At 43.2% G+C, this 71,213-nt stretch overlaps 3 protein-coding genes, 1 non-coding gene and 1 pseudogene across 6 annotated transcripts; 3 read left to right on the forward strand and 2 right to left on the reverse strand.

Moving 5' to 3' along the window:
• The first annotated feature begins 6,928 nt into the window (after window positions 1-6,928).
• LOC134483410 (zinc finger CCCH-type antiviral protein 1-like) lies at window positions 6,929-8,216 on the forward strand (annotated as a pseudogene).
• A 4,266-nt stretch (window positions 8,217-12,482) lies between these two features.
• Window positions 12,483-35,827, forward strand: LOC147997412 (disks large homolog 5-like). 3 transcript variants are annotated; one of them, XM_087601591.1, is made up of 6 exons: window positions 12,483-12,677; window positions 14,821-14,934; window positions 32,251-32,410; window positions 33,669-33,812; window positions 34,444-34,606; window positions 35,323-35,827. In XM_087601591.1, the coding sequence occupies exons 3-6, from the start codon at window positions 32,400-32,402 to the stop codon at window positions 35,350-35,352; spliced, it is 348 nt and encodes a 115-aa protein (XP_087457717.1). In that variant the 5' UTR covers window positions 12,483-12,677; window positions 14,821-14,934; window positions 32,251-32,399; the 3' UTR covers window positions 35,353-35,827. The 3 variants fall into 3 exon arrangements, 2 of the variants coding, with proteins under 2 accessions (XP_087457717.1, XP_087457716.1); XM_087601590.1 differs by lacking the exons at window positions 12,483-12,677; window positions 14,821-14,934 and adding an exon at window positions 31,046-31,185; XR_015647897.1 differs by lacking the exons at window positions 12,483-12,677; window positions 32,251-32,410; window positions 33,669-33,812; window positions 34,444-34,606; window positions 35,323-35,827 and adding an exon at window positions 13,036-13,104 and having other exon boundaries at window positions 14,821-14,870.
• LOC147999300 (disks large homolog 5-like) lies at window positions 13,964-18,798 on the reverse strand. The gene is made up of 6 exons (XM_087601589.1): window positions 18,647-18,798; window positions 17,311-17,470; window positions 15,987-16,130; window positions 15,196-15,362; window positions 14,368-14,473; window positions 13,964-14,250 (listed from the first exon to the last, which is right to left on the reverse strand). Exons 1-5 carry the CDS (start codon window positions 18,771-18,773, stop codon window positions 14,409-14,411), a joined length of 663 nt encoding a protein of 220 aa, XP_087457715.1. The 5' UTR covers window positions 18,774-18,798; the 3' UTR covers window positions 13,964-14,250; window positions 14,368-14,408.
• Window positions 35,828-44,771: 8,944 nt separating the features above from the next.
• Window positions 44,772-44,878, forward strand: LOC147997413 (U6 spliceosomal RNA). The gene has a single exon (XR_015647898.1). It is a non-coding gene; the product is annotated as a U6 spliceosomal RNA (small nuclear RNA).
• Window positions 44,879-54,896: 10,018 nt separating this feature from the next.
• On the reverse strand, window positions 54,897-59,590 carry LOC147997414 (disks large homolog 5-like). Its single transcript, XM_087601592.1, has 6 exons — window positions 59,434-59,590; window positions 58,241-58,400; window positions 56,913-57,056; window positions 56,113-56,279; window positions 55,291-55,396; window positions 54,897-55,167 (listed from the first exon to the last, which is right to left on the reverse strand). The coding sequence occupies exons 1-5, from the start codon at window positions 59,558-59,560 to the stop codon at window positions 55,332-55,334; spliced, it is 663 nt and encodes a 220-aa protein (XP_087457718.1). The 5' UTR covers window positions 59,561-59,590; the 3' UTR covers window positions 54,897-55,167; window positions 55,291-55,331.
• Window positions 59,591-71,213: the final 11,623 nt, after the last annotated feature.

Consider the following 71,213-nt stretch of genomic DNA (forward strand, 5'->3'; position numbering starts at 1 on the left):
ATCACAGTTAACTGGGAGCAGGGTCAGTTTTTGGAGGTTAACCAGTCTTGAGTTCTACATATTAGCATTAAAATACAAGCAGAATTAGGCCAATCCACTACAAGGATTTCTTTTGTTTTGTTTTGGTGTAAGTTTTCTTTTACCTTTTCACTTTTTATTTTATTTTTGGCTATTTTTTTATTAATTGGTTATTTTATTTATTTACATTTCAACTGTTGTCCTGCTTTCCACACTCCCCTCATCATATCTTACATCCCATTTCTGCTCAGCTTTGCCTATATGACAGTGTTCCCCCACCTACACATATCCATTCCCACCTCACAACTCCAGCATCTACTTTTGGTGGGCAACAGGCCTCAGCGTTGTCAATGGCCTCCCGCCACGTGGGTGCCACTTAAATCAGTCCTCTTCTACACAGTTACCTAGAACCATAGACCCTGTATATACTTTGGCTGGCAGTTTATTCCCTAGGAGCTGGGGGATTGGTGACAGAGGGTCTGGTTAGATATTAAAGACCAATAGTTGCTGCTTTCTCTTCTTTTTCTGGTTATGGGTGAAATGGTGATTGTGTGCTTCATTTTTTGAAATTATTGAGAGATGATTCATTTCTTGGTTTTTCTTGGGTATAGTTTAGCTCATTGTCTTGGAGTTTCCCTACTACAATCCTCTGTTGTGCTTTCTTAGAGAAAAATATTGTTTAAATTTGGTTTTGTCTGGGGCTGAGGATTTAGCTCAGTGGTAGAGCGCTTACCTAGGAAGCGCAAGGCCCTGGGTTCGGTCCCCAGCTCCGAAAAAAAGAACCAAAAAAAAAAAAATTTGGTTTTGTCATGAAATATTTTGGTTTCTCCATTTATGGTGATTGAGAATTATGCTGGGTATAGGATCCTTGGTCCGCATTACATCTGCCCAAGATTTTCTGGCTTTTGGAGTCTCTGTTGAGAAGTCTGGTGTAATTCAGATAGGTCTGAACTTATTTGTTACTGGTTATTTATACCTTACCCCTTCTAATGATCTTTCTTTGATCTGTGCATTCAGTGTTTTAATTATTATGTTAATGGAGGAATTGTTTCTGGTATGATTAAATTGGCATTCTGTAGGCTGTTGTACCTTCATGGCCTTTTCTTCCTTTACCTTATGGATGTTTTCTGCTATGATTTACTGAATATGCTTACTGGACCTGTGAACTGGAAATCTAAATTCTCTTCTATTCTATTATCCTTAGGTTTGGACTTTTAATTCTGTCCTGAAATTCATGGATGTTTTGTATTCAATAAACCATACATGATTATCTGAGATGGGTATTTTGTGATTTGTGGGGTGATCTCCTTGATCCCAACTCTTACAATTAGGTCCACGTTTTATAATGAAACAAGGTCAAGAATGGTGACCTCTTGCCATAAACTATATGAAAAAGGCAGGTGAATTAATGTGTGTCAAGTATCAGTAGATTCCTGGGTGGTTTTTGCTCCGGGTTGGCCATATGCAACAGTTTCAAAAGCCCAAGTTTGATGTTCCTTGGGATTCCCAAGATGATGCACTCAGACCTGACAGACAACACCCAGAATCCTCGTCAAAGAAATTGATTTATAAAATCGAGGGAACGTTACTAAGTCATGTTACAAAATATTTGATCACACTGTGATCTCCAAGAATGTATTATTTACTGAAAAACTAGTGTGTGGTATAGCAGGGCCATGGCACAGACATTTAAAGCAAGAGTTGTTTATTCATGTAAACATGGACTTAATTACGGTATGGCTCACCTACCACACACATTTATGGCAAAGGTAAAAAGTGCACGTACGTCCAGCAGATCAAGACACAACGTGAAAGGAAATCTAGATAACTAAACCAATGGAAAGTTTTTGAGTTAAAGGATTTTTAAGAAAGTGTTCAGAGGGAACAGGACTGCTCTTCTTCTGGGAGGTCAGTGAATCAGGAAAGACAGTTGGGAGCTTTACTTGACTTCAGCATCTGACTCCTGAAACTTCATTGGTAAACTTAATGTCTGGAATTTTGGATTGTAAAACAACAGGTTGGCCCTGCAGCTTTGGGCAAGGCCCATGGACAAAGAGATCGCACCTGATGGGAACAATCTTAAAAGCCATCTGATTCTGGTAAGTCACCTGAGAAGTCCTCAAGGAGAGAGGAATGAATGGGTAGCACCATAATAGAAGGCTTTAGGATCTCGGATAGTGCTACTCTAGATGCCTGGAATATAGAAGCAGAAAATGTAAAGCTAAATGACTTCGCAGGAATTAGCTCATTTCTGATTATGATTTTTTCATATTGGTATTTTATATTTATTCTTTTTTTAAAATTTAAATCAAGAGCCTTAGGTTGTAATGCGAGGCGGTCTTAGAATCAGAAAATGCTTAGAACACTTGTATGGCGCCCCACAACTAACACTATCTGGCTAGAAATTCTACTTTTAATTTCGTCATCATCGACAGCTTCCATTTAACCAGCAGGGTCCATGCCAGGCAGACACTGAGCAGGTTGTATGTTCTGTTAATCTCCACAACAACCCAATTCAGCAGAAACACCCCCATTTTACAGGTGAAGAAACCACAGCTCAAAGCAAATGAGTGTCAGGGTCCCCTCATTCTCACTGGCTGTCACTCAGACCCACATCCTTCTCTGTAAAGGGAAGCCATGGGCCTGATGTGGGCTGTGCAAGCTGACTCTGCTGAGATGATCAATGCTATTCTTGACCCTGGGAGAATTTAAGACAAGGTGACCCACAGACTCCTGGGATAGATTCTGCCTCTGGGTTCTAGGGTGGGACACAGTATCCCTTGTCGTGGGTCTCTACTCAGCTGAGGAGTCTGCTCCCATGTGTCAGCTTCTATGACAGTGGTTCAAAACACTCCTAATGATGCAACCCTTTAATACAGCTCTTCATGCTGTGATGATCCCCTCCATAAAATTATTTCACTGCTACTTCATAAATAATATTGCTACTCTTATGTGTCATAATGTACAAGGTATCTGATATGCAATCTCTGTGAAGCAGTTGTCACCCACAGGTGGAGAAATATTGCTCTATAAACTTTTTTTTTTTAATGAAAGGCTTTCACCTCAGAAGTACCTGGAGCAGTTGTAAGAGCCCTGAAATACTGACAAGTTTTGGCAGGCCCAAGACTGCTTGCCATAATGACAACAGAGATTCCTGGCTAAAGGCACAATCTGAAATCACTGTCCCCAGGTCATTTCTTGCCTAAGTTTTCCCTCATTACAATGTCTGTCTGCTTGGACATGTCTGTCCAGGAAGCCAGTCCATGTAGTCTCTGATACAGACAGAATGCTAAAGGCAAGAATGCTTTCCCTCTGTTGGCCCACAGTCATTTCTATAGAAGTAAGTTCAAATCCCCTGTGGATAAATGTGTGTCTCTCACATGGTGTGTGAGACTCGAAATGTCAACCGTTTGAGTTGACAAAAAACAAATTTCACTTCAGATTTACAGCTGACTAAAAATTATTTTTGGGAGAATGCAGAGGGTGGCCAGGCCTGCAGAGTCAGATCCCCTCCCTGCCTGGGATGATCCCACCCTCAGTAGACTTCAGCTTCACCTATAAGTTCTAAACAGAAAAATCTGACCTTAAGATTCTGAAGTCCACAATATGCAAACCCCTAAACTTGGTAAACGGCCTATATGGGGGTTTTCTCCAGTTTAAACTATTCTGGCTTCTTTTCTCTCTTGTGCTGCAATCTGTTCTCTCAGGTCTGTTGGTCCTGGAAGGACCTGGGTTCAAGTCAAGGCCTCCTGGGTGGGGAGGAAGATGTTCTGTTGTGTGAATGAGTATGGATTAAGAATGTAGCCCCACCAACAGATTGGGAAAAGATCTTTACCAATTCTACAACCGATAGAGGGCTTATATCCAAAATATACAAAGAACTCAAGAAGTTAGACCGCAGGGAGTCAAATAACCCTATTAAAAAATGGAGTTCAGAGGCAAACAAAGAATTCACAGCTGAGGAATGCCAAATGGCTGAGAAACACCGAAAGAAATGTTCAACTTCTTTAGTCATAAGGGAAATGCAAATCAAAACAACCCTGAGATTTCACCTCACAGCTGTGAGAATGGCTAAGATCAAAAACTCAGGTGACAGCAAATGCTGGCCAGGATGTGGAGAAAGAGGAACACTCCTCCATTGTTGGTGGAAGGCAGACTGGTACAACCATTCTGGAAATCAGTTGGAGGTTTCTCAGAAAATTGGACATTGAACTACCTGAGGACCGAGCTATACCTCTCTTGGGCATATACCCAAAAGATGCCCCAACATATAAAAAAGACACGTGCTCCACTATGTTCATAGCAGCCTTATTTATAATAGCCAGAAGCTGGAAAGAACCCAACAGAGGAATGGATACAGAAAATGTGGTACATCTACACAATGGAATATTACTCGGCTATCAAAAACAATGATTTTATGAAATTCATAGGCAAAATGGATGGAACTGGAAAATATCATCCAGAGTGAGGTAACGCAATCACAGAAAAACACACATGGTATGCACTCATTGATAAGTGGATATTAGCCCAAATGCTTGAATTACCCTAGATGCACAGAACACATGAAAATCAAGAAGGATGACCAAAAAGTGAATGCTTCACTCCTTCTTTAAAAGAGGAACAAGAATACCCTTGGGAGGGAATAGAGAGGCAAATATTAAAACAGAGGCAGAAGGAACACCCATTCAGAGCCTGCCCCACATGTGGCCCATACATATACAGCCACCCAATTAGATAAGATGGATGAAGCAAAGAAGTGCAGGCCTACAGGAGCCGGATGTAGATCGCTCCTGAGAGACACAGCCAGAATGCGGCAAATACATAGGCGAATGCCATCATTAAACCACTGAACTGAGAACCGGACCCCCATTGAAGGAATCAGAGAAAGAACTGGAAGAGCTTGAAGGGGCTCGAGACCCCATATGTACAACAATGACAAGCAACCAGAGATTCCAGGGACTAAGCCACTACCTAAAGACTGTACATGGACTGACCCTGGACTCTGACCTCATAGGTAGCAATGAATATCCTAGTAAGGGCACAGTGGAAGGGGAAGCCCTTGGTCCTGCCAAGACTGAACCCCCAGTGAACGTGATTGTTGGGGGGAGGGTGGTAATGGAGGGAGGATGGGGAGGGGAACAGCCATATAGAAGAGGGGGGTTAGGAGGATGTTGGCCCGGTAACTGGGAAAGAGAATACAATCAAAATGTAAATAAGAAATACTCAAGTTAATAAAGAAAAAAAAAATGTAGCCCCACTCTGACTGGCCAACTAAGCTCCAGAAAATCTTCCCCAATCACAAAACTGGGCCATGTGGGAGCCTACACTGTTTAAAGGGGAGAGCTGAGTGCTTTCTCCTGGAAGAAATACTTGGGGGTTGACTGTCACTTGTGAACCTTCTGTGTTAAGTCACTTCTCAGAAGGGAAGCTTTCCTCTAACTCTTCCATGGGACCCACCCAGCACTGGGGCCTGAGGATCCTATGGTGTTGCAGCTCTGAGCTGGGAGGGGTAGCTCTCACCCTGGCATGGAGAAGCCTGTTTTCACAGCTGATCTAGATCTGAGGAACAGGGGCTTTTAAAGAAGCATGTGAGAGTATCTCCTGCAGGAGAGCCCAGTCTGCAGGGAAAGTCACACAGGACAGCGAAAAGTGACTTCGCAACAAACACAGGGAATGGGAACCAGGGAGGGCACTGGATGGATGGTCGGAGAGTTTGAGAAAGCCTGCATCTCCCTGAAAGTCTTCCCACAACCATAAGTCCCACCACTGTCCCCTTCTCACAGGGGAGGCTCAGCAAAGCCTGCCACCTGCTGGGATCCCTGCAAACTAAAACCAGAGTGGAGAACTGAGGAAAGCACTTTGGTGGAGGGGGAGACACAAGTCTCCAGGGCCAGGTCAGCCTTCTGTCCCTTTGGTTCTCCTCACTTCACAGAGGTGCCTATTGAAAGGTGAGGCAAGCCGGGATCTCAACAGTCTTTGGCCAAAGAAGTGAGAGCCCACAGGGCAGAGCAAGGCAAAGCAGAGCCAGGCAGAGCAAAGTGAAGCCCTGCCAGTCAGCAAATAGGCCTTGCGCATGTGGGACTGGTGGCAGCAGTGCTTGCCCTTGCTCTCCTGGTGGTGCAGAACACCTGCCTGGATGTGGGGAAACTCACAGTGGCTTGTCCTCCAGCTGCAACTGCCAGTGCTTGGGGAGGGGGAAGTTGAAGATGCTCCCATGATCCTCCGATTTCCGGCCCACTTTGTCCACGGTTGTCCATGTTCAAGGCTGTGGTCAGCCCCGCCAGAAGCCCGGAGGACAGGGAGAGCAAGCACAAATGGCCAGCAACCACCATGGGCATCTGCGGTGGGACCCAGGCCAAGTAGCCACAGAGGCGCACCAGGCAGCCAGGCACCAGCCCCAAGCCTGTGCATACTGAGGCCAATGACACTCCACTAGTCCCTCCCACCATGCACATCCCACCCCTGGCAGGCAAGATCTCTCTGTCCAGGGCTTCCCCCAGACCTCCAACTACCAACAGCTCAATGAGCCCTTACTTAATTCTTGTTAACCATAATGGCTTGTCATAAAAGGTCATTGGGAAAGTCAATGATGAGATGAAAGCCTTAAAAGAAATCTAGAGAGACTTACGGAAATGAAGAAGAATGCTCTCTTCCCAGTAGGAGCCTGGCAGTCCCAAGCTCAGGGCACCTCATGTCCAGTCTTGAACCCAGCATGCATTGTTGTGGAGAACCTGCCTGCTTAAGGACCTGGCTTCCCACTCATTCTCCTGAGATGATGACTTTAATTCTTTTAATTTTTACTGGTTATTTTCTTCATTTCCATTTCATGTGTTATCCCCTTTTCCAGTTTCCTTTCTCCACGAAGCAGAGTCCAGCTCACAAGCCGGAGCAGCTGCAGCCATAGTGCACCATGGGGGATCCTGGGGCAGACTGTTTCATCACCAAGATCCTGTGGACCCACAGGGGCTGCATGACCTTAAAGGAACTGCAGAGTAGGATCAGGCTCCAGAGGCAGAGCTCTAGGAGCTGCTGGGCAAGACTGCTTATTCCTATTGGAGACTGGAGATCAGGCAGGGATCACGCTGTAGGTGGCGGCTACTACTGAAGCCTGTGGCTTCAATCTCAAGTGCATCCAGGGACCATGCTACAGATTGCCCAAGCCTCTGCAAGCTCAAACTTCTGGGACAGAGTCATTATGCAAAATCCCAGAGAAACCTCTGCAAATATCCACACCAAGTTTTTAGGAACAGAGCTTCCAGGTCCTGAAGAATCATGAGCTTTCTGGGCTTAACCAAGAGGAGCCGGCCTTCTTCCTGGTACAGGGGGATGCTTTTCTCCTGCAAAAGTTACTACAAAGGAGACAGCCACAAACAGATCTGCTTGAAGCCACAGCCATGCAAGAGAGTCCAAGTCTGTGAGCACTTCACCCAGGCCAACTGCCGTTACCTCAACTGTCTCAGGTCTCATAACCTGATGGACAGGAAGGTGCTGACCTCCACGTGACTGAGCACGGGCTGAGTTCTGATGGGGTCCAGAACATCCAGGACATCTGCAACAACAAACACATTAGGAGGAGACCCACTGGCATGAGAGCTCCCCATGAACATCATAGCAGCAGGGCACACAGAGACAGAAGCAAAAGCAGAGACTGATTCCTTCCAAACAGTCTAGGATTTCTCTCCCATGTCTCATTTTGGCATCTGGTTCACCTTGTCCAGATGTCACCAGCTGTAAGGATTCCCTGGAGGACGTGTCTACAGCTGTCACTCAGGAGGTCAAGAACCTGGGGACCCAGGACTCTGCACAGCTTTCCTTGGTCTCATCTAAGGCTGCTGGTGTCTGAGGACCCAGTCACATTAGAGCAAGCCAGGGGTTTTCTGAGAATGGAGATCTGGATGCTTCTTTTCTAGAAATCCTACTGATTCTTTGTAAGCTCCTGCCTCCTCTGCTGGCTTTCTTCTTGCTGCAGCAAAAAGAGATGAGTCCATGTCCATGAGAACAGGCATGCCTTCTGGACACCGCATGGAGGTCAAGGGAAAGAATGAGGCTCCAGACATCGATTACATCCCATTTTAAATGGTTCTATTGATGGGGTGACAATGGAAGAAGCAACAGACTCAGGAATTCTAGGTAAAAGGAGAAACTCAGGGAAGGAGTTTGGCAATGTTCCTTCTCTTTCAATTCAGTGGAATAATTGAAGCACTATTGTTATTGGGTCTTCATTAAAAGTCTGGTAGAAAGGATGCATTAAAGCCATGTGGCCCTGATTATTATTATTTTTAATTTTTGGAGTGGCAGCCTTTAATGACTGTATCTATTTTCTTATGGGAATTATTCATTACCTTCCCAGATCTGTATTTAACTTGGTATTTGTTATCTGTTAGAAAAATCACCAGTATCAAATAGATTTTTCACTTTTCTGTAGTAAAGGCCTCTGAAGTAAGCCCTAATGATTGTTGAATTCACTCAGTGTCCTTTGTTATATCCCCCTTTTCATTTCTGATTTGGGACTTTAGATATAGGCTCTGTGGTTTGTCTGTCTTGTGGATCTTCTCAAAAAAAAAAAAAAAAAAAAAGCCAGCTCTTGCTTTCCTTGGCTCTTTGTATCATTCTCTTTGTTTGTAAGTGATTGATTTTAGTTCTGAGTTTATTTCCTGCCATCAAATCCTACCAGACTCTCTATGGGATGAGGCTTTGCCTCACCTTGGTAACAGCAGCATGTGATACATGAAGCTTTTGCTGCTCTCTGTAGTGGGGATGACGTCACAATTTCACTGAAAACCATGCACAGCCTCGTTTTAGACTGTATTAAAGTAGCCCACGATTTCAGTGCTCCCTGCAAGGTGCCATGAGACAGTAGTAACATGAGTCTGCCTGCACCTCGACAGTTTTCACTAGGGACTTCTGAGTGATTTTATGAAAATTTATAGTGAGTTCATGGATGAACATGCACAAACACAAACGCACACACACACTTTACTGACATGGTGCACATTCTTTCCACACAAAGAAGAAAGTGAGTATTAATGAAAACACACCAATAAAGGAATGGATGGACGGGGTTGTGGGGAAGCTGGGGCTTAGAGTTATTTAAAGGCCCTGTGCAGGCTCTCCTTCTGTTGGAGGCTAAACTTCAAGTGCAATGGGGTTCTTTATTTTCTTTCTGTATAGCACACAGAGGTAGGGTGGAAACTAGGTTTTGAGCATATTTGGCAAGTACTAGAACACTGAATTAATTCCTAGGGCTGGAACCCTATTAATGTTCTACAGAATTACAGGGCAGGCTGGATGAAGACTCTCAGCTGACAATGTGGACATCTCAAGACAGGCACTGGACAATGGCTGACTGACTTGTATGAAGACTGGAAATGTTTTGCTATCTCAGAGGAAAAGAAGGCCCCTCCGACTACACTGTACTCTAAGGACAGTTTATTCAGGTAAGGGATGACATGAACTATTGTCTCATGTCACAGATGTCAGCACAAAATATCCTAGGTATTGAATGCCAATGGTAACATTAACAGAGCAAATCACACAGTGTTGTGAAGATATAGAATATGACTATATGTAGCAAGAACCAGGCCCCTTCTAGTTTCTAAGATCATACCTGAGAACCTCAAATATAGTAATAATGTGATAATGTGGTATAAGTCTAGTTACAACTAGTTTCTATTGTGACACAGATGACTCCTTTTGTGTCATGTTCAGCTTATAATGAATGACTAGACCTAAGCATGAGAATAACCAAATACTACATTGCTTCTCTAGCTGCTGAGCTTTTAAAAGCCCTGGTGTGACAGCAAGCTTTTGTGGACATCTGGATTATTCCTTCTGTACTTTAACTCTCTAAGTCAACCCCACTCTGAGTAAGTCAGTTCCATTCCATAAGTTGGAAATCAGTCAACTGGAAAAAAAATACTTTCTCAATACAAACACAGATTGGCCATGGAAAAAGGGTAGCTTGAACTGTCCCACCTAGGTCCTGGGCTTGCACAGGCCTGCTCTCCAAAAGAAACGTGTGTTCACAGCTGCAGGCTGCATTCACTATGGATGCTCTTGAGGTTCCTCCCTAAACTGCTTAGATTAAGATAATTTTGTTGCCATCTATCAAAAGAATTCATTATGCCAAACTGGCCTTTCTTCTGAACCTTCTGTTCTGTGGGCAGGGCAAAATCTCCAGCAACCCTCACAGCAATGTGGGCTGCCAATCTGGGACTCAGAATTATACCAGTGCAAACCAAGAACAGGGCAACTGGAAGAGACCTCATTGGGTTGTAGGAACCTTCTGTTCTGAGTCACTTCTCAGAAGGGGCACTTTGCTCTAACTCCTCCATGAGACCCAACCAGTACTGGGGCTGGAGGATCCTTAGGTGTGGCAGCTCTGAGCTGGGAGGGGGAGCTGGCACACTGACATGAAGAAGCCTGTTTTCACAGCTGATCTGGATCTGAGGAACAGGTGCTTTTAAAGAAGCATGTGAGAGTACCTCCTGCAGGAGAGCTCACTCTGCAGGGAAAGTCACACAGGACAGGGAAAAGTGGCTTCCCCACTTCCACAGGTCCTGTGACCCCAGGGAGGGCACCAGATGGTCCAAGAGTTTGAGAAAAGCCTGCATTTGCCTGAAAGACTTCCCTCAACCATAAGTCCCACCACTGTCCCAGACTCACACCTGAGGATCAGCAAAGCCTGCCACCTGCTGGGGTCCCCACAAACTGAACCCAGAATGGAGAACTGCGGGAAAGCACTTTGGGGGAGGGGGGAGACACAAGTCTCTGGGGCCAGGCCTGGGGTCTGTCCCTTAGGCTCTCCTCACCTCCGTTAGCCTCCTAGTGCAGAGCGCTGCAAGCCGGGATCTCAAAAGTCTTGGGCTGAAAAAGTGGGAGAAGGTAGCAGCAGTGGCGGTGGGGTCAACAGGGGAGTCGAAGACGGAATGGTAGCAACGCAAGCAGCGACGGCGAGGGCGGAGGCGGGGGGGGGCGAAGGAGAGGACGGGTGTGGGGGGGTCGGGGCGGGGGCAGGGTAGGGGCGAGGACAGGCTGGGGGCGGGGGTTGGGACGGGTCTGAGTCGAGGGCGGTGGTGGGACTGGGAGGGGGGATGGGTCGGAGGCGATGTCGAGTGCGGGTGTGAGGCGGGGGCGTGGGCGGGGGCAAGCAGAGCAAAACCCAGCCCTGTCAGCTGGCAGATACCCTCTGGGGCGGGACAGACTCGCCCTTCAGCTCTATTGATGGGGTGACAATGGAAGAAGCAACAGACTCAGGAATTCTAGGTAAAAAGAGAAACTCAGAGAAGGGGTTTGACAATGTTCCTTCTCTTTCAAATCAGAGGAATAATTGAAGCACTATTGTTATTAGGTCGTCATTAAACGTCTGGTAGAAAGGCTGCATTAAAGCCTAGTGGCCCTCATATATATTTTTTAATTTTTGTAGTGGCATCGTTTAAATCTATTTTCTTATGAGAATAATCTTATGAGTTAAATCCCACATTTGGATTTAACTTGGTATTTGTTATCTGTGTAGAAAAATTACCAATATCAAATAGATTTTTCACTTTTCTATAGTGAAGGACTCTGAAGAAGCCCTAATGATTGTTGAATTCACTCACATGTCTATTGCTTCATCCCCCTTTTCATTTCTGATTTGATAATTTAGGTATTGACACTGTGGTGTGTACTTAGTTTCAGAAAGGGGTTGTTTCTCTTATGGATCTCCTCAAAAAACAGCTCTTGCTTCCTATGACTCTTTGTATTATCCTCTTCGTTTGTAATTGAATGATTTTAGTACTAAGTTTATTTCCTGCCATCAAATCATACCAGACTCTCTGTAGGATAAGGCTTTGCCTCATCTTGGTAACAGCGGCATGTGATAAATGAAGCTTTTGCTGCTCTCTCGTGGTGATGACGTCACAATCTCTGTGTAAACCATCCACAGCCTGTTTTTAGGCTGTATTATAGTAGACCACCATTTCAGTGTTACCTGCCAGGTGCCGTGGGACACTAGTAACACACGTCTGCATGCACCTCGACAGTTTTCATTACAGTCTTCTAAGTCATTTTATGAAAATTGATAGTGAGTTCATGGATGAACATACACAAACATCTGCACAGAAACACAAACAAACACAAACTCTCTCTCTCTCTCTCACTCTCTCTCTCTCTCTCTCTCACACACACACACACACACACACACACACACACACACTTTACTGACATGGTACACGTTCTTTGCACACCAAAAATAAAGTGAGCAGTAATGAAAATACACCAATAATGGAGTCAATGGAGGGAGTTATGCAGAAGCTGGGACTTAGAGTTACTTAAAGGCCCTATGCAGGCTCTCCTTTTGTTGGAGGAGAAATTTCAAGTGCAATGTGGTTCTTTATTTTCTTTCTCTAAAGCACACAGGCTATGGTGGAATGTAGGGCTTTGACCATGTTTGGAAAGTACAATCACACTGAATTAAATCCTAGGGCTGGAACCCTATTACTCTTCTACAAAATTACAGACCAGGCTGGATGAATACTCCCAGGAGACAATGTGGACATCTCAAGACAGGCACTGGACAATGGCTGAAGACTTGTCTGAAGACTGGAAATATTTTGAAAATTCAGAGAGAAAAAAAAGGCCCCTCTGACTACACCGTACTCTAAGGACAGTTTATGCAGGTTAGGATGACATGAACTATTGTCTCATGTCACAAATGTCAGCACAAAGTATCCAAGGTATTGTATGCCAATGGTAGCATCAACAGAACAAAGCACACAGTGTCATGAAGACATAAATTATGAGTTTGTGTAGCAAGACCCAGGCCTCTTCCAGGTTCTTAGATAGTAACTGAGAACCTCAAATACGGTGGTGATGTGATAGTGTGGGGGGAATCTAGTTACAACTAGCTTCTATTGTGACACAGATGACTCTTTTGTGTCATGTTCAGCTTATACTGAATGAATAGACCCAAGCATGAGAATAACCAAATACTACATTGCTTCTCTAGCTGCTGAGCTTTTAAAAGCCCTGGGGTGACAGCAAGCTTTTGTGGACATACTGGATTGGTCCTTGTGTACTTTAACTCCTGAGTCACCTCCATTCTCAGTAAGTTAGTTCAATTCCATAAATTGGAAATCAGTCACTTGGAAAAAATACATTCTCAATACGATCCCAGATTGGCCATGGAAAAAGGGTAGCTTGAACTGTCCCACCTAGGTTCTGGGCCTGCACAGGCCTGCTCTCCAACAGAAACCTGTGTTCACAGCTGCAGGCTGCATTCACTATGGGTGTCCTTGAGGTTCTTCCCTAAACTGCTTAGATTAAAATAATTTTCATGCTAACAATCAAAAAACTCATTATGCCAATCTGGCCAACAGGAAGCTAATTTCGATCTGTATTTTGTCAGATGTGCAGAATAAATATGGTCATCATTGATAATAGGTGAAAGATCTGCTCTAATATGGACACTAAGTGATGTTGCAGGATGATCCTGACCCACAATGAGCAGTGGGAACACCAGAGCCCTGTAGGGATGGCTGGCAAGCTAACACATTGAGCATGCACAGCTCAGTAAATTTCCTGTGAATACACATCTCCTGAGATCTCTTTATTTGATTGGAGGTGATCCTGTCCACCTAATACAGTACATGATGTGGAAGGACAAAAGCACCTGCAGGAGCTGTGGTGATGACTCACAGGGTAGAGCATCTGCTGCTCTCTCAGAAGAACCACATGGACCCTAACAATTGGGTAAAGCATGTCAGTGATTACTTCATAAAGTGTGTGTCCGAGAAACAGCCACATTATCCACACAAAAGACACTGTCACACTGGGTACCCCTTGGTGACTTTGAATTCACTAATTAGCCCAGGATCCATGGAACATGCAGAGATCCATCTCCACCTGTCAGTTCTAAGTCCACAGGAGGGGACAGAACCCTTGAATAAGAATGATGGTCTTAAGAGTCAAGAGATAGAATTCAATTTTTATTCATAAGGAATTCATTTTTACAACAAAACAGGATTAAAACAAATAAATTAAAATATTTAAAAATATTTGAAAAGATAAAAACAGTAACAAGAACATATAAATATGAAACAACAAAAAGAAAATTTCAATTAAAATCATAACGAAAATATTTCTAAACAGCACATTCTTAATGAACATTTAGAAGCACAGATGTATTGCTGTTTCTCCTCTTGCACACATAATGAAAGGAGGTCCCCCAAGTTGTCTCTCAAGTGCTGTTTTCTGAGAAGAAAGTAAGACCTCAATCAGTCAGGCTGGCTTAGTGGTATATAAATTTAGGGTCTCTAAGCAATGACAAATTAACTCTGAGGAAGAATACTCATCCAAAAAATTTGTTACCATTCAGGATATTTGTCATCAGGGACTCCTGAGAAAGCAACTTATTCTTCAGGAAGCTTTCTTACTGCTGTGTGTCCAATTCCAGCTCTCTTGCACTTTCTGAGACCTGGGAGAGGAAGGCAGTTTTTCAGACACTGATTTGGTGGTGAAATGCAAGGCAGCTGTCGGAAGGCTGCCTACTACCATCTCAGTTCTATTGGACAGTCAACATGGACCTTTTAACTGATATCATTGTTGCTAACTCTTTGGGAAGGGCAAAATCTCCAGAGAGCCTCAAAGTAATGTGGGCTGCCAATATGGGACCCAGACTTATACCAGTGCAAACCAAGAACAGGGCAATGGAAGGAACCTCATTGGGTTGGCAGGAAGAAAGTAGATGTTCATATGTCACCAAGGTTAAAACCAATGACAAGTACTAATTTGACATTTGCACTTTGTTCTTATCCCGCAAAGGTGCTTCCTACACAAGAAGTCACATGACCACAGAGTGTCATTTGTCAAAGAACCAAGAACTTGTTCAAAACTCTACAGAGCATCCAATCTATCACGTGGATATGCAATAATGAGGTATGTTATTAATCTGTCACCATTTCTATACTGCAGCTTCAAAAAGAGCAGACAAATATACTTGCAAAATAATTCAGTTTCTGAAATGTGGTTGGCTTCCCAGAATACTTGTGCATAGGCAGAGCAATGAACAATTCCATTACATGAGGTGGTTGGCTGGTTGTGAGTGTAAATTAGAAAGGTGGTAGGAGAGAGCAAAGATGTATCAAATTGGCAACCTTTATCAGATATTTTTAAGCTAACACAGCTGCTCGTCCCTACCAGATGACGCTGGGTCTGGACGTTGCTGGTCTTTATCTTTCTTGTTGAAGTCAACCAAATATTTCTGGTTCAGTGCACAATCAAGATGTACCTCCTTGCTCTCCTGCTTCAGTGGGACCAACTCCTTCCTACATGTGTTCTCCATCAGGAGCTGGCTGAGCAGGTTTCTGGAAATACAGTCTGCATAGTAAGATCATGCTGCCCCTTTCTCCCATTCCCACTCCCGAGTGCCACTAACTCCACCAGGACCCAGATACCCATGAAGACTTAATAGAATTCATTTTGATACGTATAAGGCTGCTGCACAAACCACAAAGAGTAAATTCCGGGAAGAATAAATTATTTGTTTGGCCTGAGCACCAATTAGTGTCCACATCTCTCAAAAAGAACATGGATCTACAACTATCCATGAAAGCCCAATGCATGGGGGCAACATCAATTAGTAGTTGGGAAACACCCTCAAAGGAGGTCAGTAGAACCAAGAGAAGGTCATGCTAACCATGTGGTCCACACACTGAGTTTTGTAAAACCTGGTATGACACCATAGGTCCAGGTCAGCCTAATAACCTGCTGACTTCAATCAGTGCTGTTCTATCTTCTGAAGATGCCTAGACAATCCTGGGATGAGTAACAGTCTTTTGTGGAACTGAAAACTGAGTCCTAATGACCCTGGCACACTGATGTGTAAACAGCACAAGAGATAGAACCAGAGCTGAAGACCGTCCAATCCAGAACAAAGAAAGTCAGAAATGGCCATTCCACAGGTGATAGGCTTTCTGACCAGGACTTACCTAGAGAAGGTAATCTCCTTCTTCAGCTTATGGTTGGTCTCATGGATCTCAGTGTTCTCCATCTCTAAGTTGTGCAGAATTGACATGACCGCCTCCTCCATTCTCTCCAGGTCTTCATAATATGGATTTGGCCTGAAGTGTGGCCTGGCCCCAAATGATAGAATCCAGTGAACATCAGCATTTAGGAATATATGAGCTCAGGGTGGGTCCTGTACTACCCCAGTCCTGGAAGGACACCTTCTGAATTCTACATATTGGATCTTCTTCAGCTTCAGAAACGTGTTTTTCTGTGTCCGGGACACCAGAATCTCGGCATCCAGATGGAGGCTTCCCTGGCTCCCTTTGTTCAATCAAGAGGAAATCTGCAGTCAAGCCAGTTAAGCTATCAAGAGCCTCGGCCACACCTCTCCATGCTCCCCCACCCCAACACACCCAGAAACCGGTGATTTCTTTTCTCCTGTTTTGATAACAGACCTTATATCAACACAAAATTATAATCTGCACAAGGAATACAAATAAACAGACAAACGTGGCCACATAGTCAAAGAACTGTGCTGTTGACAGTGGGGCTCCCAGAACAAAGCATTCACATCACCATGAATGTGTTACAGGTAAATACTCAGGCCAAGACATAGACCCCTAGATTCCAAGTGTGGAGGGAAATATAAACATATAAATGTTGTACATATGCATTTGGATGTATGCACATACAGACTCACAGACTGAGAAATACCCACAAAAAAGAGAAATGTAAAAACAGAGTCAGAGAAAGAGAAAGAGAAATATGGAAACAGAGAGTACTGTGAAAACCAGGAGAAATGCATCCACCATTGCTGTCTCAGAGGGCAAGACACACAGACAATAACAAACAGGCCTGAGCCTGAGACCTTCTACTCAAGCATTGAGATGAACAGTTTGGTACCAGGCCCCTCAGGCTGCTGCGTGGATCTTCCAGCACTCAGTCCCCTGCCTAGCAAGTACAGAGACTCACCATAAACTCACTGCAATTACAATCTTGCAAAGCCACCATCTGTCAAGGGCTTTGCAAATGCACACTAGACACTCACTCTCCCTGACTTTATCCCCGAATTCTTCATTCAGACCACAAGATCTGCTTTTCAATAAATGGAAGCAGATGAGTCCATTTTCCATCTCGCTCCTCAGGAAGGGTCAAGGTTCTGAATCTCCTCTATATGGGAGGTGAGGTTTAGCACAGGGTGGTTAGGGAGGCACAGCTTTCTAGAACCCAAAACCTTAATAGGATAAGATGAAGGTGACCTTGCAGACCCAGGAATGAAACAAGAGCATTTGGAGCGATTCATACCTGTTCTTCATGGATCTCTCTGTCAGAAACCTCAGGCGATCTCTCAGGTCATTTCTCTCCTCGGTAATGAGCTGCAGCTCTTTAATCAGCCTCTCCTTTTCCTTCTTGGCCTGATTCTCGCTTAGTTCAGTGCCAGGGGATGATGTTTCTCTCCCAGCGTCTGTAGGTAGAAGAACACAAGTGAACCTGCATGGGGAGAATGCATAGAGTGTACATAGACCACAGTTAGGCCTAAACAGGAGAACAAGCCTGGAACCCAGTGTCACTGCTAGGCGATTGGTCTATGCTTAAGAGGCCTCTTCAGTGGATCTCAGTTCTCCCACTACTCTATAGAGACCAAGAGATGTAAGCAGCCAGGTGTTCCCTATGCCGGACATCAGGTGCTTACATGGACCACGGAGATGGCTTCTCCAGGATTATCATCAGCTGAACAGGGTACAGCTTGGTTTCAGGACCCTCACCCCTGTGGGTTCGAACTCAGATGATAAATTCACCATCCACAAGACTTGAGTGATTGGAGACACTCAGATGTCCTACCCTGATACTCTAGGCCAACAACTTTGGATTTAAAACACATTTCCATGGAGGACATGGTCAACAGACTTATCAGTTCCCCTATTTGAAATACCAAATGCCCGAGAAGTTCCAATAGGTTACAGGATGAATCTTGGTCCACATGTTCCAAATACTTTTGGTATTTTAGAAACATGGATTTAAAACGCATTTCCAGGTAGGATATGTTCAACAGACTTATCAGTGTCCCTATGAGAAATACCAAATGCCCCAGAAGTGTGAATAGGTTACAGGCTGAATCTTGGTCTACACGTTCCAAATAGTTTTGGTATTGAAAAAAAATTTTTGTAACATACAACCTCTAATATATAAAGCAAACGATGACCCTGCCAGTTAGAAGAAATCAGAGAAGGTCTAAGAACATAAGGTTATTGCCTGGAGCACAATCTCTCCCTGTTACTACTGTCAGATATCCACTGTATTTAAAGAAGCAGTGATAGTGAAATACATTGCTGCCCTGTCTAAACTCAGAAAAGGTGGACCCTCCATGAATACTGATGGTGTTATTATATCAATGTAACATAACAAATGCACTGAAAAGTAAAGACCAGAAGTTCACAGAATAATAGCATTGGCCTTACCATATCCTCCCAGTGGGGATGGGAACTAAAGTTCTGAAATCCTTGGCTTTAAGGAATTGTGATATTCATGGAAATTCAATTCCTTTTCAGATGCTCCAGTTGTTGTGGCCCATTGCTAGAAAGGTCAGCTTAAGCCTGCAGCCCCCCGGTAGGAAGCTCAAAATACACTGCCCAGAACTTACTCAACATTCCCCAGAAGTGCTGTCTTTGTCCATCATTACTTTGAGACGAAAGGCCAGACTCCTTCACTCTAGTCTCTCCACAATCGATGTTCCCCCTCCCAAAACGCTTGCGAAGACGGGAAAACATGTCTTAGCTTGTAACCGCCAGACTCAGACTGAGAGAAACTAGGGCACTGGTCGTCACTACAACACTGGTGACATCACAGAGGATGCCAGAACTCTCTAGGAGACAATAGAATGTCCAAGAAGGGACAGCTGATGTCATGGGGAGCAGACTTTGCCTCCTGCTAATGTTCTCCCTGTACTGAGCATAAGCTGAGGTGCCCTTTCCAGGAGACTTTCCTGGGGAGAGCCACTGAGCATCTCCTGCTTCCAAAGCCAAATTTTCCTCAAGGCTTGATTATAAAACCTTAGTAATTCCTATGCATCTAAATGAATGTTTCCTTTCAAATCTTTCCCAAAAAATGTCTCACTAACTCAAATTGTCCTCATTCACCAATGTTAGCCATTAAAACTTCCTGAGATTTCATACCAGCTTGAATATGCAGTCAAAAGTTCTCCTGTCTCATTATGTACAGGTGCTTTATATCACATCAAGAAATAGTCTGCATGGTAGGTTACAGCATGGGCGTGTGTTAGGGGAACACTCATGAAGTCGTGTGCTTAGCAATTGACAATTGCCAGAAAATTCCTTAGTTAAAAGAGTTGAAGTCTTTATGGTGCTAGGAACAGTGTGGAGACCAGTTGGCGGACAAAAGTGCAATATTGGAGCCACCAATGAAGGGAACCTCATGCTGCTTGTGGGGTTCTCCTTTCTGCGCCAATGTCGCCAAAGGAGCACTGCTGACAGGCCTTCTATCAGAAGCTGAGCCTCTATCAGAAAAATAAAATAGTCAAGAGATATAGGGGGTGCAGATAAAGGTGTAGGACGAGGCTATACACATCACTACGTGGATAGAGCAAGGACCCAGCACTTGTGCTCTGGGTCATGGGCTTCCCCACAAACACAAAAGCACCTGTCACAGTAAAAAATGGATACTGTATTGAGTGCACACACCAACACTGATTGATCAGATCCATACCCCAGATTTTGGGGGCAGATCCATGGCCCCAAATATCTTCCTCTCAACTTATACAGCAAAAAATAAGAAAGAAAGAAAAAAGTCAAAACAAAAAGCTCAAGCTTCTCATATGAGGATTGCAGGAAGTGTGATCTGGTGGTCAGTTCTGATTAGGCCATTTTAGATAGAACAGTGCACTGGGATGCTTAATGTGATGGGTCCTATATAAAGCTTTCTGCAATATTGGAATTTTAACAAGCCTCATCCAGAACATACAGAACAGGAAAGGATGTGATCACCATGTCCTTGCTCTCTATCAGGTTATTTTTCTGTGTCCGTGATTGTCAGCCATAGACAGCAACAATCTGAAATAGCTGGTAAACATGGAACAAAGTGGCTAAAACTATAGTTGTGGGTTACACACCTCAACTGTCAAAGGCTAATGCTGTCCTCACAGTCCCTGGAGGCCACTCTTGTAAGACTGTCTACTGGAAAGTAGAAGCAGGTTTATCTGAGCTCAAAGTGAACCTGGCCAGGTAGGAAGAGGGCAACATGGGATAATTGAGACCCTGTCTAAACCAGCACAGAAACCCACACTTCCTTCAAAGCATCATCTATGAATTCTTGATTATCTACCATTCTCTCCCTACCAGTCTTTCAGACTGGAATTGTAGAAAAGAACTGGAAATGATCTTCCTATTCTGAAGACCTTGATCTCTCTTTCCTTAGGTGCACATTAAGAACTCATGCAAATGGGTATGACCATCTGAACATCTTAGTATCATCTACTCAGTATATCTAGCATAATACTGTGCCTATGGCAATCTCAAGCTTCCCTGAGTGTTGCTGACCCAGCAAGAAGTATGAAGTACTGAGGTCAAACCCCAGTGATCCTTTCAAGGGGTTAGAAGAAAGCCATCAGAGAAACTCCACTTCTTTGTCCTTAGATTAAATCAAGCTGATACAATGTGAACCTGGTGGGCTATTTAACCATGCATCTTTCTGCCAACCCCAGCTTTCTGAGTTCAGTCCATGTGAACCTGCATGGGGAGAATGCATAGAGTGTACATAGACCACAGTGAGGCCTAAACAGGACAACAAGCCTGGAATCCAGTGTCACTGCAAGGAGTTTGGTCTTCGCTTAAGAGACCTCCTCAGTGGGTCTCAGTTCTCCCACTACTCTATAGAGACCAAGAGATATAAGCAGCCAGGTGTTCCCTATGCCTTCTGATACACGCAATAAATGCAGTAAATTTTAATTTCTGTTCAATTGTTCAGTAACTTACTTACACTTGCATATTGCTGTGGAAGTGATGGGGTTTCGTGATCAGCATTGCATTTAACAATGCATAACCAATCATCCCTCCTAGAATGACTGTATATAGAGAAAGAAAATTTATTAGAATGGTTTATAGGCTGTGGTACAGCTAATTCAACAAGGAATGGAAGGTCTAAAATGCAGTAGTTGCCCCTGTTGAAGCCAATCCCCCTAGCATAGCTGTAGCCGTTTTGTTCCATGCCTGCCAGATAGTTCATATTCTTGCTGTAATATGTCTGCCTGTCATGGTTGTCTGAAAATAATTTAACTCAGAGCAGGGTCAGGAATGATCACATAACTTGTGTATGTTTTTTTATTGGTTATTTTGTTTATTTGCATTTCAAATGTTAACCCCCTTTCCAGTTTCCCCTACAATAACCCTGCATTCCACCCCCTTCCCCAGCCTCCTTGAGGGTGCTCCCCCACCCACCCATTCCCGAACCACTGGAAGGAAGTTCTTTATGTTGTGAGGTTTCTTAATCTTAAATTTCATAATTATAAGCTTCATGTAGGACCAATAAAATTAAAGGTCTATATGAGGGCTGCAGAGATGGCTCCATGGTTAAGAGCACTGACTGCTCTTCCGGAGGTCCTGAGTTCAAATCCCAGTGGTGGCTCACAACCATCTGTAATGAGACCTGATGCCCTCTTCTGCTGTGTCTGCAGACAGCTACAGTATACTTATATATAAATAAATAAATCTTTAAACAGATAAAAAGTCAGTATGAACCTTTGTTGTCTAAAATGGCTTGAGTCAGGGCTGACAACCAGACAGCCCTTCCAGCACCTGCCTATGAGCTCACATTTTAGTCTTTATAAACTGACATAGAAAAATATCCAGGGTCCTAGCCTGACAAATTCTCAGCTACGTCTCTGATGATCAGTCTTACAGTGGGCATTCAATAAACCATCCCTGTCTAAGTGAGGTCAGAGTTTGTGTGGTTTATGGGGCAACTCCAGGACCTCAACGGTTTTGTCCATAAGGCTGGATATTTCAGCTGGTCTTCAGTACATGCAGGAATCCTGAAGAAGAAGGAAAATTAATAAAGCAAACTTCCTTTTTCCATGTCCTTGATATGAGCCAGCAGAAGGTGTGGTCCAAACAACAACCAACGGATTGGGTAAAGATCTTTACCAATCCTACAACAGATAGAGGGCTTATATCCAAAATATACAAAGAACTCAAGAAGTTAGACCTCAGGGAGACAAATAACACTATTTAAAAAATGGGGCTAAGAGCTAAACAAAGAATTCACAGCTGAGGAATGCTGAATGGCTGAGAAACACCGAAAGAAATGCTCAACATCTTTAGTCACAAGGGAAATGCAAATCAAAACAACCCTGAGATTTCACCTCACACCAGTCAGAATGGCTAAGATCAAAAACTCAGGTGACAGCAGATCCTGGCAAGGATGTAGAGAAAGAGGAAAACTCCTCCATTGTTGGTGGGATTGCAGACTGGTACAACCATTCTGGAAATCAGTGTGGAGATTCCTCAGAAAATTGGACATTGAACTACCTGAGGATCCAGCTATACCTCTCTTGGGCATATACCCAAAAGATGTCCCAACATATAACAAAGACACATGCTCCACTATGTTCATAGCACACTTATTTATAATAGCCAGAAGCTGGAAAGAACCCAGATGCCCTTCAACAGAGGAATGGATACAGAAAATGTGGTACATCTACACAATGGAATATTACTCAGCTATCAAAACCAATGACTTTATGAAATTCATAGGCAAATGGATGGAACTGGAAAATATCATCCTGAGTGAGCTAACCCAATCACAGAAAAACACACATGGTATGCACTCATTGATAAGTGGATATTAGCCCAAATGCTCGAATTACCCTAGATGCACAGAACACATGAAACTCAAGAAGGATGACCAAAATGCGAATGCTTCACTCCTTCTTTAAAAGGGGAACAAGAATACCCTTGACAGGGAATAGGGAGGCAAAGTTTAGAACAGAGGCAGAAGGAACACCCATTCAGAGCCTGCCCCACATATGGCCCATACCTATACAGATATTACATAGGATGGATGAAGCAAAGAAGTGCAAGCTGACAGGAACTGGATGTAGATCTCTCCTGAGAGACACAGCCAGAATACGGCAAATACGTAGCTGAATGCCATCATTAAACCACTGAACTGAGAACGGGGCCCCCGTTGAAGTAATCAGAGAAAGGACTGGAAGAGCTTGAAGGGGGTTAAGACCCCATATGAACAACAATTCCAACCAACCAGAGCTTCCAGGGACTAAGCCACTACCCAAAGACTATACATGGACTGACCCTGGACTCCAACTGCATACCTAGCAATGAATAGCCTAGTAAGATCACCAGCAGAAGGGGAAACCCTTGGTCCTGCCAAGACTGAACCCCCAGTGAACATGATTGTTGGGGGGAGGGCGCTAATGGGGGAAGGATGGGGAGGGGAACACCCAAATAGAAGGGGAGGGGAAAGGGTTGAGGGATGTTGGCCTGGAAATCGGGAAGGGGAATAACAATCGAAATGTAAATAAGAAATACTCAAGTTAATAAAGATGAAAAAAATAAAAAGAAAAAAGAAGGTGTGGTCCAGATTAGAGGTGGGCCATTCCATCTCAAAAGATCTGAATTAAAGATTTATCTTCTGATCTCCAAGATTTGGATTACAATTAGGTCTTCTTGCTTCAGAAAATTTAATTAAGAAAAAAAATCCAATGGTGCTTATGCCTTTAGCCTCAGCATCCAGGAGGTAGAGGCAGGTGGATCTCTGAGTTCAAGGCCAGCCTGGTCTACAAAATGAATTCCAGGACAGCCAGAGCTACACAGGGAAACCCTGTCTCAAAAAAACAAAGAAGAGGAGGAGGACCAAGAGGAGGGGGTTGAAGAGAGGAAAACAGAAAGAAGGAAGGAGAGAGAGAGAGAGAGAGAGAGAGAGAGAGAGAGAGAGAGAGATCCCCCTCACAGGGCGTCAAGCCATTTGGCATTAGTTAATTCCAGGTACACTCAAGTTGACAACCAAGAACAGCAATCCCATTACCCGTGGTTGTGATCTCACCCTGGTAGGCTCCTGAGTAGGAGGCTGAAGCAGGAGAATTGCCATAAGTCTGATGCCAGCATGAACTACACACATGTTCCAAGCCAAGCCAATCTCAGCTACAGTTTGAGATTCTGTCTGAAAAATATGAAAGAGAAAGAAAACATAATTTCCTAGAGCAGTGTTTCTCAACCTTCCTATGGCCTCAACCCTTTAGAACAGTTCCTCATGCTGTGGTGACCCCAACTACAAAATTATTTTGTCGCTACTTCACAACTGTAAATTTGCTACTGTAATGAATCTTTATTGTAGTATAAACTATCTGATAGGAGACCCTGTGTGGGTCACGACCCACAGGCTGAGGGCCTTTGCCCTAGAGGCGGTCTTGGCCTAGATTATATAGTTCATATTAAAAGTGGGCTCTCTCAGTTTTTGAAGGTCAAGTATATTCACTTGTAACATCAAAACTTAAAAATTCAGCTGAGCTGGTGGCTGGTATGGTGTGACATCCCCCAGAATAGCTTTGCTATTTTGTTCCATGTCTGCCAGCCATTTCATATTGTTGCTGTAACATGCCTGCTGTCACTGACAAGGAGAAGGGACTTGGCTCAAGGACATGCTGACCACACACCTTGATTTGTTCTGAATGTTCTGTATGCGGTTTGCTAATCTAGAGAAATTCTACACCTGAAGGAGTGGTTCCCTGAAGTGGACACAGGTGAAAGGCTAAGGCAGATGTGTGAAGGAACATTTAACTGAGGTAGACACAGGTAAAAGGATGTTCTGCTAAAGCACGCATGTGAAAGGACACATGATGAAGGGTTCTGCACTAAGGACACACATGCATTGGTCTGCCTTGCATTCTGTAGTTGAGCTGCATTTGTTGGGACTTCATAGAACCACAGCAAAAAACCTTCTGGTGGGCTGCTGTAGTTTCTCGCTGTTTCCTGGGGCTCGGGCTGATGGGCAGAGTGATGTCAGCTGAGACAGACACATGTGCTGACGCAGGACACACGCTGAGGCCAGACCCATGGAGGACACGGGATATTGAGAGGGAGTTTGGATGGAGTTATGCTTGCGTATCTTGTTGGTCTGGGGTCTCTGGTGATCTCTGCTCACCTGAGAGCTGCTCTTACTGACTGTGTAGCATCTTGACTGTTTTTGTTCCACTTGGACAGCCCTCAGGACCAGGCTCTCCTCTCTCTTAACCATGGCTGCTGTCCTCTTCCTCTCTCCTCTCCATCATACATGTTCTTCCTTTATTCTTTGGCAATTTCTACTTCCTTCTTCCCTCCTCATGATCCTCTCTAGCAAAGCCCTCAAAGCTCACCTCCCCCATCTCTCTGCTGTGCAGCTGTTGGCTGTTGGCTTCTTTATAATCACAGTTAACTGGGAGCAGGGTCAGTTATTTGGGGTTAACCAGTCCTGAGTTCCACAAATTAGCATTAAAATACAAGCAGAATTAGGCCAATACACTACAGGGGTTTTTGTTTGTTTGGTTGGTTGGTTTGGTTTAATTTTCATTTACCTTTTTACTTGTTATTTTATTTTTGGCAATTTTTTATTAATCGGTTATTTTATTTATTTACATTTCAACTGTTGTCCTGCTTTCCACACGCCCCTCATCAAACCTTACATCCCATTTCTGCTCAGCTTTGCCTATGTGACAGTGCTCCTGCACCCACACATATCCATTCCCACCTCACACCTCTAGGATCTGCCTTTGGTGGGGCTACAGGACTCACCTAGAACCATAGAGCATCCTTGCATACACTTTGGCTGGCAGTTTGGCCCCTGGGAGCTTGGGGATTAGGGAAAGAGGATCTGGTCAGATATTAAAGCCAATGATTGCTGCTTTCTCTTCTTTTTTGGTTATAGGTGAAATTTTGTTTGTGTGCTTATCTTTTTTTAAATTATTGAGAGAAGATTAATTTCTTGGTCTTTCTTGGGTATAGTTTAGTTCATTGTCTTGGAGTTTTCCTCCTATTAGCCTCTGTTGTGCTTTCTTAGAGAAAAGAATTGTTTAAATTTGGTTTTGTCATGAAATATCCTGGTTCCTCCTTTTATGGTGATTGAGGATTATGCTGGATATAGGAGCCTGTGTCTGCATTACATCTGCCCAAGATTTTCTGACTTTTAGAATCTCTGTTGAGAAGTCTGCTGTAATTCAAATACGTCTGAATTTATTTGATACTAGATATTTATACCTTACCCCTTTTAATGTTCTTTCTTGATCTGTGCATTTAGCGTTTTAATTATTATGTGAATGGAGGAATTTTTCTGGTACAATTAGTTTGATGTTCTGTAGGCTTGTTGTACCTTTATGGCCTTTTCTTTCTTTACCTTATGGAGGTTTGCTGCTATGATTTGTTGAAGGTGTTTACTGGATCTATGAACTAGAAATCTTAATTCTCTTCTATATCTATTATCCTTAGGTTTCAACATTTAATTGTGTCCTGAAATTCATGGATGTTTTGGATTCAATAAACCATACATGTTTATCTGAGATGGGTGTTTTGTGCTTTGTGGGATGACCTCCTTGACCCCAGGCTGCATGAAGAATCTCAGCTGACAATGGGGACATAAATTATAAGTATGTGTAGCAAGACCTAGGCTTCTTCCAGGTTCTTGGATATTAACTGAGAACCTCAAATACAGTAGTAATGTGATAGTGTGCGGTGAATCTAGTTACTATTCTCTATTTTGATATAGATGACTCTTTTTGTGTCATGGTCAGCTTATAATGACTAGAAGACCTAAGCTTGAGAATAACCAAAGACTACATTGCTTCTCTAGCAGCTGAGCTTTTAAAAGTCCTGGTGTGACAGCAACTGTTGGTGGACATTCTGGATTATTCCTTCTGTACTTTAACTCTCTGTGTCACTTCCACCATTAGTTCAATTCCATAAATTGGAAATTCCTCATTTGGAAGAAACACTCTTTTTTTTTAAAGATTTATTTATTTATTTATTTATTTATTTATTTATTTATTTATTTATTTATTATATACAAGTACACCGTGACTGTCTTCAGACACACCAGAAGAGGGCATCATATCTCATTACAGATGGTTGTGAGCCACCATGTGGTTGCTGGGATTTGAACTCAGGACCTCTGGAAGAGCTGTCAGTACTCTTAACCACTAAGCCATCTCTTTAGCCCAAGAAATACTTTCTGAATATGATCTGAGATTGGCCATGGAAAAAGGGTAGCTTGAACTGTCCCACCTAGGTTCTCAGCCTGCACAGGCCTGCGCTCCAAAAGAAACCTGTGTTCACAGCTGTTGGCTGGCTAAGAAAGATTTCACGAGACGTGATACACAGCCCTCGGACTTCTGCTCCAGTCATCTGCACAATTTTTTCCGGACGATATCCTCATACCTCCAGCAGGCGGGTGATGAAGCTTTCCACTCTCAGCTCCCCTTCAGCCATCTTGTGGCCACCAGACTCTCCTCCCTGCAGCAGGAACAAGGGCTTCTCCATGGTGGCTGCAGCAGCAGTGGTGGTTTGGCATTCTCACCTAGGAGACCCTATGCTTTCTACCCCAGTTCCAACTCACCTCAGGCCCGGGCCTTCCCCCCATCCACTTCCCACGGAGCAGGGAGAGCAGCACCCACTAGAAATAAAAGGGAAGCCCTTGGTCCTGCCAAGACTGAACCCCCAGTGAAGGGGCTTGTTGGGGGGAGGGTGGTAATGGGGGGAGGATGGGGAGGGGAACACCCATAGAGAAGGGGAGGGGGAGGGGTTAGGGGGATGTTTGCCTGGAAACCCAGAAAGTTAATAACAATTGAAATGTAAATAAGATATACCCAATTTAATAAAGATGGAGAAAAAAATAGAAAGAAAAGTCACACATTTAAAACAGAACAATATGGACCCTAATTTTAAACCACAGCTCTGTCAATTAACTATACCTTAAGGAAGCTCAGAAAAGCAGGCCAAACAATTAATATTTTCTCGGTTTAAGTAAATAATAATGTCCGCTTCTTGCTATTGTGGAGGGAATTAAATAGATAATATGTAATCATGGAAGTTTTGAAGTACCATCCATTTTTCTGTTCATTAAATCAATCTTACTCATTTCATTGATCAAATATGTATGTTTTCTTTTCATAGTTACATGTATAATAAAACCAGTATAAAAACCTTCAGAATATTCAGTTATTATAGATATTTGTCATTTCTTACAGAGGGCAACTATGATTGACTACACCCAATTCTATAAAAAACAAAACTCAGGAAACCTGGCCCTTGGCAGCAATGAATCAAGAAATATCTAGGATGGTGGGGCATGAATTCTGCCAAGCAATGAACTCAGATAGGTGGGGTTGTGAGGAAGATGTATGGTTGAATAGCACACTAGATTCACGTTGTATCATCTTGATTTAATCGAAGGACAAAGAAGTGCAGTATCTCTGATGGCTTTCTTCTAACCCCTTGAAAGGTTCGCTGGGGTTTGACCTCAGTTCTTCATTCTGCTTGCTGGGGCAGCAACACTCAGGGAAGCTTGAGATTGCCATAGGCACAGTATTAGGCTAGAAATGCTGAGTAGGTGATACTAAGTTGTTCAGATGGTGATACCCATTTCATTTGTTCTTAACGTGGACCTAAGGAAAGACAGATCGAGGTCCTTAGAATACAAAGATCATTTCCAGTTCTTTTCTACCTTTCCTGAATGAAAGACTGGTTGGCAGAGAATGGTAAAAATTCAAGAATTGGTAGATGATGCTTTGAATGGAGGGTGGGTTTCAGTGCTGGTTTTAGACAGGTTCTCAATTACCCCATCTTGTTCTCTAAGTTGCTCGTCAGGTTCACTTTGAGCTCAAATAAAGCTGCTTCCACTTTCCAACAGGTAGTCTTACAAAGGGGCCTCCAAGGACTGTGAGGACAGCATTAGCCAATGAGAGCTGAGGTGTGTAACCCACAACTATAGCTTTATCTGAAAGACCCTCAGACAGAGGAGACTCTCGCTCCAGTCCTGAGGACAATCACCACCCCATGAACACACAGGACTCAGTCTTGATGTAAAAACAAGAAGTTTACTTTGGGATACCAATGCACTGGGGCTCGACACGGTCCTCACACAGGAGGAATGTGAGGAGCCTCAAACAACAGATATATACAGCTTAAAATGTCAGTTAAGATTACACAGTTTCCTTAGCTCAGCTATTTCGTGCCAAGGATAACTAGGCAGATGTTTCTCATCCTGGAATTCCTGGGATAAGGCTGTAACCACAGCAATGCAGCTATTTCAGTACAAAGGACGTCTGACTTGATATATGTTTTCTTATCCTGGGGTTCCCAGGACAAGGACCAAGGATATCTGTCTTGGCAGGTGTTTCTCTTCTGGAGTTCCCAGGAAAAGGCTATAGCTATGTCAGCCTATAGCACAGCTGCATTCAGTACCAAGGACATCTCACTTCTATAGTGGTCAGTCAGCTTCCCAGAGATGTTTCCTGTCTTCTAATTGCCCTGCAGTAAATATGTTCTGTACCCTCTGTTCTTATGGTCCAGCAGCTTCCTAGAGAGTGGGTGGGAATGTGCTTTCTGTACTTTCTGTTCTATTGTCTAATGTGTAGGGGCTAAGCGAGGGCCAGCTTAAAAGATTCTCATTCGTAAGAAATGGCTGTACTGATATCAAACGGGCATCTTTCATATCTACTTTCTTCCAAGTCTACCAGCCATCTCAGATTGTTGCTGTAATATGCCTGACAATCAAGGACATAGAAAAATAACTTGATACACGGCAAGGACATTGTGATCATATCCTGTGTTGTTATGTATGTTCTGGATGAGGTTGGTTAAAATGACAATATTGCACAAAGCTTTATATAGGACCCATCAAATTAAAGGTCACTATACACTGTCATAGCTAAAATGGCCTGGTCAGAAGTGACCACTGGATCACTCTTCTGTAACTTCACATGAAAGGCTTGTGCTTTTTGTGTTTTTTTATTTTTCTGTTTTTTCTTATTTATTTATTTATTTATTTATTTATTTATTTATTTATTGTTTTATATGTTGTCAGGAAGATAGTTCAAGTCATGGATCTGCCACCAAAATATGAGCTTTGCTACCAATACTGTAAACAGTATTAGTGTATGCATTCAATAAAATAACTTGGTTTTTTTTTTTTAAGTAGGATAGATGCGTTTGTGTTTTGTGGGGTGATCCATGAAACAGGAGTGAAGATGCTTGTTTCTTACTCTGTCCACTGAGTTATGTCTCTAGGCTTGTCCTACTCCTTTGGCTGCATCCCCCCCAACATCTGCTGACTATTTTATTTTTCAGATGAAATCACACGTTATAGCTTAGAGAGGCCTGTAAGCAATCCTACTTTGGTAACTTAAGTGCAAAGAGGAGAGCCCCACACTCAGCCTGAGGGTGCATTCACTGGTGGATCCAATATTTCAGTTTCCTCTGCTAACAGATCACCACATTGTTGCCAGGACCATAATGAATGCAATTCTTTCTCCTAAGGAATCTGGTGGCAACTGTCAAATGTTAAGCACAAAGCTTCAGGTTGTACCTATAACACACACCCACATCGCAACCTACCCTACAGGCTATTTCTGGGTGTGATTTCATGCACCTGCACATGATGAGACAGGAGACCTCTTTGGCTACTTATAGGAACTGGTGTGATTTCTCAGTAATCTTTAATGGGTAATATTGCTGACTGAGGAGAATTTGAGGTAGGATGAAACATTTCTGTGCAGGGATTGGGGAGGAAGCACTCATTTAGAAACATAGCAATGACTTAGGTTTTTCCAATCAAGCCTAGAGCCAAATTTGGCTTTGGAAGCATGTGGTGCTCAGTGGCTATGCCACAGGGAAGTCCCCTGAAAAGGGTCCATCAGCTTTTGCTCAGTACAGGGAGAACATTAGCAAGGAGGCAAAGTCTGTTATCCATGACATCAGCCGTCCCTTCGTGGACATTCTATTGTCTCCTAGAGAGACCTTGGAATCCCTGTGATGTCACCAGTATCGTTGTGACAACCAATTCCCTACTTTTTCTCTTACTGTCCAAAGGATATATCCACAGGCATGTTTGCCCGTCTTCTCAGGCGCTTTGGGAGAGTTGATGTTGATAGAGAAGAGTCTAGAGTGAAGCAAACGAAACCTAAAGGTAATGATGGACACAGGACATGGGGAATGTGGAGTAAGTTCTGGGCAGTGTATGTTGAGCTTCCTCTCAGGGGTGAGTATGGGGGACTTCAGCTGGCCTTTATAGCAATGGGCCACAACTACTGGAACATCTCCACAGATATTGAATTCCATGATTATCACAATTCCTGAAAGTCAGGGTTTTCACATTATTAGTTTCTCCATAACCACATGGAGGATATGGCAATGCCTATGCGATTATTGGGTGAACTTCTAGTCTTTACTTTTACAGTGCATTCGGTATGTTAAATTGATATAATAACACCATAAGTAGTCATGGAGGGTATAACTTTTCTGAATTAAACAGGGCATCAATGTACTTCACTTTCATTGCTTCTTTAAATTCAGTGACTATCTGACAGTAGTAAGAGGGAGAGAACTGTGCTCCTGGCATGACCTTATATTCTTAGAACTCCTTTGACTACCTCTGGCTGACGGGGCCAATCTTACCTTCATATATTAGAGGTTCTGTGTGGCAGATATTTTTCTACAGTAGCCAAACTATATGGAGCAGGTAGAGAAAGAGCCTGTAACCTATTGGCACTTCTGGGGCATTTGTCATTTCAGTAGGGGGAATTAATAAATCTGTTGACCATGTCCTCCCCCTACATGACTTTTTAATGCAAAGTTATTGGACTAGAGTAACAGTGTAGGATATCTGAGTATCCCTGATCAATCAAGTCATTGTGGATGCTGAATTGATGATCTGACTTCTGAAACCAGAGGGGTAGGGTCCTGAAACCAGGTTGTAGCCTGCGTACCTGATAATAATCCTGGAGAAGGCATCTCTCTGGTACTTGTAAGCCTGTGTGGGCGGGCATAGGGAACACCTGGCTGCTTACATCTCTTGGTCTCTATATAGTAGTGGGGGAACTGTGATCCACTTAGGATGCCTCTTTCACATAGACCAAACTCCTTGCAGTGACACTGGCTTCCAAGCATGTTCTCCTGTTTGGACCTCACTGTGGTCTGTGTATGCTCTATGCATTCGCCCCATGAGGGTTCACTTGTGTTCTTCTACCTACAGCAGCCTGCAGACAGACGTCATCCCCTGAAAATGTCCTAAACAAGGTGCAGGCCAACGAGGAAGAGGAGAGGCTGAATAGAGAACTGGAGCTAACTACCAAGGAGAGAAATGAGCTGACAGATCGCCTCCTTTATGTGACAGGTGGATCCATGAGCAAGAGGTATGCATTGCTCCAAACAAACGAACTTGTTCTAAACCTCATCTCCCATAGAGAGGAGATTCAGAACCTGACCCTTACTGAGGAGTGAGATTGAAAATGGACTCTCTGATTCTGCCTGTTGAAAATCTGAACTTGCAATCTGAGTGAAGATTTCAGGGATAAAGTCACTGGAGCATGAGTTCCCAGTGTACAATTGGAAAGCCCTTGACAGGTGGTAGTTTTGCAAGGTTCTAGGTGCTGTGAGTTTGTGGAGAGTGTTTGTACTTGCTAGGAAGGTGACTGAACGCTATCATCTCCTGGCAGCAGCCTTAGGTGACAGGACCCACAGTGTGCATATCAATGCTTAAGTAGAAGGCCTGAGGCTCTGGCCTGCTCCTTCTTGTCTCTGTGCCTTACACTCTGAGACAGTAATGGTGCATGCATTTCTACTGATTCTCATTGTGCTCTTTCCATATTTGTCTCTCTTTCTCATTCTCTGAGTCTGTTTACTTTTCTTTTCTTTTTCTTTTTTTTTTTTTTTTGGTTCTTTTTTTCTGAGCTGGAGAACTTACTTTTTTTTTCTTGTGGGTGTGCCCCAGTTTGTGTGTCTGTGTGTGCACAGGTCTGCATGCATATGCACAACCTTTATATGTTTCTCTATCCCTCCACCTTTGGAATTTAGGGGTCTGTTTTTTGACCTCAGGATTTACCTTTATAATAGTTTCATGGAGGTGTAAGTGCTTTATTTTGGAAGCCCCACTTTCAACAGCACAGTTCTTTGCCTGTGTAGTCACATTTGTCTATACATTTGTATGCCTTGGGCAGATTATAAGTTTGTGGCAATATCTGGTCTCATCTCCAGAATTATGTGTACTGTCTGCCTCTAGAATATTAGTTATTCGGCTTGTAGCATTCCACTTGTCAAAACAGGAAAAATGAAATCAGAGGTTTCTGGATGTGTGTGTGTGTGTGTGTGTGTGTGTGTGTGTGTGTGTGTGTGTGTTTGGGTAAGCTCTGTGGCCTAGGCTCTTGACAGCATAACAGGTTTGAATGCAGATCCAGCCCTCCTGATTGAAAAATGTGAGCCAGGGGACCCTTTATCTGGGTGCTTAGCTTCTGTTGTCCTGGGCACACAATTCCAAGTTTCTGAAGCTGAAGAAGATCCAAATATGTAGAATTCAGAAAGTGTCCTTCCAGGGCTGGGGTAGTACAGGACACAGCCTGAGTTCCTCTAATCCTAAACCTCGATGTTCATTGGGTTCTATCTTCCTGGGGCCAGCCCCTACTTCAGGCCAAATCCATTTTATGAAAACTTGAAGATAAAGGAGAAAGAGGTCATGTCATTACTGCACAACTTAGACACAAAGAACATTGAACATCGTGAGAAATTTCAGGAGCTCAAGAAGGAGATTAACTTCTATCGGTAAGTACTGGTCAGAAGGCCCCATCACTTGTGGAATGGCCATGTCTGCCTCTCTTTGTTCTGGACCGGAGGGTCTGCAGCTCTGGGCCCATCTCTTCTGCTGTTTAAATATCACTGTGCCGTGGGTCTTTTGGACTCAGATTCAGTTCCATAAGGGACTGTCAGTTATCACCACAGTGTCTATGCATCTTTAGAAGGCTCTGGATAGAACTACACTGATTCAGGCATCAGAGTGTTATTAGGCCAACCTGCGGCTCTGGGGTCATACCAGGTTTAACAAAGCTCAATGTGTGGACCACATGGTTTACATGACCTCCCTTGGTTCTACTGTTCTCTTGTGGTTATTTGCCGCCTACTAATTGATGTTGCCCCGATGCATTGGGCTCTCATGGGTAGTTGTAGATCCCTTGTTCTTTTGGAGAGACATGGACTCTTATTGGTGCTTGGGTCACAGGAACAATTTATTCTTCCCTGGATTGGCCGTTTGCTGTTTGTGCAGCAGCCTTACATGTATGGAGATGTATTCTTGAAGTCTTTATGGGTATCTGGGTCCTGGTGGACTTTGTGGGATTTGGCAGTTGGAATGGGAGGAAGAAGCTTCAGGATCTTACTATGCAGAGTGTGTTTCCAGCAACCTGCACAGCCGGCTCCTGATGGACCAGGCATGTATGAAGAAGAAGTTGGTCACATTGAAGCAGGAGAGCAAGGAGTTACAGCGATATTTGTTTGAGTTGAACCCGAATGCTGAAGACGAACAGGAGAAGACCAGCAACCTCCAGACCCAGCAAAATGTGGTAGGAAAAAGCAGCTGAGTCAGATTAACAATGTCTGATACCATTTGCCTATTGGATACATCTTTGCTTCCCCTATCATCTTTCTAATCTCCCCACACCCAATCAGTCACCCACCTCATGTGATAGAGTTATTCATGGCTCTGTCTATGCACAAGTATTCTGGGATGTTAACCACTCTCCAGAAACTGAATTATTGGCAATTATACTTCTCTGCCCTTTTTGAAACTGCAGTCCAGAAATGGTGACAGAGGAATAACATATCACATGACTGCATCTCCCTGTCATAGATTGGATGCTATGAAGAGTTTTGAACGAGTTCTTGGTCGTGTGACAAAGGTCATACAGGGGTAATGTGATGGTTGGAAGCACCTTGTAGGGATAAGAACCAAGTGCAAATGGCAAATGAGTCCTGGTCATTGGCTTTGATCTCAGTATCATGTGGCCTTCTCCTTTCTTCCTGCAACCCAGTTAGGTCTCTTCTCCTTTCCCCGTTCTTGGTTTTCACTGGTAGAAGTTTGAGGAGCAGCTTGTTCTCCCACAGTACTGTGAGGGTTGTTGGTGACTTTCCCCAGGCTGCAGAGATATTAGCAATGATTTCAGTGAAAAGATCAGTGCTGTCTCTGCAATGCAGCTGAAGGGACAGAAGGCAGCAACTTGACAGCTGGTATGCGTGTCCCCACCAAATCAGTGTCTTAATAGCTGCCTTCTCCTCCCAGGTCTCAGGAACTGCAGGAGACATGGAATAGGACAGATCCCAGGAAGACAGCCCCCTGAAGAGTGAGTTTCTCTGTCAGGAGTTCCCTGCTGACGACAATCCTCAACAGTCAAAGACTTTTTTGGGGAGAATATTCTTCTTCTCAGTTAATTTCCTCATTGTATAGAGACCCTAAATTTATGTATCCGTATGCCAGCCTGTCTCATTGAGGTCTTTCTCCTCTCTCATACCGACAACACCATTTGAGAGACATCTGAGGGGACTGCCTTGAAATCTCGTGTCCTAGAGGAGAAACAGCACTACAACTGTGTTTCTAAATGTTCATTAAGAAAATGCTGTTAAGAAATATTTTTGGTTATGATTTTCATTGAAGTTTTCTTTTTGTTATATCATAGTTATATATTCTTGTTACTGTTTTTCATTTTTTATACCATTTTAGTTGTTCATTTTATGCCTGTTTTTTGTAAATTGTATTCCTTATGAATAAAAATTGATTTGTAACTCTTGACTCTTATGACCATCTTATTCAAGGGTCCTTTCCCCTCCTGTAGACTTAGAACTGACAGCTAGATATGGATCTTTGCATGGTCCAGTGAATTCAAAGCCACCAAGGGGTACACAGGGTGATGGTGTCTTTTGTGTATGACTTTTTTATGGAAACACACTTTATGATGTAATCACTGACATACTGTATCCATGCTCTCATGTCTTCTGCTCATCCTAGTCTATATCAGTCTACAACACACATTCCTTATTGACTGTGTGCACCAGATATTGAGTAACACACACTCATGCCTGTAGAGCTGCAGAAAAAATGACAACTTTCACAAAGGAATATAGAATAATCCTAATCGAGAACCATGTGCCTCAGTTTTTCTTACAATACAGCAATATTATTAAACCAGAAAGATAATGACCATCAACGTCATTTTGGGAAATAGGTTTTTATAGGTGCTGTTTCACTTGATCATTCATATGCTGTGTTTTTTATTGTTGCTGATTATATTTATTTTTATCATTTAACTCAATGGATCTTTTTTTTTTCAAATGTATGTCTGGGCCACTCCTGAGTGCATTTCCCTCATGATCAAAAGAGGGAATAGCATTCCCCATTGTAGATGATTGTTAGGGACCATGTGGTTCTTCTGAGTGAGAAGCAGATGCTCTAACCTGTGAGTCATCACCACAGCTCCTGTAGGTAGCTTTTGTCCTTCCAGGGCATGTGCTATACTAGATGGATATGATCACCTTCAATTAAGGAGAGAGATCTCAGGAGATGTGTATGTACAGGTGGTTGAGCGGTGCCTGCTCAATGTGGCAGCCTGCTAGGCATCCACACCGGGCTCTGGTGCCTCCACTGCTCATTGTGCATTCAGGATCATCCTCCAGCACCACTCAGTTTCAATTCCAAACAGATCTTTCACTTACTATCGATGATTATATACATTAAGCACATCTGATAAAATACAGAAGAGACTAGCCTCCTTCTACAGGCCAACTTGGCATAATGAATTCTTTTGATAGAAAGCAAGATAATTATCTCAATCTATGCAGCTTAGGGAGGACCTCAAGAGCATCCATATTGAATCCAGACTGCAGCTGTGACCACATGTTTCTTTTCCAGAGCAGGTCTGTGCAAGCCCAGAAGTTAGGTGGGATAGTTCATGTTTCACCTTTTACCTTGAAATCTGTGATTTTATTGAGAAAGTATATTTTCCACGTGACTCATTTCCAATTTATGGAATTAAACTGACTTACTGAGAGTGGAGGTGACTGAGAGAGATTAAGTGAAGAAGAATAATCCAGTATGTCTGCAAACAGATGCTGTCTCATTAGGGCTTTTCAATGCTCAGCAGCTGGAGAAGCAAGGGAGAGGCATTGGTGACTCTCAAGCTTAGGTCCTCTAGTCATTATAAGCTGAGCATGACACACAAAGGGTCATAGTTATCACACTAGAATCTAGTAACTAGATTTAACCAACCTACCACATTAATGCTGTGTTTGGTGGTATTTTTTGCCCTCTTAGGACCTGGAAGAGGCTTGGGGTTTTCTAATCCTACTCATAATTTATTAATCTTCCCAACACTATGGGCTTTGTTCTGTTAATGCTAACAGCGCCATCCAATACCTAGGATATTTTCTACTGACATGTGTGACGTGAGACAAAACAGTCCCTGTCATCCCTCACCTGAATAAACTTCCTTAGAGGACAGTGTAGGTGGAGGGTCCTTCTTTCCTCTCCAAGATCGAGAAACATTTCCAGTCTTCAGACAAGTGTGTCAGCCATTGTCCAGTGACTGTCCTGAGATGTCCACAATGTCAGCTGAGTGAGGGCAGGGCAGGGCATTGGGGCAGGGCTGGGCTGGGCAGGGCATTGGGGCAGGGCAGGGCAGGGCATTGGGGCAGGGCAGGGCAGGGCAGGGCAGGGTAGGGCAGGGGACTGGGGCAGAGTCCATGAGGTGTCAGTAGGCAACAGGCCAGCTGGGGCTAGTGTGGGTACAGGGCTTCTAGTGTGGGTGTGAGAGGAGGAAATTAGGAATGGTCAGATTCTGATGCAGCATATAGGCGGGAAGGAGCTTAGACCATCTCAGTGCCATATAGGGACATTGTAGACACTGATGGGCAGTGTGGGGATGGTAGGGTCCCATATACTGCTCTCCGCAGGTGTCAGGAGAGCATACAGTGGCTCTGTCAGACTTATGACAATCAGGCAGGCACTGGGTGCAAGTGAGAATCATGGGACAAGTCCTGTGTGCAGCCTGGTTTGGGGACATTCCCAGGTGCCCCATGGACTGCAAATTAAAGGCAAAGGACACAGGGAAGCCAGCAATTCCCATGCACATGACATAAATACCTGTAGAACTTTCTAGAATTTCCATAGACTATCTGTTACTAGTCCTCATTATAGAAGGCACCAACATTCTGCCCTCTGCTTCAACTTGGTGAGACAGCTATTCTAACTCCAGCAGGAAGGCCTCAGGGAAGACAGTAAGAACTCGCAGGTGACCCCTTTTACCATTGAAACAGGGTCTTCCTATGGAGCCCAGAGTGGCTGTAGGATACTAATGCTCCTGCCTCACAGTGACTAGAATTCCAATCCACCCTCAAGAGCAGTTGATTCATCACTAGATCAGACTAAGGACATGTGAGGCCCCAGGGTGCTAGGATTACAAGGGTCCTAGTAAGTTTCTCCAGCCTAAATTACAACCTGAGTCAGTGCTGCTATTTGGGACACTGCCTGATGCCCAGTGACATCACACCTTGGAACTCTTTGTCAAAAATAAGCTGTTATAGGAATGAAGTAGCCACACAATAAACATTGGTCTGGACACTCCTAGGTCAAGAATCCCCTGTTGGAAATGCCTTGGATCGCAAAATTTTAAATTCTAGATCCTTCTGGGTTTTAGAAGATTTATAAATACAAAAAAAGAAAGATGGGCATAGTAATTTAAGCCTGTGATCCCAGTCATGGGAAACTGAGTCAGAGTGATGGAAGACTGTAAGTTCCAGGCCCACCTGTGTTTCAAGAAAAAAAAAAGGCATGGTGAAGATTCCACTCAAGTGGAAACCAAAAGGGTTTCACATGGGCCCTGCCATCCACTGGTCACTACATCCACTCTCATCACCACAGCCACAGGCAGACACTGGGGAACATTTCCCACTGTCTCTCTTTGGGATGCAATCCACCCCATGATTCTATGTGAGGAATCCCCCAAAGGTTGCATCATGTGAGGGACCTAGAAAGTTCCAGGATTGGGAGAATTTAGGAGTTTATAATTAAGGATGATCTACAGCTGTGGCAAAGCCTTTTCCCACCACATGGCAGCCCTAGGTTTGTCCCCAACAGTAAAAATAAAATCCCCCAAAATAATTCAAACAAAATGTCCTGAAGCCTGCGCCCTGACCAGTCTCTTCAAAAGTGCCAGGAACCTGGGTCCACATTTAGGACCCAGCACGACCTCTGTGACCCATGAGAAGGGATCTAATATGGGAATTAGTACAGTATGACTTATCCTTGTGGATACCTTTGGTGACAATAACCACCTGACCCCTGAAAACCCATCTACCTGGGGGGCTCAGCACTCATGTCACCTAAAAAGCCCAGATCCTAGGGCCAGCATGGGCAGGTGGTGAAGAAAGTTTGTCTCTCGTGAACATCAGTTGCCACTCCTGACTTGACTCTATCCTCAGGAGACAATGTCACCCCAGAAAGTGTGGGTGTCAACGGCTCTTCCCAGGCCAAGGCTGGAATACTGCTTAAGTTCCACAATGCACAGCAGTGCTCACTCTAGAGCTAAATGTTCTACAGCTGAAAGGGGTGGGTGCTCTGCTGACCACGCCCCTTCCCTGCAGTATTTAGTGTACTCAGAGTGGTGCTTCAGATGTGAGGGACTTCTTGAGGCTACTCCCATGGAGAATGGCAGATTCATCAGAACGGGGCACAGGGTGAGTTCTGAGCACAGCTGGGAGGAATTTAGGGATGCCAAGCCATGACTAAGACCAGATCCTGGGCTGACAGGCAGTTGAGCTGGAGAACTGGCATCCAAAGTGTGACTGCCTGAATTCCTCTTAGACCAAAAGCCCTGGACCTGAGCTACTTTGGTGCGTGCTCCTAAGTGGGGTCCCAGACACAGCTCAGAATTGGGGCTGTGCATGGACTTTGGTGCTGGCAGCAGGTGGCTTAGCCATAAAGTGCTGAGCTTTCCCATCTATGCCCACTCAAACTCCTCTGTTTCATTTTAGCTGTGTTTGGTATAGTTTTGAGACAGGGTATCTTGTAGCAGCCCAACTCGCTTTGAGCAACACTGTAACATAAAAATAACCTTGAATTCAAGATCCTCCGACCCCTCTGTCCCAAGTCCTGGAATTAAGACCTCCAGCTGTGACCATTTTACTGCAGCATAGGATCCATCTCTATTAGAGTGAGCTTTGGAAATACTGGAGCTCCGACTGTTCCTTAGAATTCAGGTTTCCTTAATTCTTAGCAGGAGTTTTGTGATGATGCTGATGAGAGAGTCAGGAGTTACACTGGGAGAGGTAACAGTCCTGGCAGCCCTGAGTGCTCAGTGAAAGTCAAGACAGAAGCCTGCTGATTAGCACCTGAGTGAAAGTGGGAGGATTCAGAGTTCAAGAACAGACTCAGTTACATACCTAAGACCATATTGCAACATTTTTGTTTCATTTTTGGCTTGTTTTCTTTGAGACAAGGTGTTAATTTATAGCCCTGGCTGTCCTGGAACTCACAATGCCTCTACCTCCCAACGGATGGAATTAAAGGCATGCGCCAACATGCACTGCCACTAATTAATTTTTAATTAAACATGCTGGCACAATCCAGTAATCCCAGTGCTTAAGAGGCCGAGGCAGGCAGATATCTGGTTTCCTGACAAGTCTGATCTACAGAGAGCCTGTCAGAATAGCCAGGGCCAAACAGAGAAACCCTGTCTCAAAAAATAAACAACAAAATAAATTTGTTTTAAAGAAGAGAGGAACTATTTAACAGAATTAGAGGCAGAGAACCAAAAGGTAATGGGCAGTGCAGAGTCTAGCTTCTGAGATGAAAGTGGACACCAGGGGTTAGGGTGGGGATTCTCATCTTGTACTGGGACACAGAGGGTGGCTTCAGGGATGGAAGGCTCAGTCAGTCATTAGTCAGGATTCTCAATCAAGAGGGTGTTGTAAGATCCAAAATGTGTGAGCAGTGTTCTGCATGAGACTAGAAGAACCTGCCTACCTATACAAAACAGCCAATGAAGAGTAATCACAAGCATACATCTGGAGGTCCACAAGAGGTTAACGTCCACCTTAGTGTGGATTATACAGAGCACAGGTGGAGAGGAGTAGAAGAGCTGATGGTGGCTGAGGCAGGAGAGGAGTTCAGGTGTGAATTTGAGCCAGTAAAGGAGCTTGTAGGTCGGGCAGAGCAATGAGAGGTCTAACAGCATAGCTGTTGAGATCCTTCAGATTAATTTGTCTTAAGAGCCTCATGCCATAGCCAAGGACAGGAGTAGATCTGACTATTGGGTGGCTGGGCTCACATAGCCCAACAGGTTTGGCCTTGCATCTGTGAGATTCCAAGTCTCTCCCTTTAGACACAGCCATGGAGAAGGTGTAGCAGTGAAGGTGCAGATGGCTTTGCAATGCTTGGCTTATGGTGTTGAGTACTTCATGCTCCATAGAGCTAGGAAATGTCCTAGAAGCCAGGGAGGCTGAGCATGAGGAAGACAGGTCTCTGGGAGAGAGAAATGATAACCAAAGTCACTAAGAACTTCCTGAATCACAGTGTCTGTTAACCATATATTTTATTTACTTATTTTTATGGGCCTGAGTGTTTCACCTAATAAATGCTTGTGCACCATGTGGTATGTGTGGTGCCCGTGAAGTACAGACTGATTCCCTAGAATTGCAATTACAGGTTAATAGGAGCCACCATGTGGACACTGGGAACTGAACCTTGGTCTTATGCTCTTAGCCACTAAACCAACCATCTCTTCAGCACCACCCCCCAATTGTATAGTCATTAAGATTTAACCATTTGGCCTTCAGTATTTGAATTAATACAGATGTGACAAGAGTTATAGTTAACATGGTGGTTCAGGTATAGACAGGCAGGCATCTCATTGTATACAAAACATGAATCCTTCCTTCCTTTCTTTCTTTCACTTCTTTCTTTCTTTCTTTCTTTCTTTCCTTCTTTCTTTCTTTCTTTCTTTCTTTCTTTCTTTCTTTCTTTCTTTCTTTCTTTCTCTTTTTGTTTTACTCTTGGAGACAGTGTTGTTTTTTGTGTAGCTGACCTGGAATTAGCTCTGTAGAGGAAGCTGCCTTGAATTCAGAAATCTGTCTGCCTCTGCCTCCCAAGTGTTAGGATCAAAGGCCTGTGCCACCACCACCACACATCCTTCTGTTTAAAGGAAAAATGTAGTTTTACAGGGCAGCATGAATTTAGCCCCGGTATAGACATTTTCCTAGGCCTCAGGAGCTGTAGAGTTCATGAAGGATTTGCTGCCTTACCCTTTAGCCTGGCTAACTATGAGAGCTGCACACCCATGGGTGTTTGCTTCACAAGAGTCTGGAGGATGAGGGTCACAGGCTGAGGTAACTGTGTAGAGCAAAGGATGCTCGGTGAAGGTCAAGTGGGTAAAATGCTGAAATGCTGAGAGAAGAGGCCTATGGTAGGCGCCTCCTACACCTGAGACTTCCAACCCCGAAAAGCAGGGGGTAGAGAGTGAGGATGCAGAGTCCACACAGGTCAGGAAAAGGCCATGTTCCTGAAGCCTCCATGTGTGGTGGACAGGCTCTAGGGCACCATGAGGGAAATCAGGAGCTTCTGGACTTTGTAGAATTACAGGGTTCCATGTTACCTCACATGCCCATGATTTGCCCCCTACTGCATGGAGAAGCCAACACCAGAAGCCTCCAGCTCCCAGCCCTGCTTTTGCCATGTAGGTTTATCCAGAAGAGCTTGGAAGTCCCTGGACCTGGAGTCTCAGGTGGTTGTGAGCCACCTGACCCGGGTGCTGGAGACTGAACTCAAGTCTTCTGCAAGAGCAGCAAAGACCCGTGCGCTGCCTGGCCCAGCCAGGGCTGTGAAATGGTGTTTATTTTCATCTGAACAAGCCCAACAACAGTTTAGGTCCCTAGAAGCCACATAAACCTGGATGCAGTAGAGTCTGTCATCCAGCCCTTCCCACAGGGAGATAGGAGCCTAAAGTGGACAGTCTCTAGGATTAGAGGGAAGGGCTAGCCTAGCATACACAGCCATGGACGAGAGGTAGAAGGTGAGGATCTGTGCTCAGGTTGTCCCTGACCTTTACACAAGCACATGAGTACCTGTACTCACAGAACGCCATACAGACATACGTGAGTAAAGATATAAAACAAACAACATTGAAAATACAATATACTGGGGCTGGAGGGATGGCTCAGTGGTTAAGACCACTGACTGCTCTTCCAGAGGATCTGAGTTCAATTCCCAGCAACCACACTGTGTCATATAACCATTTCTAATCTCATCTTCTACCCTCTACTGTTGTGTCTGAAAACAGGGACAGTGTACTCACTCATATGGACAAAATAAATAGTTTTTGTTTTAATCCTTTTCTAAAAAAAGAAACCCATCTGTGACACATGATCATTGTGTGATTCCAAATGTGCCTAAGTCAGTACAGTCCTATTGCTACATGGTGCACCAGTTGTGTCAGCCTTGGTAGTAGAATGGCACAGTTGAAAAGATGCTGGTCACAGTGACCAGGCAGCCTAGAAAGTTCACCATGAGCAGAGAAGGCTGTGCTGTGTCCTAGTCCTCTACCCCACACTGCCACCTCATCCCTACGAATAGAGCAAAAAAGAACAGATGAGGAATCTTCCAGGTTTCTTTCCTCTTTGATTTCTTTATTAACCTAGCCCCTGTGCTACATGTAAACTTGTCACATCCACTGTCCCATCCCTAAGCCCTCATACCTGTCAGATAAGACCGGAATCTTGCTTTGGGGGGAAGCTCTGGTCCCTCTCTGTCCTAAGAGGCTCTGAGCCATCGCTGAAAGAGAGTCCTCTGAGGATTGAGGGAAGTCCATAGCCCGTACTCTGACTTCCAGGAAGGTTTGAGGAAGGTGGTCCTCTTCTTGTGGTGCCTCTAGTAGGAGCAGCCCACACTTGGGCCCAGCTCCCACTATCAGGAAAAGACAGGTGGCTCTGGTCTTTGCACAGCTCCAGCGGAATGAACAGTGCATCTCTCCTCTCTCTCTTTCAGGAAGTCTCAGCCTCTGGTGCAGGTGATGTTCCCAAGGCAAAGGAAAGGGAAGTGCAGAGTGAGGACTCCCAGGATCCTTTAAAACATTGTCTGCATTGTCTTCATTAATTTTTCTGTTTAATTTTTATTCCATGTGTATTGATCTCATTGTAGGGGTGTGCATTCCAAAGCATGAGTGTTGAAGGTAGAGGAAAAAGCATGGGAGTCACTTTATCCTACCGTGTGGGGTCCCAGGCTCTGAACCGGGTTGTTGAGCTTGGCTACAACGATCTTTCATACTGAATTTCCTGCTGGCTCTGATTTCAGGGAGAGCGTCTCATAGAGCCCAGATTGGCCAGTAAACTACTGATCATCCTGCCTCAAGTATTGCCATCTAGTTCATGAAAGGGTTGAGTTATTGACACGAGGAACTGGGGATGGGCAGAGGTGCATGACTGAGGCTATCTCTGCTCAGTGGCATGCCTTTGGGGACTGATAGTTTTCATCACTGATATGTCATTTGACTGCAGTGCTCCTCTGGAGAGAAGGAGTCTCTTTTGCCAGGGCATCAGGCTCTCCAGACAGGCCTGGAAGGTGGAGGTCTAGAGGCCAGGCCTGCATTCCTATTCAGAAGCTGCATTTACCACTCTGGACAGTGCTGTAGAACAGGGTCACATATCCAGTTCTACCCTGAGACCTGCTGATAAAGAATGTCTATCCTGGTGCTCGCTTCGGCAGCACATATAATAAAATTGGAACGATACAGAGAAGATTAGCATGGCCCCTGCGCAAGGATGACACGCAAATTCGTGAAGCGTTCCATATTTTTAGAAATAATTGACTCAACTGTCAAAGATAATGTAAAGCGGAAAAAGCTACTGGTCCAAAACATACAGGAAATCCAGGACTCAATGAGAAGATCAAACCTAAGGATAATAGGTATAGAAGAGAGTGAAGACTCCCAGCTCAAAGGACCAGTAAATATCTTCAACAAAATCATAGAAGAAAACTTCCCTAACCTAAAAAAAGAGACACCCATAGGGATACAAGAAGCCTACAGAACTCCAAATAGATTGGACCAGAAAAGAAACACCTCCCGTCACATAATAGTCAAAACACCAAATGCACAAAATAAAGAAAGAATATTAAAAGCAGTAAGGGAAAAAGGTCAAGTAACATATAAAGGCAGACCTATGAGAATCACACCAGACTTCTCGCCAGAAACTATGAAGGCCAGAAGATCCTGGACTGATGTCATACAGACCCTAAGAGAACACAAATGCCAGCCCAGGTTACTGTATCCTGCAAAACTCTCAATTAACATAGATGTAGAAACCAAGATATTCCATGACAAAACCGAATTTACACAATATCTTTCTACAAATCCAGCACTACAAAGGATAATAAATGGTAAAGCCCAACATAAGGAGGCAAGCTATACCCTAGAATAAGCAAGAAACTAATTGTCTTGGCAACAAACAAAGAGAATGAAAGCACACAAACATAACCTCACATCCAAATATGAATATAACGGGAAGCAATAATCACTATTCCTTAATATCTCTCAACATCAATGGCCTCAACTCCCCAATAAAAAGACATAGATTAACAAACTGGATACGCAACGAGGACCCTGCATTCTGCTGCCTACAGGAAACACACCTCAGAGACAAAGACAGACATTACCTCAGAGTGAAAGGCTGGAAAACAATTTTCCAAGCAAATGGTCAGAAGAAGCAAGCTGGAGTAGCCATTCTAATATCAAATAAAATCAATTTTCAATTAAAAGTCATCAAAAAATATAAGGAAGGACACTTCATATTCATCAAAGGAAAAATCCACCAAGATGAACTCTCAATCCTAAATATCTATGCCCCAAATACAAGGGCACCTACATATGTAAAACAAACCTTACTAAAGCTCAAAACACACATTGCACCTCACACAATAATAGTGGGAGATTTCAACACCCCACTCTCATCAATGGACAGATCATGGAAACAGAAATTAAACAGAGATGTAGACAGACTAAGAGAAGTCATGAGCCAAATGGACTTAACGGATATTTATAGAACATTCTATCCTAAAGCAAAAGGATATACCTTCTTCTCAGCTCCTCATGGTACTTTCTCCAAAATTGACCATATAATTGGTCAAAAAACGGGCCTCAACAGGTACAGAAAGATAGAAATAATCCCATGCGTGCTATCGGACCACCACGGCCTAAAACTGTTCTTCAATAACAATCAAGGAAGAATGCCCACATATACGTGGAAATTGAACAATGCTCTACTCAATGATAACCTGGTCAAGGAAGAAATAAAGAAAGAAATTAAAAACTTTTTTAGAATTTAGTGTAAATGAAGGTACAACATACCCAAACTTATGGGAAATATGAAAGCTGTGCTAAGAGGAAAACTCATAGCGCTGGGTGCCTGCAGAAAGAAACAGGAAAGAGCATATGTCAGCAGCTTGACAGCACACCTAAAAGCTCTAGAACAAAAAGAAGCAAATACACCCAGGAGGAGTAGAAGGCAGGAAATAATCAAACTCAGAGCAGAAATCAGCCAAGTAGAAACAAAAAGGACCATAGAAAGAATCAACAGAACCAAAAGTTGGTTCTTTGAGAAAATCAAAAAGATAGATAAACCCTTAGCCAGACTAACGAGAGGACACAGAGAATGCATCCAAATTAACAAAATCAGAAATGAAAAGGGAGACATAACAACAGATTCAGAGGAAATTCAAAAAATCATCAGATCTTACTATAAAAACCTATATTCAACAAAACTTGAAAATCTACAGGAAATGGACAATTTCCTAGACAGATACCAGGTACCGAAGTTAAATCAGGAACAGATAAACCAGTTAAACAACCCCATAACTCCTAAGGAAATAGAAGCAGTCATTAAAGTTCTCCCAACCAAAAAGATCCCAGGTCCAGACGGGTTTAGTGCAGAATTCTATCAAACCTTCATAGAAGACCTCATACCAATATTATCCAAACTATTCCACAAAATTGAAACAGATGGATCACTTCCGAATACCTTCTACGAAGCCACAATTACTCTTATACCTAAACCACACAAAGACACAACAAAGAAAGAGAACTTCAGACCAATTTCCCTTATGAATATCGACGCAAAAATACTCAATAAAATTCTGGCAAACTGAATCCAAGAGCACATCAAAACAATCATCCACCATGATCAAGTAGGCTTCATCCCAGGCATGCAGGGATGGTTTAATATACGGAAAACCATCAACATGATCCATTATATAAACAAACTGAAAGAACAAAACCACATGATCATTTCATTAGATGCTGAGAAAGCATTTGACAAAATTCAACACCCCTTCATGATAAAAGTCCTGGAAAGAATAGGAATTCAAGGCCCATACCTAAACATAGTAAAAGCCATATACAGCAAACCAGTTGTTAACATTAAACTAAATGGAGAGAAACTTGAAGCAATCCCACTAAAATCAGGGACTAGACAAGGCTGCCCACTCTCTCCCTACTTATTCAATATAGTTCTTGAAGTTTTAGCCAGAGCAATCAGACAACAAAAGGAGGTCAAGGGGATACGGATCGGAAAAGAAGAAGTCAAAATATCACTATTTGCAGATGATATGATAGTATATTTATGTAATCCCAAAAGTTCCACCAGAGAACTACTAAAGCTGATAAACAACTTCAGCAAAGTGGCTGGGTATAAAATTAACTCAAATAAATCAGTAGCCTTCCTCTACACAAAAGAGAAACAAGCCGAGAAAGAAATTAGGGAAACGACACCCTTCATAATAGACCAAAATAATATAAAGTACCTCGGTCTGACTTTAACCAAGCAAGTAAAAGATTTGTACAATAAGAACTTCAAGACTCTGAAGAAAGAAATTGAAGAAATCCTCAGAAGATGGAAAGATCTCCCATGCACATGGATTGGCAGGATTAATATAGTAAAAATGGCCATTTTACCAAAAGCGATCTACAGATTCAATGCAATCCCCATCAAAATACCAATCCAATTCTTCAAAGAGTTAGACAGAACAATTTGCAAATTCATCTGGAATAGCAAATACCCAGGATAGCTAAAACTATCCTCAACAATAAAAGGACTTCAGGGGGAATCACTATCCCTGAACTCAAGCAGTATTACAGAGCAATAGTGATAAAAACTGCATGGTATTGTTACAGAGACAGACAGATAGAACAATGGAACAGAATTGAAGACCCAGAAATGAACCACACACTTATGGGCACTTTGATTTTTGACAAAGGAGCCAAAACCATCAAATGGAAAAAAGATAGCATTTTTTAGCAAATGGTGGTGGTTCAACTGGAGGTCAACATGTAGAAGAATGCAGATCGATCCATGCTTATCACCCTGTACAAAGCTTAAGTCCAAGTGGATCAAGGACCTCCACATCAAACCAGATACACTGAAACTAATAGAAGAAAAACTAGGGAAGCATCTGGAACACATGGGCACTGGAAAAAATTTCCTGAACAAAACACCAATGGCTTATGCTCTAAGATCAATAATCAATAAATGGGATCTCATAAAACTGCAAAGCTTCTGTAAGACAAAGGACACTGTGGTTAGGACAAAACGGCAACCAACAGATTGGGAAAAGATCTTTACCAATCCTACAACAGATAGAGGCCTTATATCCAAAATATACAAAGAACTCAAGAAGTTAGACCGCAGGGAGACAAATAACCCTATTAAAAAATGGGGTTCAGAGCTAAACAAAGAATTCACAGCTGAGGAATACTGAATGGCTGAGAAAAACCTAAAGAAATGTTCAACATCTTTAGTCATAAGGGAAATGCAAATCAAAACAACCCCGAGATTTCACCTCACACCAGTGAGAATGGCTAAGATCAAAAACTCAGGTGACAGCAGATGCTGGCGAGGATGCAGAGAAAGAGGAACACTCCTCCATTGTTGGTGGGAGGCAGACTGGTACAACCATTCTGGAAATCAGTTGGAGGTTTCTCAGAAAATTGGACATTGAACTACCTGAGGATCCAGGTATACCTCTCTTGGGCATACACCCAAAAGACGCCCCAACATATAAAAAAGACACGTGCTCCACTATGTTCATCGCAGCCTTATTTATAATAGCCAGAAGCTGGAAAGAACCCAGATGCCCTTCAACAGAGGAATGGATACAGAAAATGTGGTACATCTACACAATGGAATATTACTCAGCTATCAAAAACAACGGCTTTATGAAATTCGTAGGCAAATGGTTGGAACTGGAAAATATCATCCTGAGTAAGCTAACCCAATCACAGAAAGACATACATGGTATGCACTCATTGATAAGTGGCTATTAGCCCAAATGCTTGAATTACCCTAGATGCCTAGAACAAATGAAACTCAAGACAGATGATCAAAATGTGAATGCTTCACTCCTTCTTTAAAAGGGGAACAAGAATACCCTTGGCAGGGAATAGAGAGGCAAAGATTAAAACAGAGACAGAAGGAACACCCAATCAGAGCCTGCCCCACATGTGGCCCATACATATACAGCCATCCAATTAGACAAGATGGATGAAGCAAAGAAGTGCAGGCCGACAGGAGCGGGATGTAGATCTTTCCCGAGAGACACAGCCAGAATACAGCAAACACAGAGGCGGATGCCAGCAGCAACCACTGAATTGAGAATAGGACCCCCGTTGAAGGAATCAGAGAAAGAACTGGAAGAGCTTGAAGGTGCTCGAGACCCCTTATGAACAAGAATGCCAAGCAACCAGAGCTTCCAGGGACTAAGCCACTACCTAAAGAGTATACATGGACTGACCCTGGACTCTGACTTCATAGGTAGCAATGAATATCCTAGTAAGAGCACCAGTGGAAGGGGTAGCCCTGGGTCCTGCTAAGACTGAACCCCCAGTGAACTAGATTGTTGGGGGGAGGGCGGCAAGGGGAGGAAGATGGGGAGGGGAACACCCATAAAGAAGGGGAGGAGGGAGGAGGATGTTTGCCCGGAAACCGGGAAAGGGAATAACACTCGAAATGTATATAAGAAATACTCAAGTTAATAAAAAAAAAAAAAAAAAAAAGAGAGAGAGAAGTCTGGTGTAATTCAGATAGGTCTGAATTCATTTGTTACTGCATATTTATACCTTACCCCTTTTAATATTCTTTCTTGATCTGAGCATTTAGGGTTTTAATTGTTATGTGAATGGAGGAATATTTTCTGGTCTGCTCCCATCTGTCAGATTCTATGGCCGTGCTTCTCAACACTCCTAGTGCTGCACACCTGTAATACAGTGCTTCATGCTGTGATGACTCCCACCATAAAATTATTTCAGTACTACTTCATAACTAATATTGCTACTCTTATAAGTCATAATGTGCAAGGTATCTGATATACATTCTTTGTGAGTGGTCGTAGCCCAGAGTTTGAGAAACATTGCATTATATACATTTTTTTTAAAGAGAAGCCTTCATCTAAGACGGTCCTGATGCAGGTGTAAGAGCAGAGACACCCTGACATAGTGACAAGTTAGCAGGCCCAAGGCCGCTTGCCTTAATGGCAACAGAGATTCCTGGGTAAAGGCACAATCTGAAATCACTGTCCCCAGGACATTTCTTACCTCAGTTTTTCCCCATTACACGGTGTGTCTGCTTGGCCATGTCTGTCCAGGAAGCCAGTCCCTGTAGTCTCTGATACAGACAGAATCCTAAAGGTGAGAATGTTTTCCCTCTGTTGGCTCCCAGTCACTTCTACAGAAGTAAGTTCAAATCACCCGTGGGTATATGTGTCTCTCTCCCATAATGTGTGAGACTTGAAATGTCATCCCTTTGAGTTGACAAAAACCAACTCTCACTTCAGATTTACAGCTGACCAACACTTAGTTTCAGGAGAATGAAGAAGCTGGCCAGGCCTGCAGAGTCAGATCCCCTCCCTGCCTGGGACAATCCCACCCACAGTAGACTTCAGCTTCACCTAGCAGCTGTTATCAGAAAATCTGACCTTAAGGTTCTGAAGTCCACACATGCACAAACCCTAAGGTTGTTAGATGGTGGATATGGGGTTTTTCTCCAATTTAAAATCATTCAGGCCTCTTTTCTCCCCTGGGATGCACTTTGTTCTCTCAGGTCTGTTCTTCTCAGAAGTCAACTCTCAGAAGGGGCACTTTGCTCTAACTCCTCCATGGGACCCACCCAGCATTGTGACTGGAGGATCCTAAGGAGTTGTAGCTCTGAGCTGGGAGGGGGAGCTCTCACCCTGACATGGAGAAGCCTGTTTTCACAGCTGATCTGGATCTGAGGAAAAGGTGCTTTTAAAGAAGCCTGTGAAAGTGTCTCCTGCAGGAGAGCCCACCCTGCAGGTAAAGTCACACAAGACAGGGAAAAGTGGCTTCTCAACTTTCCCAGGGCTCTCAAACCAGGGAGGGTAACTGATTTCAGAGAGTTTGAGAAAGGCCTCCATCTCCCTGAAAGACTTCCCTCAATCATAAGTACCACCACTACCCCAGGCTCAGCAAAGCCCTCCAACTACCAGTTCCTGGCAAATGAAACCCAGTGTGGAGAATTGAGGATAACACTTCTAGGAAAAGGGAGACACAAGCCTCTGGGGGTCCTGACCTGGGGTCTGTCCCTCAGGCTCTCCTCACTTCCCCTAGGTGCCTAGGGCAGGGGCAGGGTCAGGAGTAGGGGGAGGGGCAAGTTCATGGTCAGGGGCAGGGTCAGGGGCAAGCAGTGACCTCCAGCCACAAGATAGGCTTTGGGTGCATGGAACAGGCAGCAGCAGAGCTCGCCCTGCCCTCCTTCTCTCTGGAGTGGGAAAGCATGGAGACCTGAGTGGTAGGGAAGAGTTGGGGAACTCACAGCTGCTTTTCCTCTGGCTGCAACTGCAAGTGGAGGGCGAAAGAAGCCAGAGAGTCTCAGGGGATCCCCCCATTTCCTGATTTCATTGTCCTTGTGGATGTCCAGGATGAAGGCTGTGCTTGGCTGGGCCAGAAGCCCCGCAGACAGGTAGAAGATGCACAACTGGCCTGTGACCTCCCTGGGCACCCACTGGGACCCAGCTCAAGTGGCCACAGACACTCACCAGGCACCCTGCCCCAGCCCTAAGCCTGTACACACCAAGGCCACAGCACCTCTCCTAGTCTCTCCCACCATGAGCACTCACCCTGGCACCCTGGCTGGCTTACACTCTCTGTAGGGAGCTCCTTGTCTGGTTTAGACACCAGGTTGATTATGGCCTCAGAGAAGGAGTTTGACATTGTTCCTTCTCTTTCAATATAGTGGAATAATTGAAGCACTACTGTTATTAGGTCTTCATTAAAAGTCTGATAGGATTCTGCATTAAAGCCATATGGCCTGAGATTTCGCTTTTTAATTTTTGGAGGGGCAAACTATACTGACTGTATCTATTTTCTTCTGAGAATTATCCATGTACCTTCCCAGATCTGTGTTTATGTTGGTAATTGTTATCTGTCTAGAAAATACCAATATCAAATAGATTTTCAGTTTTCTGGAGTAAAGGTTTTTGAGGTAAGACCTAATGGTTGTTGAATTTGTTCATTGTCTATTGTTAGATCCCCCTTTCATTTCTAATTGTGTCAATTTAGGTATTGTCTCTGGTGTGCAGTTTGTTTGAGGAAGGGGTTGCCTCTCTGGTTGATCTTCTCAACAAAAATACAAAAAAAGAAACAAAAAAAAAATAAAACAAACAAAAAACCCAACACACAGTACTTGATTCTCTTGACTCTTTGTATTTTTCACTTTATTTGTAATTGACTGATTTGATTTGAGCCCTGAATTAATTTCCTGCCATCAAATCGTACCTGACATTCTATGGGATGAGGTTTGGCCTCATCTTGTTAACAGCAACATGTAACTTCTGAGCTGTTTCTGCTCTCTGTAGTGGTAATGATGTCAAATCTTACTGAAAACCATGCATAGCCTGGTTTAGGCTGTATTAAAGTAGCCCACCAATTCAGTGTTCCCTGCAAGGTGCCATGGGACAGCAGTAGCATGAGTCTGCATGCACCTCGACAGTTTTCATTAGGGACTACACACACACACACACACACACACACACACACACACACACACACACTTTACTGACATGGTGCACATTCTTTGCACATACAGAAGAAAGTGAGAAGTAATGAAAACACACCAATAATGGAATTGATGGAGGGAGCTGTGGGAAAGCTGGGGCTTAGAGTTATTTAAAGGCCCTGTGCAGGCTCTCCTTTTGTTGGAGGAGAAACTTCAAGTGCAATGTGGTTCTTTATTTTCTTTCTCTAAAGCACAGAGGGCTAGGGAGGAACACAGGGCTTTGAGCATGTTCGGCAAGTGCAGTCACACTGAATTAAATCCTAGGGCTGGAACCCTATTAATCTTCTACAGAATTACAGAGCAGCCTGGATGAAGACTCTCAGCTGAAAAGGTGGACATCTCAAGACAGGCACTGGACAATGGCTGACAGACTTGACTGAAGAGTGGTAATGTTTTGCTATCTCACAGGAAAAGAAGGCCCCTCCCACTACACTGTACTCTAAGGACAGTTTATTCAGGTTAGGATGACATGAACTATTGTCTCATGTCACAGATGTCAGCACAAAGTATCCAAGGTATTGTATGCCAATGGTAGCATTAACAGAACAAAGCACACAGTGTCATGAAGACATAAATCATGAGTTTGTGTAGCAAGACCCAGGCCTCTTCCAGGGTCTTAGATAGTAATGGAGAACCTCAAATACGGTAGTAATGTGATAGTGTGGTGTGAATCTAGTTACAACTAGCTTCTATTGTGACACAGATGACTCTTTTTGTGTCATGGTCAGCTTATAATGAATGACTAGACCCAAGCATGAGAATAACCAAATACTACATTTCTTCTCTAGCTGCTGAGCTTTTAAAAGCCCTGGGGTGACAGCAAGCTTTTGTGGACATTCTGGATTGGTCCTTGTGTACTTTAACTCTCTGAGTCACCTCCACTCTCAGTAAGTTAGTTCAATTCCATATTGGAAATCAATCACCTGGAAAAAATACATTCCCAATACGATCCCAGATTGGCCATGGAAAAAGGGTAGCTTGAACTGTCCCACCTAGGTTCTGGGCTTGCACAGGCCTCCTCTCCAAAAGAAACCTGTGTTCATAGCTGCAGGCTACATTCACTATGGATGCTCTGGAGGATCCTCCCTAAATGGCTCAGATTAAAATAATTTTCTTGTTAACAATCAAAAAACTGATTATGCCAAGCTGGCCTACATGAAGCTAGTTTCAGTTCTGTATTTTATCAGATGTGCAGAATACATGTGGTCATCATAGATAACAGGTGAAAGATCTGCTCTAATAAGGAAACTAAGTGATGCTGGAGGATGATCCTGACCCACACTGAGCAGTGGGGACACCAGAGCCCTGTAGGGATGCCTGACAACCTAACACGTTGAGCATGCACAGCTCAGTAAGTTCCCTGTGAACACACATCTCCTGAGATCTCTCTATTTAATTGGAGGTGATCCTGTCCACCTAATACAGCACCTCATGTGGAATAACAAAAGCCACCTGCAGGAGATGTGGTGATGACTCACAGGGTAAAGAAACTGCTGCTCTCTCAGAGGAACCACATGGACCCTAACAATTGGGTAAAGTGTGTCATTGATTACATCACAATGTGTGTGTCCAAGACACAGCCACATTCTCCACACAAAAGACACTATCACACTGGGTATCCCTTGGTGACTTTGAATTCTCTTATTAGCTCAGGCTCCATGGAACATGCAGAGATCCATCTGTAGCTGTCAGTTCTAGGTCCACAGGAAGGGACAGAACCCTTGAGTAAGAATGATGGTCTTAAGAGTCAAGAGATAGAATTCAATTTTTATTCATAACAAATACATTTTTACAACAAAACAGGATTAAAATGAATAAAAATATTTAAAAATGTTTGAAAGTAAAAATAGTAACAAGAACATATAAATATGAAACAACAAAAAGAAAACTTCAATTAAAATCATAACAAAAATATTTCTAAAAGCATATTCTTAACGAACATTTAGAAGCACAGATGTATTGCTGTTTCTCCTCTAGCACACATAATGAAAGGTGGTCCCCCAAGTTGTTTCTCAAGTGCTGTTTTCTGAAGAAGAAAGTGAGTAAGACCTCAATCAGTCAGGCTGGCTTAGTGTTATATAAATTTAGTGTCTCTAAGAAATGACAAATTAACTCTGAGGAAGAATACTCATCCAAAAAATGTTGTTACCATTCACGATGTTTGTCATCAGGGACTCCTGAGAAAGCAACTTATTCCTCAGGAAGCTCTCTTACTGGCGTGTGTCCAATTCCATCTCTCTTGCACTTTCTGAGACCTGGGAGAGGAAGGCAGTTTTTCAGACACTGATTTGGTGGTGAAACGCAAGCCAGCTGTCAGAATGCTGCCTTCTACCACCTCAGTTCTATTGGACAATTAACATGGACCTTTTAACTGATATCATTGTTGCTAACTCTGTGGGCAGGGCAAAATCTCCAGCAAGCCTCACAGTAATGTGGGCTGACAATATGGGACCCAGACTTATACCAGTGCAAACCAAGAACAGGGCAATGGAAGGGACCTCATTGGGTTGCAGGAAGAAAGGAGATGTCCATATGTCACCAAGGTTAAAGCCAATGACAAGTACTAATTTGACATTTGCACTTAGTTCTTATCCCAGAAAGGTGCTTCCTACACAAGAAGTCACATGACCACTTGTCATTTGTCAAGAACCAAGAACATGTTCAAAACTCTACATAGCATCCAATCTATCACGTGCATGTGCAATAATGTGATATGTTATTGATCTGTCACCATTTCTATAATGCAGCTTCAAAAAGAGCAGCAAAATATACTTGCAAAATAATTCAGTTTCTGAAAAGTGGTTGGCTTCCCAGAATACTTGTGCATAGGCAGAGCAATGAACAATTCCATACATGAGGTGGTTGGCTGGTTGTGAGTGTAAATTAGTAAGGTGGTAGGAAAAAGCACAGATGTATCAAATTGGCAAATTTTATCAGATATTGTTAAGCTAACACAGCTACTCGTCCCTACCAGATGATGCTGGGTCTGGACGTTGCTGGTCTTTATCTTTCTTGCTGAAGTCAACCAAATATTTCTGGTTCAGTGCACACTCAAGATGTCTCTCCTTGCTCTCCTGCTTCAGTGGGACCAACTTCTTCCTACATGTGTTTTCCATCAGGAGCTGGCTGAGCAGGTTTCTGGAAATACAGTCTGCATAGTAAGATCATGCTGCCCCTTTCTCCCATTCCTACTCCCAAGTCCCACTAAGTCTACCAGGTCCCAGGTACCCATGAAGACTTAATAAAATACATCTTGATACATATAATGCTCCTGCACAAAACACAAAGAGTTAATTCGGGGAAGAATAAATTGTTTGTTTGGCCGGAGCACCAATTAGTGTCCACATCTCTCAAAAAGAACATGGATCTTCATCTATCCATGAAAGCCCAATGCATGAGGGCAACATCAATTAGTAGTGGGCCAACACCCTCAAAGGAGGTCAGTAGAACCAAGAGAAGGTCATGCTAACCATGTGGTCCACACACTGAGTTTTGTAAAACCTGGTATGACACCGTAGGTCCAGGTCAGCCTAATAACCTTCTGCTGACTTCAATCAGTGCTGTTCTATCTAGAGCCTTCTGAAGATGCCTAGACAATCCTGGGATGAGTAACAGTCTTTTGTGGAACTGAAAACTGAGTCCTAATGACCCTGGCACACTGATGTGTAAACAGCACAAGAGATAGAACCAGAGCTGAAGACCGTCCAATCCAGAACAAAGAAATCAGAAATGGCCATTCCACAGGTGATAGCCTTTCTGACCAGGACTTACCTAGAGAAGGTAATCTCCTTCTTCAGCTTATGGCTGTTCTCATGGACTTCAGTGTTCTCCATCTCTAAGTTGTGCAGAATTGACATGACCGCCTCCTCCATTCTCTCCAGGTCTTCATAATATGGATTTGGCCTGAAGTGGGGCCTGGCCCCAAATGATAGAATCCAATGAACATCGGCATTTAGGAATATATGAACTCAGGGTGGGTCCTGTATTACCCCAGTCCTGGAAGGACACCTTCTGAATTCTACATATTGGGATCTTCTTCAGCTTCAGAAACGTGTTTTTCTGCGTCCAGGACACCAGAATCTCAGCATCCAGATGGAGGCTTCCCTGGCTCCCTTTGTTCAATCAAGAGGAAATCTGCAGTCAAGCCAGTTGAGCTATCAAGAGCCTAGGCCACACCTCTCCATGCTCCCCCACCCAACACAGCCAGAAACCTGTGATTTCTTTTCTCCTGTCCCGATAACAGACCATATATCAACACAAAATTATAATCTGCACAAGGAATACAAATAAACAGACAATTGTGGCCACGTAGGCAAAGAACTGTGCTGTTGACAGTGGGGCTCCCAGAACAAAGCATTCACTTCACCATGAATGTGTTACAGGTAAATACTCAGGCTAAGAAATAGACTCCTATATTCCAAGTGTGGAGTGAAATATAAACATATAACAGTTGTGCATATGCATTTGGATGTATGCACACACAGACACCCAGACTGAGACACACCCACAAAAAAAGAGAAATGTAAACAGAGTTAGAGAAAGAGAAAAGCAAATATGGAAACAGAGAGCACTGTGAGAACCAGGAGAAATGCATGCACCATTGCTGTGTCCGAGGGGCTCCCACAGACACACAGACAATAACAAACAGGCCTGAGCCTGACAACTTCTATTCAAGCATTGAGATGAACAGTGCGGGACCAGGCCCCTCAGGCTGCTGCCTGGATCTTCCAGCACTCAGTCCCCTGCCTAGCACGTACAGAGACTCACCATAAACTCACTGCAATTACAATCTTGCAAAGCCACCTGATGTCAAGGGCTTTGCAAATGCACACTGGGAACTCATTCTCCCTGACTTTATCCCTGAATTCTTCATTCAGACCACAAATTCTGCTTTTCAATAAATGGAAGCAGACGAGTCCACTGTCCATCTCTCTCCTCAGGAAGGGTCAGGTTCTGAATCTCCTCTATATGGGAGGTGAGGTTTAGCACAGGGTGGTTAGGGAGGCACAGCTTTCTAGAACCCAAAACCTTAATAGGATAAGATGAAGGTGACCTTGCAGACCCAGGAATGAAACAAGAGCATTTGGAGCGATTCATACATGTTCTTCATGGATCTCTCTGTCAGAAACCTCAGGCGATCTCTCAGGTCATTTCTCTCCTCGGTAATGAGCTGCAGCTCTTTAATCAGCCTCTCCTTTTCCTTCTTGGCCTGCTTCTCGCTTAGGGCAGTGCCAGGGGATGATGTTTTTCTCCCAGCGTCTGTAGGTAGAAGAACACAAGTGAACCTGCATGGGGAGAATTCATAGAGTGTACATAGACCTCAGTGAGGCCTAAACAGGAGAACAAGCCTGGAACCCAGTGTCACTGCTAGGAGATTGGTCTATGCTTAAGAGGCCTCCTCAGTGGATCTCAGTTCTCCCACTACTCTATAGAGACCAAGAGATGTAAGCAGCCAGGTGTGCCCTATGCCGGACATCACGTGCTTACATGTACCATGGAGATGGCTTCTCCAGGATTAACATCAACTGACCAGGGTACAGCTTGGTTTCAGGACCCTCACCCCTGTGGTTTCAGAACTCAGATGATAAATTCACCATTCACAAAACTTGAGTGATTGGAGACACTCAGATGTCCTACCCTGATACTCTAGGCTAACAACTTTGGATTTAAAACACATTTCCAGGGAGGTCATGTTCAACAGACTTATCAATTCCCCTATATGAAATAACAAATGCCCCAGAAGTTCCAATAGGTTACAGGCTGAATCTTGGTCCACATGTTCCAAACAGTTTTGGTATTTTAGAAACAAGTGTGTAACACACAACCTCTAATATATAAAGCTAATGATGACCCTGCCAGTTAGAAGAAATCAGAGAAGGTCTAAGAACATAAGGTTATTGCCTGGAGCACAATCTCTCCCTGTTCTTACTGTCAGGTGTCCACTGTATTTAAAGAAGCAATGATAGTGAAATACATTGCTGCCCTGTCTAAACTCAGAAAAGGTGGACCCTCCATGACTCCTGATCGTGTTATTATATCAATGTAACCTAACAAATGCACTGTAAAAGTAAAGGCCAGAAATTCACAGTATAATAGCATTGGCCTTACCATATACTCCCTGTGGGGTTGGGGAAACTAAAGTTCTGAAATCCTGACTTTCAGGAATTGTGATGTTCATGGAAATTCAATTCCTTTTCAGATGCTCCAGTTGCTGTGGCCCATTGCTAGAAAGGTCAGCCTAAGCCTGCAGCCCCCCTGACAGGGAGCTCCAAATATACTGCCCAGAACTTACTAAACATTCCCCAGAAGTGCTGTCTTTGTCCATCATTACTTTGAGACGAAAGGCCAGATTCCTTCACTCTAGTCTGTCCACAATCGACGTTCCCCCTCCCAAAACGCTTGCGAAGACGGGAAAACATGTCTTAGGGTGTAACCGCCAGATTCAGACTGAGAGAAACTAGGGCACTGGTTGTCACTACAACACTGGTGACATCACAGAGGATGCCAGAACTCTCTAGGAGACAATAGAATGTCCAAGAAGGGACAGCTGATGTCATGGGGAGCAGACTTTCCCTCCCTGCTAATGTTCTCCCTGTACTGAGCATAAGCAGAGGGGCCCTTTCCAGGAGAATTTCCTGGGGCAGAGCCACTGAGCATCTCCTGCTTCCAAAGCCAAATTTTCCTTAAGGCTTGATTATAAAAAAACCTTAGTAATTCCTATGCATCTAAATGAATGTTTCCTTCCATATCTTGCCCCAAAATGTCTCACTAACTCACATTGTCCTCATTCACCAATGTTAGCCATTAAACTTCCTGAGATTTCACACCAGCTTGAATATGCAGTCAAAAGTTCTCCTGTCTCATTCTGTACAGGTGCTTTAAATCACATCAAGAAATAGTCTGCATGGTAGGTTACAACATGCGTGTGTATTAGGGGAACACTCATGAAGTCATGTGCTTAGCAATCGACAATTGCCAGAAAATTCCTTAGGAGAAAGAGTTGAAGTCTTTATGGTGCTAGGAAAAGTGTGGAGACCAGTTGGCAGAGGAAAATGCAATATTGGAGACACCAGTGAAGGGAACCTCATGCTGGTGGTGGGGTTCTCCTCTCTGCACCAATGTCGCCAAAGGAGCACTGCTCACAGGCCTGAGTAAGATATACCATGAGCTTCTATCAGAAAAATAAAATAGTCAAGAGATATAGGGGGTGCACAGAAAGGTCTAAAATGAGGCTATAAACATCATTAAGTGGATAGAGCAAGGTCCCAGCACCTGTACACTGGGAAATGGCCACCACACCAAACACAAAAGCATCTATCATAGTGAAAAATGAATACTTTACAGAATGCACCCACTAACACTGATTGATCACATCCGTAGTTCAAATTTTGGGGGCAAATTTATGGCCCTAACTATCTTTCTCTCAACTTATATACCAAAAAATAAGAGTGACAGAGAAAAGAAAAAGTCAAAACAAAATCCCAAGTTTCTCATATGAGGACTGCAGGAAGTGTTATATGGTAATCAGTTCTGATTAGACATTTTAGATAGAACAGTACATAGTGACCCTTGATGTGATGGGCCCTATATAAAGCTTTTTGCAATATTGGAATTTTAACAAACCTCATCCAGAACGTACAGAAGAGGTAAGGATGAGATCACCATGTCCTTGCTCTCTATCAGGTTATTTTTCTGTGTCCCCGATTGTCAGGCATAGAACAGCAACACTCTGAAATAGCTGGTAGACATGGGAAAACGTGGCTAAAACTATAGTTGTGGGTTGCACACCTCAACTGTCAAAGGCTAATGCTGTCCTCACAGTCCTTGGAAGCCACTCTTGTAAGCCTATCTATTGGAAAGTGGAAGGAGGTTTATCTGAGCTCAAAGTGAACCTGGCCAGCCAGGGAGAGGGCAACATGGGATACTTGAGACCATGTCTAAAACCAGCACAGAAACCCACCGGCATTCAAAGCATCATCCACCAATTCTCGATTATCTACCATTTTCTCCCTACCAGTCGTTCAGTTTGGAATGGTAGAAAAAAAAAACTGGGACTGATCTTTCCATTCTAAGGACCTTGATCTCTCTTTCCTTAGGTTCACCTTAAGAGTGCATACAAATGGATATCATCATCTGAACATCGTAGTATTATCTACTCTGTATATGTAGCATAATACTGTGCCTATGACAATCTCAAGCTTCCTTGAGTGTTGTTGCCCCATCAAGAAGTGTGATGTACTGAGGCCAATCCCTAGGGATCCTTTCAAGGGATTAGAAGGAAGCCATCAGAGATACTCCACTTCTTTGTCATTAGATTAAATCAAGTTGACACAATGTGAACCTGGTGGGCTATTTGACCATGCATCTTTCTCACAACCCCTCTTTTCTGAGTTCAGTCCATGGCAGAATTCATTGCCCAACATCGTAGATATTTCTTTGTATATTTCCACAAGAGCCAGGTTTCTTTTCTTTTTTTAAAATAGAATTAGTTGTAGTCAATCAACTGTTGCCCTATGTAAGAAATGATTAGTATATATTGTAACTTACCACACTGTATTTGTGTATACAAGTACATTATTGGAAATCCAGCATTACTGAGGAATTGGAAACCAGTGCTGTGGCCTTGCCTTTCTGTGCCTAGTCCTGGCTCACAGGCAGCAGGGGGCAGACCTTGAGGTCCTCTTCAGGGACAGAGTGATGGTGAATGGGCACTGAGCAGGCAGAAAAACACAGCTGAGGCAGCTCCTTTCAGGTATCAAACACATCATCTCCTTCCCATCTTAAGGGCTGTTACTGAGGTCTTGCCCCCATACCTACCTTAATAGCAGCAAATTTGTTACACAGCAGCCAGCTCTTTCCTATTGTTCTGTAATACGCCTCTACATCATGGATGCCAACAAACAAACTAACAAAAAACAAAAAAAACCTGACATTGAACTGTGTGGTGCAGGTCACATACCCTGTTATATTCTGTATGTTACGAGGTTTGTTAATCTTAACAAGTTCCCCAACTATGAGCTTCACATAGGACCCATTAGATTCAAGGAAAATAGGAACAATTATGTGTAAAATGACCCGAGTCAGGGCCCATAGACAGCAGCATTTCCAGCACTTGTGCTTTAGCCCATGTGGATTTTGCAATGAGCTGGGCCTAGCAATGTCCAGTACACAGTTGTGAGCTGTTGCTCTGGTTGAACTGTATTGGTGTGTGCATTCAATAAACTACACCTATTTAAATGAATTCAGTGTTCCTGTGGTCTGAGTCCAGACCTCTTGACACCAAATCTTCCCTTCAGCAGCACTTAGGAAAAGAAGCTAAGGTTAGGAAAGGTGACATCTTGTCATAAATTATGTGACAAGAGGGATGGAGAAATGATCCCTTGTGTTAAGAATCAAGGTGTCCTCTGTAATATTCTGGTCTATACTGGCCCTGTGCATCAGCTTCAAGGACCCATTTCTGATTTTCTTTGGGGTTCCCGTGATGATGCACTCAGACATGATTGGAAAGAACCAAAACGGTGGTCAGACTTGATTTATAAAATGCAGGCAACATTGCAAACTTATGTTGCAGGATATTTGATTCATATTATCAGCCCCAAGATAGTGTTATTTGCTTTAAAAAAAATTACCTCTGGCAGTTCAGTTCAGCACTAGCACCGATATTTTACCCTAGAGCTTTTTTTGTTTGTTTGTTTGTTTTTTGTTTTTGTTTTTGGATGAACAAGTACTTTCTTATTTTGTTGACCAGCCCTAGCTCTTACTTCTTTGCACAGTCACAGAGAGACCTCAAACATATACTCAGCCAAAGGCAGGGGAATGTAGAAAAGAACCTAAGGCAATACCACATAATGACATTGAAAGTGGGTGGCCAAAAGGTGTTATAAAATTCACCTCACTTCAGTGAGTGATGACATACCAACCTGGTGGCCTACGATTCTGGAATATTAATCAGAATCCTTTAGTCATATTAGATCTTAATAGAAACAAGGAAGCAGTCCTTTCCTGAAGTATATATTCATCATACGTAAAGAAGATATTACATCCATATACAACTCAGAATAGAATTATCCCCCAAGACCGGAAAGATCTGGCAACATGAATATTAGAAGCTTCTCCTGTGTTACAGTGGTAAGCACAGAAGAAAGAGGAAGATAGGGCTGAACACAAAAGCATCAGGCCAGAGCACTGTTCCTCAGGATGAGTTGCTAGGTGAAGATAAATAAACCTTACTAAGTTTAATACAGTATTACATACCCTGTTGTAAGTAAGTGGAGCCGAGGCTATCCCCAAAGGTTTGCCTGTCTGTGAAATCTGATACCCTAACTCAGGTGTCTTCCCTGGCCTCAGTGGGAGAAGGTGCACCAGCCCTACAAAAACTTGATGTGTCTTGGTGGAGGCACACTCTGAGGGATATTCCTCTACTCTCTCAGAGGAGATGGTGTGAGGACATTGGGGAGGAACTGTGGGAGAGAAGTAACAAGAGAAAGGACAAAAATTGGGATGCAAAGTGAATTTAAGCCTGTCAGTCACTGCTCTATTGCTGTGAAGAGACACCTTAACTAAGGTAACTAATAAAAGAATCAGGGTGTGCCCATGGCTCCAGGTAGATATGTAGCAGAGGACTAGCTTATCTGGGATCACTGGGACGGGAGAACCTTGTTTCTGAGGAAGCTTCATGGACCATGATATTGGAACTTAGGCCTCTGAGGCAGGAGTGAATTGGTGGGTGGAGGAGAAATCTCATAGGGAGAGGGCGTGGGGGACAGAAGAGAGACTCATGTAGAGGAACATGGAGTGGGAGATAAATTGGAAATGTAGATAAAATAATGAAAGAACACTAAAAAAATGAGACTATGAGTATCATTCTAATTCAAGCCTCAAATAATAAAAACATAAATGCGAGAGTCGCCTGGTCCTGTTCATGTCATCCTGAATCTTAAAATCTTTTTTCCTCCAAATTCCGTGCCACATGAGGTGCACTGACCTGTCAGCTGCCTGCTTGGATGACAATTGCAGCAGCTTCCCTATGCACTTGCTTTGTAGGATCACGAAATCTATTGAGCTCCCTTTTCCAAGTTGGAACTTTAATTGGTAAGAGTCTTGCCTTGAGGACACCTTCCACATCTGTACAGTACAGAGGCAGGAGGCTTATTGTTAATAACATTCATCTCCTTAACTATGTCACCCTCCTCTTCAGCACATGACTTTGCTGTGACATTAAACTTCTTAGTGATCTTTTCCACTCTAAGCTGCACATGGTTTTCATGTGTTTGCCCTGTGTGTTGTTCCTTCTCCTGCAGTCTTGAGGAACAGTGACCAAAAGTAACCAAACCACAGACTCAAAGCCATGTTAATACTGTATTGTGTACTATTTTCACAGAGTTGCCTGAGGTGTGAATGGGACATGGAGAATTCGAACATAGTTTGAATCTTAGGCCTTTCACTGGGCAGTCCCTCATCTTCTCTAAAATTTAACCCCATTCTTCTACCATTTAGACCCACCTGCTGCTTAGCTCTTTACCCCTCTGCCGTGGTCTGTTCCATATCTCTTCCTGCCCATGTCTATTCTGAATCTCCTGCTTCAGCTTGCCTCTGCCTATGTCCCTCTCTATGCCCGGAAGTTCTGCCCACATACTTCCTGACGAAGCTCTTGGCCATCAGATCTTTATTACATCCAGTCAGCAGTGAGACAACACCTGATACATCTCTTAGCTTGTGTTGAGCTGGTGAGAAGGACAAACATCCACAAAATAGCAAACCTGATGATGGGACATAGAAATGACAAGAGAAATCCTGCCAGCACTTAGCTCACTGCCAGTACAGAACTAACAATTGAAAGTTGACACACCTTAGTACAAAGGGAGGTCACCTCAGCATTTCCCCTTTTACTCCAAGAAATACCTTTAATTTAACATTAATAAGCTAGATAAAATAAGAAAACTTATGAGATGCATCAGGTAAGAATTACTGTCACAATATTCTGTCCATTCGTATTTTGCAAAATTGGAGAAGGTACTTTGTTATCTAAATTATATTAGTCTAAATTTTTGTACCTAAATCATTTTCTATCACTTTTTAAGCTTTGTATCCCTTATCTATCATAACTTGCATTTATTAACCATAATAAGTCTTCTGAGACCAAATGTACTTTCATTAATTCCAAACAATTTAAGCGTTTATGTCTTTCATCCTTAAAATTTGACACATTTTTTGCGTACAAATTTTCTTTTTCTTTTTCTTTATTCAGCTTCCACACAAAGATTATTTTTGCTCTGATTTAGAGCAGGATGCAAAGGTGGAGTGCAGACCTGAGGGGAGGGCAGATGAATGGAGTTGAGCTGCAGGATGTGAGGTTCACAGAGAATAAATAAGAAGTTAAAAAAATAAGAAATAAGCACAGTGGGGATGAAGCTGTGAATGCTTGGCATGGGGAGGTTTGGCAGTGGACTGGGCATTTTAGGGGTGGGGTGGGATTGGTGTGGGTTCTGGAGTAGTAAGGATGGTGTCTGTTCTTGTCTTTTGGGGAAACTCCTCGGTCTTCTCCCATCCCTCCTCCACCTCTACCCCCACCTCCAACCGCCATAACTGCCTCCTACCACAGCAGAGGCTTCTGGGCATCGGCCTCTTTCTGCTCAAGCTCTTCTATGTGCTCGGGGGTGGTACAAGCTTTTAAAAGTCCCAGGCAGTGGGCAGACCACGCACACTCTCCTGGCATCCCCATCCTCTCTCAGGACTTATGGTGCCAGAGCGGTTATCACAGGAGTTTGGATACTGCTGTGGACTGTCCATAGAGCCCTGCTTTCTGAGCCTCCCATGTCCACCCTGTTCCTGTCCAGGTTCCTGGCTGTCACATTTCTGCACGATGGTGAACAAGTTTGTTTTTCTGATTCTCATAACAAGAAAAGGTTAAGACTAAACTATCTAATCTTCAACCCCATCCAAGATCTGAGGAGGAGAAATGTTGCCTGAATAAAAGGAAATTCAGAGCAAACAGCTTCCAAACCTAAGAAATAACAGAAATGGTTGGCTACCCTGGGAGTCAGTCAGCAAATATTCACTGTGGCATCCACCTTCAACTCACTGGGCCAGGAGCTCTGACAACAATCCTTTGAAGCAGGTCACTTGAAGGACTATCCTATTTTTTTTTCCAAAAACTGGGACACAGAGTTCCCCATGATCAACTTCTGCACAGTCTGGACAGCTTTCTGGCAGCAGTAGAGGTAAGTAGGTAGTATTTCACCCAATGGTTCTTTAGAGCCCATCATCTTTTTCAGAATAGATTGGGGACACTACCAGGAGTTGAGGTCTCTCCCACTGTGAAAAGCCTTTAACTATTAGGACATCTGAAATGGCAGATTCTTCAGATCTCTAAAGGATTTGAGAACCACCTTTGTAGGTAATGTCTATCTCAGTGGACAAATGTGGCTTTTTTCCCAAGGGATTTACTTCCTACTTAACTTTAAAAACATACACAGGAAGTTAAATAAAGCTTATTTCTGTACCTAACTAAAGCAGTACCTAACATGACTGGAAGACTGATTATTTATAGTTGGAAAGTACTAGCTTGAATTCCTTAATTATCCACGGCAGTGTGCAGTAGTAATTTTATAAAATTAGAATTTTACACCACATTGTGAATAAGTTGCATATACTTATATCTTAAAAATGAATTGAATCATTTATGCAAGTACAATTTTAAATTCTATCATCATTCAAGAATCCATGCCATCCTAAAATATTTGAGACTTGGTATTGCTTTCTAGTATAAATAGATATACAGTGATCTATGATTTTGTCATTTTAGTCCCTTCTCCTGATTTCCCACAACATTAGACAGAGAATTGAGGAGAGAAAGAGAAAGGAAGAAAGACATCCCTGATTCGAATCTGCTTTACTGTTTCCTCCCTGACCATGGCCAGTAAGAACTTGCAACCAACCCCCTAACTGACAATAATCATCCATAACCAACGGCAGACAAATAACCACCCACCCACCCTTCCTCTTGAGAATGAGGGGGTCATGTTCCTTTAAGTTGCTTCCCAATGTGTGTGGGGTGACAACATGTTTTGGGGACCTTACAACAATTGGGACATTTTCCAAATCCTGGGAGATCTTGCAGTTTCCTATGTGTCCAGACCCTGAATGTGCCAGGATTAACTGAAGTCCTGGCTACATTAACAATGAAAAATACAAACACACATTCCTACCATATGAGGAAGGTCACCGGATATCTACCCCTTGAAGTTTGCTCAAAACAATTAGTCAATTAGCTTTTTATTCATCTTCAGGTCATTTCTTAGTAAACAGGCAGAAAAGAGGCAGATTGTTTGCCAAAATTATATCAATTGCTTCTAAGCCAGTCACCTAAGAGTTCCTGCCATCCTTTGAAGTTTCATCAGAGAGGCTCTATTTTGCACAGACTCACAATACTTATGTCTCCCATGTGGCAAACTAAAAGAACTGTTAAGATCTCCTTAAATAATTCAACAGTTTTCCCAATCCAAAGTCTCCCACCCTCCTCCAAAAAATCAAGAGATTCCTCACAAACATCTCCACTCACTTCGGTACCAGTTTATATATCAGTCACATTTCTGTTACTGCAGAAAAATACTATGACCAAGAACAACTCAAGGAATACAGTTCTTCACATTGTGGTAACCAACCCCAACTACCAAATTATTTCATTGCTAAGTCATAAATGTAAGGTGGCTACTGTTTTGAATTGTAATGTAAATAGCATGTATAAAGTATGTCTCATATGTGGTTGTTCCCTGAAGGGCTTGCAACCCACAGGTTGAAAACTGCACTTGTGTGTGGTGGTGGGAGGGGGGGTTATGAGTTTTTTGTTTTGTTTGTTTGTTTCCCTTTTTCTCAAAACCCAAATGCTGATAAGAACATAGGCCAATATCAGGCTCTTCAATTTTATTCCATTAGGCACTGTGTCTGCTCTCATGATATTAACATGCTGGTTTTTCTTTTTTACTATTCCCCAAAATGAACGTGAAATCATTAAAGGTGATGTCTCCCGCAGTGCTTTACTGTCTTATTAGTTAGCAGTGTCTGACTGCCCTGCTCAGTTGTGCTTTCATGTGAGTTCTGAGATTTTTTTTCATTCCCATGAAGATCTGTATTGGGATTATAATGGGATGGATTTAAACCTGTAGATGACTCTGGTAGGATTCGATATAATAATATAAATCATACTGATACATGAAAATGAGAGGTCTCTTCATTTTCTGGTTTCTTCAGTTTTTTTATTTTTCCTAATGATTTCATTTTAACAAGTCTTTACTTCCTTAGATATTACAAGATTTTTATTCTGAATGGGTTTGTTTTCTTGGCTTCTTTCATCATATTTATTGTTGGTATACAGGAGTTCTATTGATTTTACTGTGATTTTAGTGAATGTGTCCATGAGCCATAGGAGTTTGCCAGTGGTTTCGTAGTGGTCTTTATATATGGATCATATCGCCTGCAAATGAGAATGCTCTGACTGCTTTCTTTCATATTGACATGCCTTTCCATCTCTCTCTTGTCATATTGTTTGGATAAGACTTCACATACTAGTTGAATTAGATGAAAAGAATGAACATCTGTGACTTATTCCTGATTTTAGTGGAAATCCATTATGATTTCCTCCAGTTAGGATGCTGTTTGCCTTGCATATAGCCTTTATAATGTTAAGGTGTGTCTTCTCCATATCCCAGATTTCCAGGAATTTTGCATTAATCACTGTGGGATTTTGCCAAAGAGATTGTCTGCCTCTACTGCAGTGATCATGTGTTTCCTGTTCTTGGTTTTCTGTGGTGAATTGTTTATTCATTTGTATTTGTTGAAACATTCTTGCACCTCTGCAGTCAAGCCAGCTTGATCACGGTACCTGACACTTTTGGTAAATGTCTGAATTTTATTTTCCAGGATATTACTGAGAAATTTTTCACTTAACTGTTCCTTCCAATCTTAGTTTCTTTTCTATGCTGTGAAGAGACACCATGAGCAAGGGAACTTTTAGAAGAAAGAGTTTATTTCAGCTTACAGTTTCAAGGATCATGAGTCTATGAATATTATGCTGGGGTACACGGCAGCAGGTAGGACACCATGTTTCTAGAGAACTGGCTGAGAGCTTACATCTTATGTGCAAGTCGGAGACAGAGAAAGTGTTAACTATAGATGGTGTTGAATTTGGAAACCTCAAAGCCCAATCCCATACACTCCTCCAACAAATCCGTATCTTATAATTCTTCCCGAATATTTCCACTAACCAGCAACAAACATTCATATATGTGAGTTTATGGGGGCCATTATCATTCAAATCACCATATTCCACTCCCAATTCCCCATAGGTTCTTAAACATATCATAATAAAAATACATTAGCTCAGCTTCCAAAACCCCTGTAGTCTTTCAGTCTCTACACAGTTTATCCACAGTGCTTTTCGACCCTCCAGGAAGTCCCTTAATTATTCCCCTATGAAATCAAAAGGCAAATTGCATATATCCAATGTGTAATGCCAAAAATATGTTATCATTGCAAAGGGAAGTTGGGAATGTGGTGAGCCAGTTCAAGGCATTAACCCAACAGGGCACAGTCCACATTCTCTACTTCTGATGCATGACAAAGGGATTAGATGGGTCCACTGCTCTGGCTTTGCTGACTGCAACATAATTCCTAAAACTATGTTGTATCGCATAGATCTGAGGTGGTTGTGTTTTCATTGTCACTCATTTCTAGGATTTTAATTTTTCCTTATGTGTTTCTCCCTTGGCCCCTTCAGTAGTGTGTTGTTTGTGTTGCTGACCTTCCACGAGAGTGTGTACTGACTGCACTTTCTATTGTGTGATACCAGTTTGATTCCTTTGTGCTTAGATAGAATGCGTGACACTACTTCAGCTTTCTTATCTTTCCTGAGGGCTCTTCTGTGTCCTAATCCGTGGTCAATTTTGGAGACAGATCCACAGGCTGATAGAAAATATATGTATAGTTCAGTGTAGTTTGTTAGGTCCATTTGACTGATGATGTCACTGAATTCTGCTCCTCCTCTTTTGTTTATTTGCATGTGATCTGCCAAGTGGTCAGAATAGACTATTAAAAACAATCACAACCACTATTATAGCTAATGGGTAATTTCACATCTATCTGATAATTATATATTTAAATTTGTGACTGCTGTGTTTAATATGTATATATTTAGAATTGTAGTATCTTTTGGTAATTGCAAAGTATGAAATGAATGTCCTTACATCTTCAGGACAGGATTGGTTTGAAATCTATTCTGTCAGCTGGATAGAGAAACTGCATAGAATTGCTATAGGGACCTGTGTCTTAGGTCTGTTTCCCTAGTATATCCTCTACATCTCTCATGATGGTGATCCTGTTTCTGGCTAAATGTATGTCTGTTTACTGGGGAATTGAGTTTAGTAACGTGCAAATATTATTTAAACCTATGTATTTAATTTTGTTAATTTTTGTGGGTTTTATTGGCTTCTTTTGATTGACTGTTCTAGTTTTGTTAAATTATTTCCTGTTTCCTCTGGTATTTTATCCTTCTCTTCAAACTAAAGTATTCCTTTTAGGATCCTCTATAGAGCTCCTTACTGGTTATACATATTTTGTAAATTTATTCATCATATGCCTTAATCAGCACAGTAGCTGGGCAGCTGCCTGCCCTCCATGGTATCAGATCTACTTTCCAAACAATAACGCTCAACTCTTACTGACTGTGTAGCATCTTGGCTGCTCTTTGTTGCACTTGGACAGCCCTCAGGACCAGGCTCTCCTCTCCCTTAACCATGGCTGCTGTCCTCTTCCTCTCTCCTCTCCATCACACATGTTCTTCCTTTATTCTCTGTCAGCTTCTTCCTCCTTCTTCCCTCCTCATGATCCTCTCTAGCAAAGCCCTCAAAGCTCCCCCCACCCCCCACATCTCTCTGCTGTGCAGCTGTTGGCTGTTGGCTTCTTTATAATCACAGTTAACTGGGAGCAGGGTCAGTTTTTGGAGGTTAACCAGTCTTGAGTTCTACATATTAGCATTAAAATACAAGCAGAATTAGGCCAATCCACTACAAGGATTTC

Source organism: Rattus norvegicus, unplaced genomic scaffold (genome assembly GCF_021556685.1).
Source record: "Rattus norvegicus strain SHRSP/BbbUtx unplaced genomic scaffold, alternate assembly SHRSP_T2T unassigned-0000153, whole genome shotgun sequence".
NCBI lineage: Eukaryota > Metazoa > Chordata > Mammalia > Rodentia > Muridae > Rattus > Rattus norvegicus.

Excerpts from the sequence above, each read along its gene's own strand:
- LOC147999300 (XM_087601589.1), bottom strand. The coding sequence starts at position 18,773 with ATGTTTTCCCGTCTTCGCAAGCGTTTTGGGAGGGGGAACATCGATTGT. Across the intron at positions 15,363-15,986 it reads AAGGAGATTACCTTCTCTAG|AAACCTGCTCAGCCAGCTCC; the intron begins GTAAGTCCTGGT and ends CTGTATTTCCAG. Across the intron at positions 14,474-15,195 it reads TCCAGACCCAGCGTCATCTG|GTCTCAGAAAGTGCAAGAGA; the intron begins GTAGGGACGAGC and ends TTCCTCTCCCAG.
- LOC147997414 (XM_087601592.1), bottom strand. The coding sequence starts at position 59,560 with ATGTTTTCCCGTCTTCGCAAGCGTTTTGGGAGGGGGAACGTCGATTGT. Across the intron at positions 58,401-59,433 it reads GCACTTCTGGGGAATGTTTA|ACGCTGGGAGAAAAACATCA; the intron begins GTAAGTTCTGGG and ends TTCTACCTACAG. Across the intron at positions 57,057-58,240 it reads GAGAGATCCATGAAGAACAT|GCCCCACTTCAGGCCAAATC; the intron begins GTATGAATCGCT and ends ATTTGGGGCCAG.
- LOC147997412 (XM_087601590.1), top strand. The coding sequence starts at position 31,104 with ATGTTTGCCCGTCTTCTCAGGCGCTTTGGGAGAGTTGATGTTGATAGA. Across the intron at positions 32,411-33,668 it reads GGTGGATCCATGAGCAAGAG|CCCCTACTTCAGGCCAAATC; the intron begins GTATGCATTGCT and ends TCCTGGGGCCAG. Across the intron at positions 34,607-35,322 it reads TCCAGACCCAGCAAAATGTG|GTCTCAGGAACTGCAGGAGA; the intron begins GTAGGAAAAAGC and ends TTCTCCTCCCAG.